At 35.2% G+C, this 71,601-nt stretch overlaps 5 protein-coding genes across 8 annotated transcripts in view; all 5 read right to left on the bottom strand.

Annotated features, from left to right (window-relative positions):
• Window positions 1-1,191: 1,191 nt before the first annotated feature.
• LOC121173508 (zinc finger CCCH domain-containing protein 48) lies at window positions 1,192-4,261 on the bottom strand. Its single transcript, XM_041009479.1, has 7 exons — window positions 3,217-4,261; window positions 2,722-2,907; window positions 2,520-2,621; window positions 2,273-2,422; window positions 1,969-2,148; window positions 1,737-1,834; window positions 1,192-1,632 (listed from the first exon to the last, which is right to left on the bottom strand). Exons 1-7 carry the CDS (start codon window positions 3,619-3,621, stop codon window positions 1,488-1,490), a joined length of 1,266 nt encoding a protein of 421 aa, XP_040865413.1. The 5' UTR covers window positions 3,622-4,261; the 3' UTR covers window positions 1,192-1,487.
• A 19,490-nt stretch (window positions 4,262-23,751) lies between these two features.
• On the bottom strand, window positions 23,752-26,780 carry LOC121173588 (zinc finger CCCH domain-containing protein 48). 2 transcript variants are annotated; one of them, XM_041009742.1, is made up of 7 exons: window positions 25,779-26,780; window positions 25,283-25,468; window positions 25,081-25,182; window positions 24,834-24,983; window positions 24,530-24,709; window positions 24,298-24,395; window positions 23,752-24,193 (listed from the first exon to the last, which is right to left on the bottom strand). In XM_041009742.1, the coding sequence occupies exons 1-7, from the start codon at window positions 26,181-26,183 to the stop codon at window positions 24,049-24,051; spliced, it is 1,266 nt and encodes a 421-aa protein (XP_040865676.1). In that variant the 5' UTR covers window positions 26,184-26,780; the 3' UTR covers window positions 23,752-24,048. The 2 variants fall into 2 exon arrangements, with proteins under 2 accessions (XP_040865676.1, XP_040865677.1); XM_041009743.1 differs by having other exon boundaries at window positions 24,053-24,193; window positions 24,294-24,395.
• A 14,879-nt stretch (window positions 26,781-41,659) lies between these two features.
• Window positions 41,660-44,582, bottom strand: LOC100793983 (zinc finger CCCH domain-containing protein 48). Of its 2 annotated transcripts, none has more exons than XM_003546431.5 (7): window positions 43,523-44,582; window positions 43,029-43,214; window positions 42,827-42,928; window positions 42,580-42,729; window positions 42,276-42,455; window positions 42,050-42,147; window positions 41,660-41,945 (listed from the first exon to the last, which is right to left on the bottom strand). In XM_003546431.5, exons 1-7 carry the CDS (start codon window positions 43,925-43,927, stop codon window positions 41,801-41,803), a joined length of 1,266 nt encoding a protein of 421 aa, XP_003546479.2. In that variant the 5' UTR covers window positions 43,928-44,582; the 3' UTR covers window positions 41,660-41,800. The 2 variants fall into 2 exon arrangements, with proteins under 2 accessions (XP_003546479.2, XP_006597847.2); XM_006597784.4 differs by having other exon boundaries at window positions 42,065-42,147.
• Window positions 44,583-57,068: 12,486 nt separating this feature from the next.
• On the bottom strand, window positions 57,069-60,110 carry LOC100796622 (zinc finger CCCH domain-containing protein 48). The gene is made up of 7 exons (XM_041009753.1): window positions 59,093-60,110; window positions 58,600-58,785; window positions 58,398-58,499; window positions 58,151-58,300; window positions 57,847-58,026; window positions 57,615-57,712; window positions 57,069-57,510 (listed from the first exon to the last, which is right to left on the bottom strand). Exons 1-7 carry the CDS (start codon window positions 59,495-59,497, stop codon window positions 57,366-57,368), a joined length of 1,266 nt encoding a protein of 421 aa, XP_040865687.1. The 5' UTR covers window positions 59,498-60,110; the 3' UTR covers window positions 57,069-57,365.
• A 9,950-nt stretch (window positions 60,111-70,060) lies between these two features.
• The window catches only part of LOC100796090 (zinc finger CCCH domain-containing protein 48), a 2,936-nt gene continuing 1,395 nt past the window's right edge, over window positions 70,061-71,601 (bottom strand). Inside the window, exons 2-7 of one of the 2 annotated variants that reach the window (XM_041009754.1) lie at window positions 71,455-71,601; window positions 71,253-71,354; window positions 71,006-71,155; window positions 70,702-70,881; window positions 70,470-70,567; window positions 70,061-70,365 (exon numbers count right to left, since the gene is read on the bottom strand). The exon at window positions 71,455-71,601 is cut by the window's right edge and continues 39 nt beyond it. In XM_041009754.1, coding sequence (XP_040865688.1) covers window positions 70,221-70,365; window positions 70,470-70,567; window positions 70,702-70,881; window positions 71,006-71,155; window positions 71,253-71,354; window positions 71,455-71,601 — 822 coding nt within the window. In that variant the 3' untranslated portion in view covers window positions 70,061-70,220. The remainder of the gene's footprint in view (window positions 70,366-70,469; window positions 70,568-70,701; window positions 70,882-71,005; window positions 71,156-71,252; window positions 71,355-71,454) is intronic. The other variant, XM_006597790.4, reaches the window with a different exon arrangement.

Raw genomic sequence — 71,601 nt, 5'->3', positions numbered from 1 at the left:
GTTCACCCCCCTTCTAGAATGTTCTGGATGAAGTTTCCTGAGTGCACCCCCATGTTTGATAAATTCACTCCCACTTTTGTGTTTTTGGCTATTTTCTTTTTGAAAGGTCCTGAAACTTTACGGATCCCATGACAATGGGTATTAAACATTTTGAAGTGGTCAAACAGATGTCGCATGCTGACAAACAATGGTCCCCAGACGAAATTAGTGTATGACAACACCTTAGCTAACATCGGCTGAAAAATAATCATGCCCGATATTGGCTAAAAAATAGCTTTGGCTAATGTTGACTGGAAAACCTAGTTAACGTTGGCTGAAAAGCTAGCCATGATCGATGTCAGTAGAAAAAATCTAGTCAACATCGGGCAAAACACCATTTTTCGACATCAACTGAAAAAACTTGGATGACAATGGCCAAAAAAATCCTTGGCCGACGTTAGCAAAAAATTCCCATGAATGACGTCAGCGAGAAAATAACCCTAACCAACATCATCTAAAAAAAATCTTAGTCAATATCGGCAAAAAATAGCTTAGGTTGACATGATACAAAAAAATTCTGACAGAAAAATCTTCGGACAACGTCAGTGAAAAACAACTTATGTTGATGTCGACCGTAAAAAATTTGGTCACCCGTAGTTGCGAGTGTTGAGCGAGAATCAGTCGTGAGCAAGAACGTCGTGAGTTAGAGTGAGCATCTCCGAAAAAAGAATTTCAAATTCTATAATTTTTTAGAGAATTTAAAATCTCACTGTTTTAGTCAATCAAATTGATTCATAAAAATACCAAAAATTAAATGTCCTTTCAAATATTCTATCCAAACAAGACATTTTATCATGAATCCTTTAAAATTCCTTGAAAAAATGAATTCTCCTGTTGAATTGCTCCATCCAAACACACTACTGAATTTATAATTCATGTTATTTTCTTCCATGAAAGTTGCTTATAATTTCATTTCTAATATATTTATTTCTTAAATTCTATAATTATAGTGCTTGGGGAGTCTAAATTTAAAACGGGATCAAAATAGCGCACCAAGTACACTGAAAAATATCACAAAATGTTCAAATATTTAAATGTCTGATTAAATAAGGGAAATAAAACTATATTTGAATTACAATAACAGTAATGCCAAAATAATTGAATTACAATAACAATTTTTAACAAGTAAGAAAAACTATATTTTGGGTCGAACTTATATTTGGATTCCAAATATGTATTCTTTGATAATGATGGAAAGAATTTGAAAACAGACTTCATTACAAACCATGTTACTTACAATAGTAATATATTTATCAAAGCAGGACAAGATTACATCTGCTGGGAAGAATATAAAAGAATGAAATTGGTATTTCTACAAAATTGTCAATTTCTATACAATTGTTTTTACAGTGAATTTACTGCTCAGACAAATAAATTCATCCTTATCACCATCTGCTTCAAGAGGAAATAGATGGGATAATACAACTCCAATGTTGAAAGGAAACATGTCAAGAGGATGCCACCTTGGGTACCTCCAACCATTTCCACACCATCAGCAAACCACTCTCATCTCCAGTGAAGAAGAGGCCACCAGGACCTAACTCAATCAATGCCACATCTTTCTTGGCAAACAAACGTCCCCTCTCTGAAAATCTGTTGAAAAAACATCATCAGAGGATGCAACAAAAAAATAAGAAATATTACCATGACGGAGGTACAGTAACAAAAAGAAACGTGAATAATTTAGATTTACTTACGATGGCAATTCATACATGTGAACTGAATTGTCTCTGCACGAGGAAAATAATATTGGCTTTCCCTCTGCATCAGGCATCCCAAAAAGTGAAACAACACCCTGTAATATAAAAAAATCATCAACTTAGGAGATTGACCAACTCGTCAGCATTATAAGAAATATCAGCTTGACTTCTTACACATGAAAATAAAACCAAATGATATTTCAACACATAAGATTAAGTCAACGCTTACATTTTCTTCGGTGTGTGTATATATCACTTCCAAAGATCCTGCTTCAATGCAAGCCCAGACTTTAATTGTGCGGTCAGATGAACTTGACAACAGATATTGATCCCAACAGATAAGGGATGTGACTGCGTCAGTATGATCATTTAGTGTCATTGTACACTGTAATGTATCCATGTCCCAGACCTGAAGAAGACAAAATAACAACATCCGGTCGTTATAGGACAGTTCAAAGAAAATTACATATCCTTTTCTCAGAAAAAATTCTCATGTTAATAAAGAAAAATAGAATCCTCAACAACAGACATACCTTTATGCTTTGGTCCATGGACCCGGAGTACAGCATCTTGCATCCAACCGCCAGACAAACCACTGCTTTAGTGTGCCCAGTGAGTGACGCAACCAGTTCAAAAGGAGAATCGGCTTTAGAGCTTCCTCTCCAAGCAAAAATGACACCATCCTGAAATTTTAAATAAATCAAATTTTAACTCACCGCAGAAAAAAAGAATTCGGTTAGGGGAATATCATTGGACAATATTAATAACATGGTTAGTTACCTCTGCACCAGCAAAGAGTGTATTGTTGCCAACAGTCATGGCACGGACTCGGCCTTTGGGTCCATCAAGAGTAAACTCTGACATGGTCTGGATATTCCAAGCCTTCACAACAACCACAGCCACATAATCAGTTTGCATGTACTACTCCTATGATTAGACATTATCATACATCAAAACAAAACAATGACAGATAAGAGCTTACCTTGACAGCATTTTGCAGACCAACAAAAATCCATGACCCCTCACTGATCAAAGAGGTAACCTCAGCACCAAGATTGATGACTTTAGCACATTGACCAGTATGGCAGTCCCATATCCTAACTGTCCCATCAGTGCTGCCAGAATAAAGTTTGTCGGATCCAACAGGAATTGCGATGCCAGTGATAACCTGTTGTCAAAAGCTTTAATTTAACTACTACAAAAAAATATTAACATGATGCGGAGGCTCACAAATTCTAGCATTTCCTAGGAAACTAGGGAAGAGAATGCTTTTTCAAAAAACACTTATTCCGTTATTCTAGCATATAGTTACATTATAAAACTCTATGACTGTAATCAATAATTGTTAAACCATTAGTCAATTATTAAGTCAGATATCAATTTTGATTTAATCATTATGCTAAAAATGAACTATGAAAGAACTTTAAATATAATTTTGGTGTGTTAAATACTAAATGGAGGTTCAAGAGTCAAGTACCTTCTTATGTTCTTGAAGTTTCGTTACTGTGGAAAACCCATCACCACGAAACCATGAATGCAGATACAGGCATTGTTCACCATGTACACAATTGTTGTTGATCCAGTATTTACATATCCTTGGTGATGATTTCTTGAAAGCCTTAGCAACCCTTGTTGCATCTCCTCTATCTCCATTATCTCTAAGCAATGCTTTCTTTGAACCATATTTCGGGGTATTCTCAGAGGAGGAATGGGGCTTTTTTCCGTAGCTATATGCAGTATTCCCATAACCACAAGCAGCAGGTGGAGATGGTGTCTCTATGTGCACAAATCTGCATGGATTTCTGTTACATTTTCCAGCTCTCCAATAAGAGCATGTTGTTCTACCAATGCGCTCAGTCCTTCGTGCAAACTTTGTATCCATGATATTCTAAAAAACAAACATGGCATTGTAATGACATCCCAGATCAGGTACTGCATCCTATCAATAAAATTCTCCATGGCTCATGCTTTCAGTCATTAACTCAATGATTAAATCCCAGCCATAGACTTAATTCTTCATCCAAAACCCAAAACCTTTTGGCTCCCAAATTTTCCATTCCCAAAATAACAATCGTAAAGCAAGTGATGAACAGAAACAAAACTATGTTGATCGAGGAAGATCAACAACATCAATATCAAAATCCATTGAAGACTTGGATCAAAGACCAATAATTTAACCCTGATCAGCAACGTCAATAGAGACTCTCCCAAAACCCCAAATTATGGTATCGCCGATCCTTATGAAAACCCCGATAATAAATAAATTGAAAGGAACCCTAAACGCGAAACCCTATATTTGCATCGTGGAAGCGCAGAAAACTTCACTGAGATAAATGAAGTCGGATAGAACATAGATTCTCGCAGATCATCCATCACAAACCCTAAAAGAAGTATTAGATTTTCGCGTTCGGAGAAACAAACCTGAGTGGTAGAAACGTAGCAAAAGCTTCAGAATTCAACTCTCTTGATTTGTTGGAACGATTGTTGAGAGAAAGAACTGAGAGCAAAATAAGGCTTCTATTTTCTTAATAAAACGTTGGTGTATGTTGCGAATGTTGTGTGCTTATTTATAGTTTCTCTGTTAGCTTGTAAAGCACGCAACAATAAGATGAGATATAGGATTTTTTTTATTTTAGTTTTATAAAAAGACATTTGCAGTCATATAAGGATAAATTAAGGCTTAAAAAAAGACAGTTATTTTCTTTCAAAAAAAATAATTATTTCTGAAATTTAATATTTTGAAGATAGTTTGAATTTACTTATGAAAATATTTGTTTTGAGTTTCAATTTATAAAATTATTTCTAGTGTGTGAAGTTACCTTTTGTTTGGATTAAAAAATTTAAAATTCTAGGGAATTTGGAATGTCTAGAATTTAATTTGTTTTGATTTTAATTTCTTTTATTTTTTAAATGCTTTGTTTAGATAAATCAATTCATACTTCTTCAATTTTAAATTCTTTGTTTTGATAACGCAATTTAATTTTCTCCATATGCAAAATTTCAATTTTATATTTTAAATAGATAAAATTTTAATATTAAACTTTATAGAAAACAAACACAATCTAATTTTAAAATATTAATTAAAAAATATTTTTCAATTTTTAATAATTTAAAAATAGAAAATATTTATAATTTTAACTATGGTTGTTTTGTCTGACCACAATCGGTGATGTTTTAAAATTGACATCAACCAAGATTATTTTTTGACTAATATCAAATGGGATTTTTTTGTCAGAGTATGCCGGAAATATTTGTCTGTTAGACAAGTGACCTCAGATATCTTAAGAAGTGAGATTGAATTAAGATATCAAAAACTATTTCCCTAATTAAAATTTTAACTCTCCATTTTAAAATTCTCAATGTACCCTTATTATGAATTACTTAACAAGACAATTTAAATTAAACTTATTTTATGCAAAAGATAAAAAACAATAAATAAAAGAAGTTTAAGGGAAGAGAAAGTGCAAACTCAGTTAGTTTATACTGGTTCGGCCACGCCTTGTGTCAATTCTTTTTACAATGTCTGAACTACACAAGGACAACTCTTCCTTTGTGTTCAGATAACCTTACAACAAGAGACCCTCGGTCTCTTAATCAATTCTCGTGAATAAGAAAAGGAAGAAGAAGAATTATCTCTTTTAAGAGAAAGATGATATAATGAAGATCACTCAATGATTCCTTATTGAATTTGCAAGTGTTTTGGCCAAGGAATGTTTTAGAGGATAAGACAATTTTGTTTTTGAGAGGATGAGACTCTTTGTGTAGAAAAACTCTAAGGAAATTCGTGTCCCAAGTCACCCATTTATAGGCTTTTGAAAGCTATTAAAAAAACTCTTGAACAGATGTGACTCTTGAGAGTTATTTTCGAAAATTCCTCCTAGTAATCGATTACAAGCATTGTGTAATCGATTACAGGCTTTAAAATTTGAATTCAAATTTTTAATAGCTGTTATAAACAGTTTCAACTGCTGGTAATTGATTAAAAGAATTGTGTAATCGATTACATGCTTTCAAAAATATTTAAAAACATTTCAGAAAGCGTTTTGGCCACTGATAATCGATTACATCCTCTGGTAATCGATTACCAGAGAGTAAATACCATATTTTAAAATTTCAAACAAGCATCCTTTGGCCAAATCTTTGCATCATCAATTAGTGAAAGCTTTCTAAGACTCTTAAGGACTAACTTCAACATTTATATTGGATTTCTTGGAGTCTTGTCTTGGATCAACCATAAGAAGCGCGTTTCTTTGGCATCATCAAAACTTCATGATATATTTGCTTATACAATCTCCTCCTTTTTTATGATGACAATATCCTGAAATCAAGATAAACTACATACGATTGATAATGCGTTCACACAACCCTTACTCCCCCTAACTTTTGGAATTTATGCCTAAGTTTATAAATCTTACCCTTGTTCTCTCCCCCTTTGGCAACATCAAAAAGCCAAAAATGGTTAATGAAAAAAACTAAGTAAATATCTAAACAAAGCACAAGTCATTCATAAACTAAATCAATCCAGAGAATAATCCACATAAGTCTTAATTAACCAATTCAAAGTCTAGAAATAACCAAACACAAAGTCTAGAAATATCCAACACAATGGTAAAAGTCCAAGAGAACCATAACTAAAGCAACAAAAAGCCAAAATACACAACTGAAATAAATAACTACTTAAGATAGTAGAGATAACTAAGGGTTGGCTGGTGGATCGAAGCAACGCCTAATGAAGCTCATATCGTCCTCAAGTCGAGTAATCCTCGTATCCATCCCATCGAAGTGAGCATCCATGGCATCCAGGGGAGTATCCATAGCATCAAATCGGTCACCCACAAAAGCTCGAAGACTGTGGAGTTCAGAGAGAACATCGTTCAGAAGTGAAGAGGAATCAACCCTTTGCGGTGGAGGAGAAAGAGTACGTTCGTCAGGGATTGGCTGAGGTAAGTCTTGTTTTCGAACCCACTGACCATCATCATCCTTACGGTAACCAAACAAGATAATCGCACCAACACCAATAGCAAAAGACCTTTTTACTTGAACAAATGGTTCATCTTCCAAAGGAATTTTGAAATGATGAAGAAAAAGGGTGACGAGGTGAGGATAAGGGAGAGGTGCATTGGCCCGTAATGCCTTATGCATCCGGTACCGAATCAAGTGAGCCCAGTCGATCTGACGACTGGTAAGAAAAGCCCACATAAGAATCAAATCCTCCTCGAAGGCTTGAGCAAGGTTAGAAGAACGGAAAAGTAAAATACGAACAATAATATAGTGCATGATGCAGCAATCAAAGGTTAATGACCCAACAAGTAATTTGCCGGTCATATCAGCCTGGTCATTGCAGACCATACACCGAGCATCATGACTAGAATAATCAAACTTCCAGTCATCAACAATGGTGCCCTCAAAAGGAACACCTTCACTGGGTAATTTTGTCAATGAAAAGAACAAAGATTGATCAATAAACCAGCTGACACTTCGGTAGGGGGAGATCGGAGTGGTGGTCGCTGGTAAGAAGGTTGCTAAGTAGCAACATCATCCATATTTTGATGCACACGATCCACACTCGTCTCCTTGCAGCGGCTGGGTGAAATCTTGCCCCGGTATGCATAGTAGTTGTGCGATAGTCTCCTCCTCTGGTTGTGCGTGCACAGTTGGTCACCCTCCAATATCAGGGGGTGGCCCAGGAACTGATAAAAGTAAACAACTAGCCCCTCACCCGAGAGCGCAACCCTCGATTAAGCATTAAGGGCAGAGGACCTTGAGTTCTCTGAAGGCGCAGATGTGGAGCCCTCTAAAAGCGAGGACGTGCAGTCCTCTAAAGGCGAGGACGTGTAGTCCTCTGAAGGCGAGGACGTGTAGTCCTCTGAAGGTGAGGGTGTGTAGTCCTCTGAAGGTGAGGACGTGTAGCCCCCTGAAGGCGAGGGCGTGTAGCCCCCTGAAGGCGAGGGCGTGTAGCCCTATGAAGGCGAGGACGTGTAGTCCTCTGAAGGCGAGGGCGTGTAGCCCTTTGAAGGTGAAGAGGTGTAGTCCTCTGAAGGCGAGGGTGTGTAGTCCTCTGAAGGTGAGGATGTGTAGCCCCCTGAAGATGAGGGCGTGTAGCCCTATGAAGGCGAGGACATGTAGTCCTCTGAAGGTGAGGACGTGTAGCCCCCTGAAGGCGAGGGCGTGCAGCCCTATGAAGGCGAGGACGTGTAGTCCTCTGAAGGCGAGGACCTGTAGCCCTTTGAAGGCGAAGAGTTGTAGTCCTCTAAAGGTGAGGACGTGTAGCGCCCTGAAGGCGATGGCGTGTAGCCCTATGAAGGCGAGGACGTGTAGTCCTCTGAAGGCGAGGACCTATAGCCCTTTGAAGGCGAAAAGTTGTAGTCCTCTGAAGGTGAGGGCATGTAGCCCTCTGAAGGGGAGGACGTGTAGTCCTCTGAAGGTGAGGATGTGTAGTCCTCTGAAGGCGAGGACATGTAGTCCTCTAAAGGTGAGGACGTGTAGTCCTCTGAAGGTGAGGACATGTAGTCCTCTAAAGGCAAGGGACCTGTAGTCCTTTGAAGGCGAGGACCTGTAGCCCTCTGAAGGGGAGGACGTGTACTCCTCTGAAGGTGAGGACGTGTAGTCCTCTGAAGGCAAAGGTGTGTAGCCCTTTGAAGGCGAGGGCATGCAACCCTCTGAAGGCAATGACGTGTAGCCCTCTGAAGGGGAGGATGTGCAGCCCTCTGAAGGCGAGGACGTGTAGCCCTCTGAAGGCGAGGACGTGTAGTCATCTAAAGGCGAGGATGTACAATCCTCTGAAGACGAGGACGTGCAAGCCTATGAAGGCGAGGACATGCAGTCCTCTGAAGGCGAGGGCGTGTATCCCTCTAAAGGTGAGGGCATGCAGCCCAGAAACTGATAAAACTTGCGGTCACAAAATAGGGGGAAAACCTGCTTGTTCTAGGCTTGTAGAAAATGGGGGTCTCCCGTATCCGCGGTTAGATGATTTATTTGGTTGAGGCCAGATAGGAGAGTCGGGTCCACCCCAGAAACAGCGCTAATAGCGGCAACTGCAGTCGCATTGACCTCCATTATCTTCTTCATGCTCATCATGGCCTCCATCATTGTGGCCATCTCTTCTTTCATGGCCTCCATGTCGGCCTTCATCCCTCTTGCACCTCGTCTACTTCAGCCATTACTCCAGCTCTAGCATGCGTTTAGTAAGGGTATCATAAAGTGCGTTCTTCCCTTATGATAACAATGATTAAAGTTTGGTTTTCTTGGAAAGAATGCAATGAGCAATGCAACCAATGAAAAGCACGGATGTGTGCGAATGATGCATTGTTTGAGCTTTATTGTGACTTTCTTTGTTTTGCAGAGGAAAATGCAAGGATCATGCATGAGCGAACATGAAAATAGAAGGTGTACAAAAAACATGTTAGATGCAGATGCACGGTGACTAAATGACTTATGCAACATGCAATGCATGAAATGATAAGAGACAAATGCAGGAACGATACGTCCATTACGATGCCATGAAGAGATGCTTATGTAGAAGCAAGCTTCATGATGATGAACCAAACAATTTTGATGACGCCAAAAGCCCAAATGATTGATTCAAGACTTCAAGATCAAGCATCAAGAATCCAATCCAAGATTCAAGAGAAGAAATCAAGAAGCAACAAGTCAAGACTTCATATAGGATAAGTATTAAAATATGTTTTTTCAAAAATCAAATAGCACGGTTTTGTTTTACAAAAGAATTTTCTCAAATTTTCTAAAATACCAGAGTGATTACACTCTGGTAATCGATTACCAGTTGGCAGTAATCGATTACCAGTGACCAGTTTGGTTTTCAAAATATTTTCAAATGGTTTACAACGTTCCAAAATGATTTTCAAATAGTGTAATCGATTACACTATATTAGTAATCGATTCCAAGTGAATATGAACGTTGAAATTCAAATCCAATTGTGAAGAGTCACAATTTTTCATAAAATACATTGTGTAATCGATTACACCTTTGTGGTAATCGATTACCAGTGAACAGTTTTGAAGAAAAAGTTAAGAGTTATAACCCTTAACATGGTTTTCTCTAACGTCACAACTCTTCCAATGGTTTCTTTGACCAGACATGAAGAGTCTATAAAAGCATGACTTTAGCACACATTTAACATATGTATGATATTCTTCCAAACAATTATTTTTCACAATCTATCTGTAACCATTGCCCATTGCTTTTTCTTTGCCAAAAAGCTTTCTAAACTTTGTTTTTTCTGCTAGTGGAAATTCTGTCGAAAACAAAAGTGTGCTACTTTTCACCGCCTAAGAATTCTTTGTCTTAACACATTGGAGTGTACATCCTTCGTGGTACAAGTAGAGCATACATTTACTTGGGTTGTGATACTAAGAACAAGAGAGGGTACATCTCTTGTGCATCAGTTCAAGTGGAGTGTACATCCACTTTGTTGTTCAAAGAGAACAAGGGAGGGTACATCCCTTGTGGATCTTTGCTTGTAAAGGATTTTAGAAGGTTATTGGAAATCTCAAGAACCGATGGTTGCTTGGGGACTGGACGTAGGCACGGGTTGTTGCCGAACCAGTATAAATCTTGTGTTTGGTTTCTTCTTCCCTACACTCTTTATCCTTCCGCTGTGTACTTTTTATTTCCGCTTTACTTTTGTCTAAGTTATTGTTTCTGTTCTTTACTTTCCCATAAGTTAGTAGTAAAGCCTAATTGAATCTAGTAACATTAAGAAGGATAAATTTTTAATTAGTCAAGACACATTAATAATTAATTCAACCCCTCCTTCTTAATTATTCTGAGGCTACTCGTTCGAACAGTTTATGCGATGCATGATATGAATGCATTTATGGACACGAGAGCCCGGAAAATCATCTCTTCTTACTTTCACATTTGGGGACGCAGTGCCCTATGTGTGCAATTAAGAAGGTGATATGGACCTTTCGGCTTCCCGTGACAAAAGACGAGACCAACATACAACGCATGTGTGACGACATGATGTAGACGCGCAAAAGCACAACACGGGGATGTACACAGTATGGCAATATCCACATATAATCATACAGCAAAGACGTACATGACATTTAGGTTATATGCATGGCAATGTTTAAAAGGCACGCAGCGTGTTCGCTTCATGTCCCTTTTTTAGGGACCTAAACGGGAGGAACTAAAAGGCTTTTAGGTGGTCATATCTCTCTTGATGGTTTCTAGAGGTATCATCCCCTTCGAAAAACATATTGCGGCAGTAGGGACTACCAACAACAATATGTTATCAAAGAGAAAAACTCTAGATGAGGGTTCATTGTTATCAAGCAAGTCGGAGACCCAGCATGACCATAGATTCACTTCCACTCCTTATGTTTCCATGGACCCGGGTATAAGGCCCCTTTTCAACTCACCGTGTGTGCAAAAAGGTATTGGTGTTGTGTGCATCAAATGAATACATATTTATCTCATGCATACATTAAAACACGCTTACAACATCGAAAAAGTTTATACAAGAACATAAAGCAAAAGGGAAACCCATGAAAGGGAAAACACAACTTTTGCACAAAAGATTAATATGCCTAACTCTCTAAAAATAGTCCGCAGTGGAGTCGCTAACTGTCGCAACCTACCCTTCGACGGAAGGGCAACGCAGGGCTCACGGGTGCGTCTTCCAAGGGAGGAAGACGCGCGAAGTCGCCACCAACATTTATTCGAGGAAAACGTCGGAAAAACCAGAACGTGTGGTCTACGAACTTTAAGTGTGAAAGGTTTGGGATTTATTTTTATGCATGGGGAAGGTATTAGCACCTCACTCGTCCATCACAAGGGATGACAACCTCTAATCAAGTGTGCAAGACATGACTTCAAAATTTATGTATTTTTCCCTTTTTTTAGGTTTTTTTAGCATTTTATGGGCCTTTTTGTATTTTTTTTCCTTTTGTGGTCGACAAGGGTGTTTCCGTCGCTCCTACGTATTCCTTAATTGCAATGATAAAATCAGACCTACGTAATTCTTTCAAAACTAAACATTGGTTAAATTGTTTTGATCTTTTTCCACAAGATCAATTTAAACCGAACAAAAGTTGTTTTAAGGCGTTGGACCATTAAACGATCTTTTGATTTTTTTTTAAAGCAGAGAAATGTTAAGGCGTTGGACCATTAACGATCTCTTAGGGTGAAAGAAGAGAAACGTTAAGGCATTGAACCATTAACTATAGAAGCAAGTTTCATGATGATGAACCAAGCAATTTTGATGATGCCAAAAGCCCAAGTGATTGATTCAAGACTTCAAGATCAAGCATCAAGAATCCAATCCAAGATTCAAGATTCAAGAGAAGAAATCAAGAAGCAACAAGTCAAGACTTCATATAGGATAAGTATTAAAAGATTTTTTCAAAAACCAAATAGCACAGTTTTGTTTTACAAAAGAATTTGCTCAAATTTTCTAAGTTACCAGAGTGATTACTCTCTAGCAAATGATTACCAGTTATCAGTAATCGATTACCATAAACCAGATTGGTTTTCAAAAATTTTCAAATGATTTATAACATTCCAAAATGATTTTCAAATAGAGTAATCGATCACACTATATTAGTAATCAATTCCAAGTGAATCTGAACATTGGAATTCAAATCCAATTGTGAAGAGTCACAACTTTTCATAAAACACATTGTGTAATTGATTACACATTTGTGGTAATCGATTACCGGTGAACAGTTTTGAAGAAAAAGTTAAGAGTTATAATTCTTAACATGGTTTTCTCTAAAGTCACAACTCTTCCAATGGTTTCTTTGACCAGACAAGAAGAGTCTTTAAAAGCATGACTTTGGCACATGTTTAACATATGTATGATATTCTTCCAAACAATTCTTTTTCACAATCTTTCTCTAACCATTGCCCATTGCTTTTTCTTTGCCAAAAAGCTTTCTAAACTTTGTTTCAAAACTTTGTTTTTTTCTGCAAGTGGAAATTCTGTAGAAAACAAAAGTGTGCTATCTTTTCTTCCTTCTCCCTCTTGCCAAAAGATTCAAAGGACTAACCGCCAGAGAATTCTTTTGATTCTCCCTTCTCCCTCTTGACAAAAGATTCAAAGGACTAACCACTTGAGAATTCTTTTGATTCTTCCCTTTCCCTTTAAACAAAAGATTTCAAAGGACTAACCGCCTGAGATATCTTTTGTTTCCCCTTATAAAGATTCAAGGGGCTAACCGCCTAAGAATTCTTTGTCTTAACACATTGGAACGTACATCCTTTGTGGTACAAGTAGAGCGTACATCTACTTGGGTTGTGATACTGAGAACAAGAGAGGGTACATCTCTTGTGGATCAGTTCAAGTGGAGCGTACATCCACTTGGTTGTTCAAAGAGAACAAGGGAGGGTACATCCCTTGTAGATCTTTGTTTGTAAAGGATTTTACAAGGTTATTGGAAATCTCAAGAATCGGTGGTTGCTTGGGGACTGGATGTAGGCACGGGTTGTTGTCAAACTAGTATAAATCTTGTTTTTGTCTTCTTCTTCCCTACACTCTTTAATTTTCGTTGTGTACTTTTTATTTCCTCTTTACTTTTGTCTAAGTTATTGTTTATATTTTTTACTTTCTCATAACTTAGTAGTAAAGCCTAATTTAATCTAGTAATATTAAGAAGGATAAATTTTAATTATTCAAGACACATTAATCATTAATTGAACTCCCCCTTCTTAATTATTCTGAGGCCACTTGATCCAACAAGTGGTATCATAGTAGGTTTCTTGAGAAAAGTTTCACAACCTCAAGATTCATGGCCTCCTCAAATTCTCTATTTCCCGAAGGAAAATCCATCCATAGGTCACCTTTCTTTAATGGTGAGGGTTACCACTACTGGAAAACCCGAATGCAAATCTTTATTGAAGCCATAGATTTAAACATTTGGGAAGCAATAGAAATAGGACTTTATGTACCCACCATAGTAGATGCAAGTACAAGCACAACAACAAAAAAACCTATAGATAAATGGACTGAAGAGGATAGAAGAAGATTCCAATATAATCTTAAAGCCAAAAACATAATCACTTCTGCCCTAGGAATAGATGAATATTTTAAAGTGTCAAACTGTTCAAATGCAAAGGAGATGTGGGATACTCTCCAACTTACACATGAAGGCACCAATGATGTGAAAAGATCTAGAGTCAATACCCTTACACATGAATATGAATTATTTAGGATGAACACTAATGAGAACATCCAAAGCATGCAGAAAAGATTCACACACATAGCCAATCACCTTGCCTCCTTAGGAAAAACCTTTCCTAATGAAGATTTAATTAATAAAGTTTTGAGATGCTTAAGTAGGGAATGGCAGCCCAAGGTAACTGCCATTTCTGAAAGTAAAGATCTTTCTTCTATGTCTCTTGCCACTCTTTTTGGCAAACTGCAGGAACATAAAAATGGAACTTCAACGTCTCAACAAAAATGAAGAGACCGACAAAAGGAAAAAAATCATATCACTCAAAGCCTCCTCCTCAATGCAAGAAGAAGAAGAAGAAGAAGAAGAATCTGATGATGAAGAAGACTTCTCACTCTTTGTGAAGAAGTTTCAGAAATTCATCAAAAATAGAATGTAGAAGCAAAGCTTCATAATGAATCAAGAGTGATTCAAAGATGTTTTGATGATAACAAAACATGATGACAAAGGTGATGACAAAAAGCTCAATGGTCAATCAAAGAATGAGTTCAAGATATTCAAGATAGAATCAAGAACACTTCAAGATTCAAGAGGAAAGTTGAAGAACACTTCAAGACTCAAGAGGAAAAGTTGAAGAACTCTTCAAGATTTAAGAGGAAAGTTGAATTCAAGCATCAAGATTCATGGATCAAGCTTCAAGAACCAAGATTAAGATTCAAGACTCAAGATTCAAGAATCAAGAGAAGACTTAAACAACATAAGTATGAAATGGTTTTTTTCAAAAACTGAGTAGCACATGGATTTTTCTCAAAACATGTTTACCAAAGAGTTTTTACTCTCTGGTAATCGATTACCAGATTGTTGTAATCAATTACTAGTAGCAAAATGAATTTGAAAAAGTTTTCAAATGAATTTACAACGTTCCAATTGATTTCAAAAAAGTTGTAATCGATTACAATGTTTTGGTAATCTATTACCAGTGCCTTTGAACGTTGAAATTCAAATTCAAATGTGAAGAGTCACATCCTTTCACATAAAAGCTTTGCGTAATCGACTACATTGATTTGGTAATCGATTACCAGTGATTATTTCTGAATAAATCAAAAGATGTAACTCTTCAATTGGATTTTGACTTTTTCAAATTGGTTTTAAGTTTTTCTAAAAGTCATACCTCTTCGAAATGGTTCTCTTGACCAGACATGAAGAGTCTATAAAAGCAAGGCTTTGTTTTGCATTTTCAATCAATCTTTCTATCAATTCAATCAATTCATTACAATCCTTTACAAGCCTTGAATCTTTGTGAACTTCATCTTCTTCTTTGTGCCAAAAGCTTTCCAAAGTTTTCTGGTTTTCTAAACCTTGAAAACTTGTGTTATTCATTCTTTTCATCTCTTCTCCCTTTGCCAAAAAGAATTGGCCAAGGACTAACCGCCTAAATTCTTTTTGTGTCTCTCTTCTCCCTTTCCTAAAAGAACAAAGGACTAACCGTCAGAATTATTTTGTGTCTCCCTTCTCCCTTGTCAAAGAATTCAAAACGACACAGTCTGAGAATTCTTTTGATTCTTCCCATTCCCTTATACAAAAGTGTTCAAAGGACTAACCGCCTGAGAATTCTTTTGTATCCCCATTCACAAAGTATCAAAGGTTTAACCGCCTGAGATCTTTGTCTTAACACATTGGAGGGTACATCCTTTGTGGTACAAGTAGAGGGTACATCTACTTGGGTTGTTGACTGAGAACAAGAGAGGGTACATCTCTTGTGGATCAGTTCTAGTGGATGGTACATCCACTAGGTTCAAAGAGAACAAGGGAGGGTACATCCCTTGTGGATCTTTGCTTGTAAAAGGATTTTTACAAGGTTGAAAGAAATCTCAAGGACCGCAGGTCGCTTGGGGACTGGATGTAGGCACGGGTTGTTGCCGAACCAGTATAAAAACTCTTGTGTGTTTGTCTCCTTCTTCCCTACTGTTTTACTTTCCGCTGTGCATTTTAATTTCTGCTTTTACTTTTGGTTAAGTTTCTCTTCTACTCTTTATTCACTTAACAATATAGTAAAAGCCTTAGAAGAGTAATTTTTTAATTAGTAAAGGTTTAGGAATAATTAATTCAACCCCCCCTTCTTAATTATTCTGAGACCACTCGATCCAACATAGAAGAATGGAGAAACGCCATAACTTCGACAATGGGAAGGGATCTCAAGAAGGTTCCCCAACACTTAAATGCTATAAGTGTAATCGACCCGGTCACATAAAGGCACAATGCCCCACAAATGAATCATGGCCAGAGAAGAAAAGTCATGAAGAAAGAAGATCCAAGAAGGCGTATATTGCTTGGGATGACAATGACTCATCCGATGGTTCGGAGAAGGAGATCAACCTTCTATCCAAGGACTATGAGAGTGATGATAACATCTCTAAAGAAGATTAAGCAAAAAGCAAAAGTCTGACTTCCATCTTTGAAGATCTAAGCACTTAAATCATGAAAAAGGTAACATCAAAACCATTCTCTTTTAAATTAAGTTGGTTGAAACTTTCCTTTCAATTTACTTGTTTATATGATGACTAACAAAATTTTATTTGTTTGTCTTAATTGATTGCTATTATGAGTATGTGCTTATATGTTTGATTGAGTTATTTTCTTTCTCGAAGCATGAAGTTTATTATTAAAACAAATACTTGATAGTGCCTATGATTCTTGCATGATTTTTAGTATGATATGTGAATTACTTGCTTAAAAGTTATTCATAAAGCTTTTTCAAAAATCTATTATGTTATATATATATATATATATATATATATATATATATATATATATATATATTTTCGTATAAGAGTTTTTAGACATAAAGTATTTTGACCCCCTTTCAAATCTGTTCACCCTAAGAATTCATTCAACACTTAGTTCTCCTAAAATGTTCTCTGGTAATCGATCACCACAATGTGTAATCGATTATAACAAGGCACACTAAGTGTAATCGATTACAAAAAAATGTAATCAATTACAACACGTCCCTGATGCTTATAAATTCAAATTTAAGAATTCACGAAACTGCAACTTCGTCTTTCTCGCGAAACCCTTATTCCCAAATTTTCTTTCTATCATAACTAACTCATTTCTTATCCAAATCACGTCCCACAAAGCCCAAAATTCATCTTTTTTCATTCTCTTTCATTTCAACTGATTGAAATTTCGAATAAGTCTCTCAAATGGAAGAACCATCAAAGAAGTGCAAATGTTCTTCGAGTAGAAGCCAATGACACTCTAAGGCTCAGGATACTCCAATTCCTTCCTCCATTTCCTCCTCCTCATTGTTCTCATCGGAAGAACAACGTACACGATACACTAACCTCTTCTCCTCTCGTTCTATCATTGACCCTAAGTTCATAGATATGGATTTCTTTTCTGATGAGAGTTTCAAATGCATTCAAGCATTTCATAACTCAAATCTCATTCCCTTTATGTCTTTAAAACTGCCTGTGTATTCTGAATTGGTAAAAGCCTTTTATTCTAACCATGAAATTCAAGAAAGTACCTTGATTTCTAAGGTCTATGGGATAAAGATGGTCATTGACCAATCCCTCTTTTATGATTTGACCTAATTGTCTAGTGACGGTGTACCATTTGAAGGTGCACTGGATGATGATTGGAAGTTTGATTTTCTGTGCATGATGCCCGTCGGTTGGTTTGCACCAACCAAGCGGATATGATCGGAAGGCTGTTTGCCGGTTCATTGGTTCCTGAAAGCTGCATCCTCCATTATCTAATTGTCTGTATCTTACTCCCCAGATCTTCAAACCTTGCACATGTTTCTGAAGAAGATCTAATAGTAATGTGGGCCTTTCATACCGGCTGACAAATTGATTGGGCACATCTAGTCTGGTATCGCATGCATAAGGCATTGCGATTAAATGCTCCTTTGCCCTATCCTCACTTAGTTACTTTGTTCCTTCAACATTTTAACACCCCTCTTGATTATGAACCTTATGTTCCAATCAAGAGATCTTTCTTGATCGGTGCTGTTGTGGTTTCCTCCTTTGGTTACCGCAAAGAGCGTGATGGCTCTTTGGTAAAAAATGGTGCTCAACCAAATGATGATGAAAGACACTTACCGGTTGAAGGAGACTCTTCTCTCCTTCAGAGTATTTTGGACAGGTTTGATGGACTTCAAACCTATGTTGGTGAGAGGTTTGACTCCTTGGAACGTCAAGTGGACACACGATTCGAGGAGATGAACTCAAGGATTGCAAAGGTTGAAGAAGATGTCACCATCATTCGTGACTGCCTTGATTTACCTCCACCACCACCATCAGTTTAGACATTACTATTATTATTAGTATTTTGATTTCTAGCCGTGTATTTGGCTATGTTTTGAAACACTTATTAGTATGTTACTTTCTAATTTAGTTGTTTTAATTAAGTTATCTTGGATGACTCTCTAAATTATCTGACATTATAGTTTATGAATGAATTATTATCATACTTGCTTAGTTTATGTATGCATTGTTGTCTTCCTTGCTTGGATGATTATGGATGAATGTATGATTTTATGTCTCTATACGCACTTTGGCTTTTTGTTGATGCCAAAGGCGAAGAGAAAGTTGGGATTAAATCAAGAACTCATATAATTAAATAACTTAATTTCAAGTAAAGCTTAAACTCAAAAACAAAGGGGGAGAATTATGTGAGTGATCGATTAGAAGATAGAGCTTGCATGTGTTTCTTGATTTCAGGTTTGTCATCATCAAAAAGGGAGAGATTGTAGAAGCAAGTTTCATGATGATGAACCAAGCAATTTTGATGATGCCAAAAGCCCAAGTGATTGATTCAAGACTTCAAGATCAAGCATCAAGAATCCAATCCAAGATTCAAGATTCAAGAAAAGAAATCAAGAAGCAAAATGTCAAGACTTCATATAGAATAACTATTAAAAGATTTTTTCAAAAACCAAATAGCACAATTTTGTTTTACAAAAGAATTTTCTCAAATTTTCTAAGTTACCAAAGTGATTACTCTCTGGTAATCGATTACCAGTGACCAGTTTGGTTTTCAAATGATTTATAACATTCCAAAATGATTTTCAAACAGTGTAATCGATTACACTATATTAGTAATCGATTACAAGTGAATCTGAACGTTGGAATTCAAATCCAATTGTGAAGAGTCACAACTTTTCATAAAACACATTGTGTAATCAATTACACCTTTGTGGTAATCGATTACCGGTGAACAGTTTTGAAGAAAAAGTTAAGAGTTATAACTCTTAACATGGTTTTCTCTAAAGTCACAACTCTTCCAATGGTTTCTTTGACAAGACATGAAGAGTCTATAAAAGCATGACTTTGGCAAACGTTTAACATATGTATGATATTCTTCCAAGCAATTCTTTTTCACAATCTTTCTCTAACCATTGCCATTGCTTTTTCTTTGCCAAAAAGCTTTCTAAACTTTGTTTCAAAACTTTTTTTTATCTGCAAGTGGAAATTCTGTAGAAAACAAAAGTGTGCTATCTTTTCTTCCGTCCCCCTCTTGCCAAAAGATTCAAAGGACTAACCGCCAGAGAATTCTTTTGATTCTCCCTTCTCCCTCTTGCAAAAGATTCAAAGGAATAGCCGCTTGAGAATTCTTTTGATTCTTCCCTTTCCCTTTAAACAAAAGATTTCAAAGGACTAACCGCCTGAGATATCTTTTGTTTCCCTTTACAAAGATTCAAGGGACTAACCGCCTAAGAATTCTTTGTCTTAACACATTGGAGCGTACATCCTTTGTGGTACAAGTAGAGCGTACATCTACTTGGGTTGTGATACTGAGAACAAGAGAGGGTACATCTCTTGTGGATCAGTTCAAGTGAAGCGTACATCCACTTGGTTGTTCAAAGAGAACAATGGACGGTACATCCCTTGTGGATCTTTGCTTGTAAAGGATTTTACAAGGTTATTAGAAATCTCAAGAATCAGTGGTTGCTTGGGGACTAGACGTAGGCACGGGTTGTTGCCGAACCAGTATAAATCTTGTGTTTGGTTTCTTCTTCCCTACACTCTTTAATTTCCGTTGTGTACTTTTTATTTCCGCTTTACTTTTGTCTAAGTTATTGTTTCTGTACTTTACTTTATCATAACTTAGTAGTAAAGCCTAATTGAATCTAGTAATATTAAGAAGGATAAATTTTAATTAGTCAAGACACATTAATCATTAATTTCTTAATTATTCTGAGGCCACTCGATCCAACATTAACGATCTCTTTTTTTTTTTAAAGGAGAGAAACGTTAAGGCGTTGGACCATTAACGATCTCTTGGGATGGTCGACAAAAGCGGGGCTTTTGCTCCTATGTATCCTCAATTGCGATGAGGAACTCAGACCTATGTAGTTCTTACAAAAGCGGTAATGTTATGGGTTGATTTTATACTTTTGAACGGTCCATGTTAACCGATAAAAGCAAAGAGAACCGTTTAAGGCGTTGGACCTTAAAACGGTTTTAAGTGACTTTTGCAGACAAAACTTGATTTGTGAGTTGATTTTAGCCTTAGTTTCACTTTGGTTATTAGTCAATTCATTCAAGGAAACTTCCAAAGAAAAATGTCCGATTGATTTTTTTGATTACTTTATTCAAAGATATTTTGATTATTTTATTATTATTTTTTTCAAGATATTTTGATTATTTTATTATATTTTTTCAAGATATTTTGATTATTTTATTATTATTTTGCATTTTTTTATTTAACCGAGGTTACAACATGAACGATCGGTTGGATTTTATTTTAACAGTGATTAAACGAGATTACAACACAAATGATCGGTTGAAATTCATTTTATTAGGCGAGATAACGGCTTAAACGATCGGTTAAAGCTCGTTAAAAACGGAAGAAAAGAAAATCGAAAATGAACGAGATGAAGATGAAAGCAAACAAAATAAGAAATGAATTGAAAGTCTCAGATTCGAACACTTATTAGTTGAAGACCGAAGAACGAACGAAGAACGGTGAAGAACGACGGAAAATCTTCACGGATTTGATCACGAAAACGTCTCGGAAGTGTTACGGAAGCACCTCGATTTGGATTTTCTTCATGGAAACACATTTTTTTTCACCAAAAACAGCTGAAATGCTTAGCATAGAGGTCAGGGACCCTTGAAACTCAACCTCCTCCCCCTATTTATAGGAGAAATGGGGAGGTGCTTGCCGCCCAGAGGCTTCTTGAGGAAGATTTCTGAGTGCACGCAATTACTAAGTTCACCCCCCTTTTCGTACTTTACAGAAAAGTTATGGAAGCCTTACAGAAGAATTTTGGACTTGATTTTCCTCTTTTTTCTCTTCCCTTTCACCAATATTAAGTGAAATATGTTAACCCAAGGTTTTTGGAAATTTTACGGAAGCATTACGGATGCCCCAGATGCCCCAAACGCCATTGTTTAAATAAATGGAGGTGGTTGCCGCCAAGAGGCTTCTTGAGAAAGATTTCTGAATGCACCCCATAATTTATAAGTTCACCCCCTTCTAGAATGTTATGGATGAAGTTTCCTGAGTGCAACCCTATGTTTGATAAGTTCACCCCCCCACTTTTGTGTTTTTGGCTGTTTTCTTTCCGAAAGGTCCCGAAACTTTACGGATCTCATGGCAATGGGTATTAAACATTTTGAAGTGGTCAAACAGATGTCACATGCCGACAAAAAATGCTCCCCAGACGAAACTAGTGTATGACAACACCCTAGCTAACATCGGCTGAAAAATAATCCTGCCCGATATTGGCTAAAAAATAACTTTGGCTAATGTTGGCTGGAAAACCTAGTTGATGTTGGCTGAAAAATTAGCCATGACCGATGCCAGTAGAAAAAATCTAGTCAACATCGGGTAAAAAAGCATTTGTCGACATCAACTGAAAAAACCTGAATGACAACGGCCAAAAAAATCCTTGGCCGACGTCAGCAAAAAATTCCCATGAATGACGTCAGTGAGAAAATAACCCTAACCAACATCATCTAAAAAAAATCTTAGTCGATATCGGCAAAAAATAGCTTAGGTTGACATGATACAAAAAAATTCTGACCGAAAAATCCTCGGCCAACGTCAGTGAAAAACAACTTATGTTGTTGTCGACCGTAAAAAATTTGGTCACCCGTAGTTGCGAGTGTTGAGTGAGAATCAGGCGCGAGCAAGAACGTCGTGAGTTAGAGTGAGCATCTCCGAAAAAAGAATTTCAAATTCTATAATTTTTTAGAGAATTTAAAATCTCACTGTTTTAGTCAATCAAATTGATTCATACCTAAAATTAAATCTCATTTCAAATATTCTATCCAAACAAGACATTTTATCATGAATCCTTTAAAATTCTTTGAAAAAATGAATTCTCCTGTTCAATTGCTCCATGCAAACACACTACTGAATTTATAATTCATGTTATTTTCTTCCATAAAAGTTGCTTATAATTTCGTTTCAAATATATTTATTTCTTAAATTCTATAATTATAGTGCTTGGGGAGTCTAAATTTAAAAAGGGATCAGAATAGTGCACCAAGTACACTAAAAAATATCACAAAAGGTTAAAATATTTAAATGTCTGATTAAATAAGGGAAATAAAATCCCATATTTAATAAAATGGAATGACCAAAAAATGCATTTTAGCCTTGATTCAAAGGAGGGTGTGTTAAGTAGAATGAAGAATCCGTGTAATATTTTTTCAAACAATAAGAAGAGATTTGTCCCAGAGTTACAAAAAAAAAACCAAAATATTTATGTAATTTGACCAAATCTTAAGAATGTTATTATAATTTTGTTCATATTTAACTTATGTAGTTACATTATAATTTTAATTTTGATAAATTATTTTATTATCGTTGTTGTCACTATTTATTATTTTACGATTCTGGTCCTTGTCATTATTAACGGATGATGTGATAATCGTCTATTAGAAAATACTAATACCACGTACGCATGATGTTTCTATAAAAATATATATGAGAACTAAAATGAAGTTCACTCGAATATGACAGTGTAAAGTTTGTACGTTACAAAAACTTCAAGCACCAGCAGCTTTCAACGTGTATAGTATACTCAGGACGACATACGTTTTTAGCTATGCAATATCTTTCTTCCATTGCTTTCATATTCTCGGAATAATAAGAAGAAAAATCAAGCTTTCCAAAGCTTTCTATAACCCAACAAACAAAATTGAGAACTTGAAGCTTCCAAAAGTGTATAGTAAAACTATGAAGACATGCTTATTTGCAGTGCAATATTTTTCTTGGTTTAATTTTTATATTCACGGGATAATAACAAGAAACATATAGAATGTTTAAAATAATTTTCTGAACTTAAACTGAGCTAGGCAGCTCTACACGGCTGTTTCTCTACTTGCTCCCTCGTCTAAGCTTCTGAGGAGTGAAACAATATTTTGACATAGTAATATGAATATGACATGGTAACTTTCCAAAGAAACTGGGCCACAAGGTACAATGGTTCAAAGAATATCACAAGATCCTGCTATGTTAATACAAATTCATTTCAATCATTAACACCCGGACAGAATTACTAGAAACAGTCTACACTGTAACTGAAAAAAGAAAAAATCACTGTTGCGGAGTCAACAAAATATGGAGTCTGAATTTCCCCTTCCTGTTTTCTTTCCACAACTATAGGCCTCTAATGCTTACAATGGCATGGGTGACAGGAGATCCTCTAGGGCTCATCAGGTAGGTGGAAGTTAATTCATCTGGTTCTTCTCTTGAACAAAAGATGAAGATGTTGTCTAGACAGATGGAGATTATGATGAAGGCTCAGGGAAATAAAACTATATTTGAATTACAATAACAGTAATGCCAAAATAATTGAATTACAATAACAATTTTTAACAAGTAAGAAAAACTATATTTTGGGTCGAACTTATATTTGGATTCCAAAAATGTATTCTTTGATAATGATGGAAAGAATTTGAAAACGGACTTCATTACAAACCATGTTACTTACAATAGTAATATATTTATCAAAGCAGGAGAACATTACATCTGCTGGGAAGAATATAAAAGAATGAAATTGGTATTTCTATAAAATTGTCAATTTCTATACAATTGTTTTTATAGTGAATTTACTGCTCAGACAAATAAATTCATCCTTATCGCCATCTACTTCAAGAGGAAATAGATGGGATAATACAACTCCAATGTTGAAAGGAAACACATGTCAAGAGGATGCCACCATGGGTACCTCCAACCATTTCCACACCATCAGCAAACCACTCTCATCTCCAGTGAAGAAGAGGCCACCAGGACCTAACTCAATTAATGCCACATCTTTCTTGGCAAATAAACGTCCCCTCTCTGAAAATCTGTTGAAAAAACATCATCAGAGGATTCAACAAAAAAATAAGAAATATTACCATGACGGAGGTACAGTAACAAAAAGAAACGTGAATAATTTAGACTTACTTACGATGGCAATTCATACATGTGAACTGAATTGTCTCTGCACGAGGAAAATAATATTGGCTTTCCCTCTGCATCAGGCATCCCAAAAAGTGAAACAACACCCTGTAATATAAAAAAATCATCAACTTAGGAGATTGACCAACTTGTCAGCATTATAAGAAACATCAGCTTGACTTCTTACACATGAAAATAAAACCAAATGATATTTCAACACATAAGATTAAGTCGACGCTTACATTTTCTTCGGTGTGTGTATATATCACTTCCAAAGATCCTGCTTCAATGCAAGCCCAGACCTTAATTGTGCGGTCAGATGAACTTGACAACAGATATTGATCCCAACATATAAGGGATGTGACTATGTCAGTATGATCATTTAGTGTCATTGTACACTGTAATGTATCCATGTCCCAGACCTGAAGAAGACAAAATAACAAGTTCGGTTCGTTATAGGACAGTTCAAAGAAAATTACATATCCTTTTCTCAGAAAAAATTCTCATGTTAATAAAGAAAAATAGAATCCTCAACAGCAGACATACCTTTATGCTTTGGTCCATGGACCCGGAGTACAGCATCTTGCATCCAACCGCCAGACAAACCACTGCTTTAGTGTGCCCAGTGAGTGACGCAACCAGTTCAAAAGGAGAATCGGCTTTAGAGCTTCCTCTCCAAGCAAAAATGACACCATCCTGAAATTTTAAATAAAACAAATTTTAACTCACCCCAGAAAAAAAGAATTCGGTTAGGGGAATATCATTGGACAATATTAATAACATGGTTAGTTACCTCTGCACAAGCAAAGAGTGTATTGTTGCCAACAGTCATGGCAAGGACTCGGTCTTTGGGTCCATCAAGGGTAAACTCTGACATGGTCTGGATATTCCAAGCCTTCACAACAACCACAGCCACATAATCAGTTTGCATGTACTACTCCTATGATTAGACATTATCATACATCAAAACAAAACAATGACAGATAAGAGCTTACCTTGACAGCATTTTGCAGACCAACAAAAATCCATGACCCCTCACTGATCAAAGAGGTAACCTCAGCACCAAGATTGATGACTTTAGCACATTGACCAGTATGGCAGTCCCATATCCTAACTGTCCCATCAGTGCTGCCAGAATAAAGTTTGTCGGATCCAACAGGAAGTGCGATGCCAGTGATAACCTGATGTCAAAAGCTTTAATTTAACTACTAACAAAAATATTAACATGATGCAGAGGCTCACAAATTCTAGCATTTCCTAGGAAACAAGGGAAGAGAATGCTTTTTCAAAAAAAAAACTTATTCCGTTATTGTAGCATATAGTTAGATTATAAAACTCTATGACTGTAATCAATAATTGTTAAAACATTAGTCGATTATTAAGTCAGATATCAATTTTGATTTAATCATTATGCTAAAAATGAACTATGAAAGAACTTTAAATATAATTTCGGTGTGTTAAATACTAAATGGAGGTTCAAGAGTCAAGTACCTTCTTATGTTCATGAAGTTTCGTTACTGTGGAAAACCCATCACCACGAAACCATGAATGCAGATACAGGCATTGTTCACCATGTACACAATTGTTGTTGATCCAGTATTTACATATCCTTGGTGATGATTTCTTGAAAGCCTTAGCAACCCTTGTTGCATCTCCTCTATCTCCATTATCTCCAAGCAATGCTTTCTTTGAACCATATTTCGGGGTATTCTCAGAGGAGGAATGGGGCTTTTTTCCGTAGCTATATGCAGTATTGCCATAACCACAAGCAGCAGGGAGAGATGGTGTCTCTATGTGCAAAAATCTGCAAGGATTCCTGTTACATCTTCCAGCTCTCCAATAAGAGCATGTTGTACTACCAATGCGCTCAGTCCTTCGTGCAAACTTTGTATCCATGATATTCTAGGAAACAAACATGGCATTGTAATGACATCCCAGATCAGGTACTGTATCCTATCAATAAAATTCTCCATGGCTCATGCTTTCAGTCATTAACTCAATGATTAAATCCCAGCCATAGACTTAATTCTTCATCCAAAACCCAAAACCTTTTGGCTCCCAAATTTTCCATTCCCAAAATAACAATCGTAAAGCAAGTGATGAACGGCAACAAAACTATGTTGATCGAGGAAGATCAACAACATCCAGATCAAAACCCATTGAAGACTTGGATCAAAGACCAATAATTTAACCCTGATCAGCAACGTCAATAGAGACTCTGCCCAAACCCCAAATTAGGGTATTGCCGATCCTTATGAAAACCCCGAAATAAATAAATTGAAAGGAACCCTAAGCTTCACTGAGATAAATGAAGTCGGATAGAACATAGATTCTCGTAGATCATCCATCACAAACCCTAAAAGAAGTATTAGATTTTCGCGTTCGGAGAAACAAACCTGAGTGGTAGAAACGTAGCTTGATTTGTTGGAACGATTGTTGAGAGAAAGAACACAGAGCAAAATAAGGCTTCTATTTTCTTAATCAAACGTTGGTGTTTGTTGGCAATGTTGTGTTAGGCTTATATATAGTTTCTCTGTTAGCTTGTAAAGCACGCAACAATAAGATGAGATATAGGATTTTTATTTTTTATTTTTTATAAAAAGGACATTTGCCGTCATATAAGGATAAATTAAGGCTTAAAAATAGATAGTTATTTTCTTTCAAAAAAAATAATCATTTCTGAAATTTAATATTTTGAAGATAGTTTCAATTTATAAAATTATTTCTAGTGTGTGAAGTTACCTTTTGTTTGGATTAGAAATTTTAAAATTTTAGAGAATTTTAAATGCGTATAATTTAAATTCTTTTGATTTTAATTTATTTTATTTTTCAGATGCTTTGTTTGAATATATTAATTCAAATTTCTTGAATTTTAAATCATTTGTTTAGATAAGGCAGTTCAATTTTTTACGTATGCAAAATTTCATTTTTATATTTTAAATAGATGAAATTTTAATATTAAACTTTATAGAAAACAAACACAATCTAATTTTGAAATATTAATTAAAAAATATTTTTCAATTTTTAATAATTAAAAAATACAAAATATTGATAATTTTAACTAGGATTGTTTTGTCTGACCATAATTGGTGATGTTTTAAAATCAACATCAACCAAGACTATTTTTCGGCTGATATCAAATGGAGTTTTTTTTTGTCAAAGTATGCTGGAAATATTTGTCAGCTGACGTGAGTCGGGATTATTACATTTGAAAGCTTGAATGACCTAAACATTATGGTACTTATCTATGAAAGCTTGAGGATTTTGGTTTATGGTGTGAAAGCTCATGGTACTTAACTAGCATGTAGTGGTGCGTGTGCGCATCATATGCTTTAGTCTGAAATGAAATTATGGGCGAGCCATGTTGGTTCTTTGGTTTAGGAAGTGTCAAATGAAATTTGCTAGTAGTTTTCTGCTCAGGTGTTGGAGCTTTTATGCAGACTTTGGAGGAATTCGTGCTAGCAATTTTCTCTGCATTTGTACAATTTCCATAATAGTAAGGAACTATTCATATGGACTAGGACCACTGTTAAACCTTAAAGCAGCTTGTAGTGTTTGAAAAATAATCACATGATTTAATGTCTTATTCTTCTCTTTCTCTTGTAATTTACACATTGTTTTGGAGCTGGTATTTGAACTTTGAATTAGAGAGAACAAGGAATGACCATTACTAAAAGCAAAAAGATCGTTGAAAGTATCAAGAGAGAATTGGAACGATGTGAAGCAGAAAAGAAGACATTGGAAAAAAGGAGACTGCGTGCAAGGAATCACTGGCCAGAGCACAGGATGAGTCTACCAAGATATCTGAAACTATCACAAATGCTAAATCTAAAGTGAGACACTTTGATAATTGCTCTCCGGTGGATGGTTTGCTTTAGTTTTATCATTTCTTCAACCAATTTGTAGGCTTCTTCCATGGTGTTGAAATTCTGTTTTCCTTTACTTTCATTTCATAGAATGAATTATACAAGCTGCTCAATCTTGTGATGGAAGGCTCTTATATATAGCCTTGATTCCTAACTGCAATGTAACTGCCACAGCTAAGCCTAACAGCATGACAGCTCAGCATATACTACTATACCTACATTGTACAAGGTATTCATACAAGTATTCATATACATGACTATACTATCACTATACTTTTGGTATACTCTATTATTCCCCCCACAAACTCAAGGAGATTCATGCCAAAGGAAACACCTTGAGTTTGGTACGAATTGCAGTATGCTGAGAAGGTGACAGAGGCTTAGTTAGAGGATCAGCCAGTTGATCTTGGGCAGACACATGTAGTATATTGAGTTGTTTGGAGAGCACTTTTTCTCGTACAAAATGAATATCAAGCTCAATGTGCTTGGTTTTGGAGTGTAAGATGGGATTGTGAGATAGGGAAACTGCACTGAGGTTATCACACAGTAAGGTAGGAGTAAGAAATGGCACTTGGAGTTCACGGAGAAGGGACTGAATCCAGAGTAAATCTGCAGTGGTGTTTGCCATGCTGCGATACTCAGCCTCAGTGCTTGATCTAGCTACTAGTTGTTGTTTCTTTGATCCCCATGAGATGAGATTAGGGCCAAAATAGATACATGAACCAGATGTTGAACGTCTGTCATCTTGATCAGTGGCCCAATCTGCATCACTGTAAGCTCTTAAAGAGAATGGAGGACTGGTGGGTGATGGAGTGAGCAGTAGGCCATGACTGAGGGTGCCATTGAGGTACCTAAGTATTCTTTTGACAGCTTTCCAATGAGACTCCAGAGGATGTGCCATGAATTGACACACTTTGTTAACACTGAAAGCAATGTCAGGCCTTGTCAATGTAGCATATTGGAGAGCTCCAACAATGGATCTGTAGAGAGTGGGATCAGTCATGGTGTCTGAGCCGTATTTGCTAAGTCTGCAGCTGCTTACCATGGGTGAGCCAATTGGTGCAGAGTCTTCCATATGTGCCTTGCATAACAAGTCTCTGATGTACTTAGTTTGATTAAGTAGAAGAGCTCCTGAGGGTAAGTGATGAACCTCAATGCCTAAGAAGTAGTCAATCTGGCCCAGTTGCTTTAATGCAAACTTCATATTTAGCTTGTGAATGAGATCACTAATGAGGTGTGGTGCTGAGCCTGTGATTAGAATGTCATCAACATAAATCAGTACATAAGTACATGCACCATTTTGAGTGTGAATAAGCAGAGATGGATCACATTTGCTCTTGACAAATCCCAGTTGCAGTAAGGCTTGTGTCAATCTGTCATACCAGGCTCGAGGAGCCTGTTTTAGGCCATATAAAGACTTGTGAAGTTTGCAGACTAGGGACTTGTCTGAAGCCTCAAAGCCAGCAGGTTGGGCCATATATACTTCCTCTTGTAGTATGCCATTGAGGAAGGCATTATTCACATCAATCTGTTGCACAGACCACTTGAAGGTAATAGCCAGAGTTAGAATAATTCTGATGGTGATGGGCTTGATGACAGGGGAGAAAGTTTCTGTGAAATCAAAGCCAGCAGTTTGCAGGAAGCCCTTAGCTACAAGTCGGGCTTTGAACTTGTTAACAGTACCATCAGGATTTTCTTTTACCCGAAATATCCATTTACATCCAATTGCTTTCCTATGTTGTGGAAGAGGCACCAGTGTCCAGGTTTGGTTGTCCATGAGAGCTTTATATTCTGCCTGCATAGCTTGCAGCCAGGCAGGATCATTGAGAGCACTTTTGACAGATTTGGGTTCAAGAGCAGCCACAAATACTTTAGGCTTGAGATTACCAGTTTTGGCCCTAGTGATCATGGGGTGAGCATTGTGGTGAGATATGTTTTGAGAAGCAGGTCTGATTGCTGGCACAGGATCTGCAGGAGGTGTAGGGACACTTGGTGAAGTAGTAGATATTGGTTGAGATATGAGGGAGTTGATTTGAGATATAGTTAGAGGTGTGGAAGATGATGGTGACACTGATCCTGGTAATGGTGAGACTGGATCAGGTGGATCAGTGTCAGGAGCTGATGATGTCTCAGGGTGCAGATTTGTGTTTGTGTTTACTGAGGGAAACGGAATTTGTGCAGGGTAAGTGTGAGACATGTGTGAATTACTGGATGATGAAGCAAATAGAGACAAGTAGGGAAATTGAGACTCATGAAATATCACATCCTTGGAGATGTAAATTCGACCAGTTGCATCAAGGCACTTGTGACCTTTATGTTGAGGTGATACTCCTAGATAGACACATGGACTGGACCTATATTGAAGTTTGTGGTTGTTATAGGGTCTCAAGTGAGGAAAACAGAGACAGCCAAACACTTTGATCTGAGAATAATCAGGTTGAGATTGATGCAATGCATGGTAAGGTGACTGAAACAGTGGGATAGCACTGGAGGGTAACCTGTTAATGAGATATACAACTTGAGTGAAACTGTGATCCCAAAATTTTAGAGGTAAAGCTGCATGTGAGAGTAGTGTAAGTCCCATTTCAACAATGTGTCTGTGCTTCCTTTCAACAGTCCCATTTTGATGAGAGGTATGTGGACAGGTAAGTCTGTGTTGGATACCTAACTCATTGAGCAGGGCTGTGAAGGCTCTGAATTCACCTCCCCAATCAGATTGTATGGCCTTAATGGATGCTTGAAATTGGTTTTGGATAAGTGCTTTAAATTGAGTAAAGGCTTTAAGTGCATCACTTTTGGCTTTTAGGAAGTATATCCAAGTAAACTTGGTATAAGTATCCACAAAGGTGATATAGTAACTGTAGCCATAGTAGGATACAAAGGGAGCTGGCCCCCATAAGTCACAGTGAATGACTTCAAACGGTTTAGTGTAAATAGTATTGGATAAAGGAGAGTGCAGTCTATGAGATTTGCCCATACAACAGAAAGTGCAAGGAAGAGTTGCAGTTTTGTTAGAAAAAGGTATATTACACAGATTTAGAATGTTCTTAACAGCACTGGTGTGGGCATGGCCCAGCCGAAGGTGCCACATTTGAAATACATTGTCATTTTGCATAACAGAAACAATGTTATTACAATTGACAGGATTATTGAAAACAGAAAATTGACTGGAACTAGACATTGAGCTTGAATCTGAGTTTGAGGCAGCACCACTGTTGGTGAGAAACTTGAAAGGCTTGAACTGATAAAGGCCATCAGCTCCAACAGTGCCTTCAAGGAGACCTTGTTTAGAATCCTGATATTTGACAAAACAATGATAAGGATGAAACTCAAATATGACATTGTTATCTTGGGCAAATTTGCTAACTGATAACAGATTTTTAGAGATATTAGGCACATGGAGTAAATCTTTAAGAGTGAGCTTCACATTAGGTTCATTAGGTGAATGAAATTGAGATTGACCTAGAGAGTGAATTGACACACCTTGACCATTTCCCATCACAACTTGGTCCTGACCAGTGTAGGGAGAGCTGTAGGACAGGTTGTTGGGATTATAGGTGAGGTGATGTGAGGCACCAGAATCAGGGTACCAAGCTCCATTGGAGAACTGATCCATATTAGGCATGGCATAGGGCTGAGGCATGGCCAAGTGTGCAGTAGGCCTCATGTAAGGGTTGAAGTTCTGAGGCCTGTTGGAGGGTCCTACTTGGTAACCACCGCGTGAGTTTTGATTCATGGCTTGAGGATCATACCTGTACCAGCAGTTAATGGCATCATGATTTGGTTTAGCACAGATCTGGCACTTGACTTTGCCTTGATTTTGAGCTTGACCTTTTCCACGACCTCGGCCACGGCCTTTACCACGACCTCTTCCACGATTGGCATTGACATTGTAGTGCTCTGTTCCCAGTTCTTGACTCTCATGCTCAGAATTTGAATCACTGGCATTGGTTTCAGTATGTGCCACATTTGCTGACACACTTGGACTCGTAAGTTCTTGCTTGAACTTTTCAAACTGTGCTTCTTGAAGAAGGAGCAATGCTTCAACATCTTCGACAGTTGGTGTGTCAAAGCGACTATACACCATCATGACAAACGAATTGAACTCTTCTGGCAGTCCCTCAAGGATTGAATCAACTTGTTCTTGTTCAGAAACCATGTCACCAACCGCAACGAGTGAGTTCACACTCGATTTGATGCGCAGAAGGTATTCATTGACGGATCTTGAGAGTTTCTTCGTGTTCTTGAGTTCAGATCTCAATTGACGAGCACGAGATTTGAGTACAGAGTTGAAGTATTTGTGGATCTTGTCCCAGACTTCATGTGCGTGTCTACAACTCAGCACACGAGGAAGTACACCATCGGAGAGGGTGGATAGCAACCAAGTGAAGAGTGTTTGATCTTTGATTAGCCATTGTTGATACTCATCGGAGTTGATTCCAAGTGCGCAATCTTCAATCGACGCAAATTGCAACGGAATCTGCGGATTTACAACAAATCGATGAAGATTATGCGCAGTGATTACTCCATTTACCTGTTGACTCCACAGGAGAAAATTCTTCTCATCAAGCTTGATTGTGAGAGAATGTGTGAGCCCAGATTTGGTGGATGCTTTCGTTGTAGCTGGTAGATCAGCAAGCGAATTCACGTTCTGGTGCTCATCGTCCGCCATTAATGGAGGTTCTTCCATGGAAGACGAAGAGTTTCTGGCGCGGAAACGTAACAAACTTGTAACTGAATCTTAGAGACTCAGTGATACCATGTTGAAATTCTGTTTTCCTTTACTTTCATTTCATAGAATGAATTATACAAGCTGCTCAATCTTGTGATGGAAGGCTCTTATATATAGCCTTGATTCCTAACTGCAATGTAACTGCCACAGCTAAGCCTAACAGCATGACAGCTCAGCATATACTACTATACCTACATTGTACAAGGTATTCATACAAGTATTCATATACATGACTATACTATCACTATACTTTTGGTATACTCTATTACATGGTAATGATTTTAGGATAGTTTAATGACTTATATAGATTTTTTAGATAATTATGCTTTAAATGTATGCAATCAACACCAGAAAAGTATAACCAATTATATGATATTTGATCAAGTTGAGAATCACTCTATTGTTCTGCAAAGTAATTGACAGTAGATAGACCCAAATCAAATTTCAACTGAAAAACATGAGGAACTGCAAAGTAATTGACAGTAGCAACAAAACCTTGAGGAACTTCATTCACAATATTTCTTCAGCAAAACAACACTTATAATATCAAAAGATGTTACTACAAATTTTTCCTAAAATATATTTCCCCTAAAACTAACATTATAATTAAAATTGAAAAACCTAACAACACAATGTTTGCTAAATTTCTCATTTTCTTCTGCAATGCTTCAATTTGTAAGTTCAAATCAGTCACTATCATTGATTCTCTTGTGATAGAAGAAGGATTAGAAACTTAGTTTTCTTCTTGGGTTTCTCCTTGTTCTTGCAGTTAGAATAGCTGTACGTCTTCCATGGTGGCAACGACGAATGATTCTACCAGAAAATGTAGAAGAACTGTCACTTGCAGACATGGAGAAATCAAAGCCCACTAGGAAAAAGATGAAGTGAGGAGAGGAAAAAGATGGAGCGAGGGGAACAAATAAGACTAGGGAGAAACACACACTTAAGACTCCACCATGTTGGAATTGAGAGGAGAGAAGCTTTAGAAACCCTAATTTGAGGAAGAAGAAGCAAGTGAAGAAGAAAATATTTGACAACTTTTTAAATTTTGTATCAAAGCCCAGTCTACGTGTCACAATCTGGGATAATTTGTCACGTTGGATAGTCTATGTGGGATTAAAATTGCCAATAATGTACCTCCCTAACGGCGTTACTTTCAAATTTAATGACAATGACTATTTTGCAAAACTTATGCAAAGATAGGGACTATTTTTAACATTTCAAAAAGATAAGGACTGCAAAAAAGGGTCAAAAGTCAGGGACCAAAATGTCTATTTATAAAATTATTTCTAGTGTGTGACGTTACCTTTTGTTTGGATTAGAAATTTTAAAATTCTAGGGAATTTTAAATGTTTAGAATTTAACTTGCTTTGATTTTAATTTCATTTATTTTTTACATGCTTTGTTTGGATAAATCAATTCAAATTTCTTCAATTTTAAAGTTTTTATTTGGATAAGACAATTCAATTTTCTCCACATGCAAATTTTCAATTTTATATTTTAAATAGATGAAATTTTAATATTAAACTTTATAGAAAATAAACACAATCTAATTTTGAAATATAAATTAAAAAAATATTTTTCAATTTTTAATAATGTAAAAATACAAAATATTTATAATTTTAAGTATGATTGTTTTGCCTGACCATAATTAGTGATGTTTTAAAACCTACATCAACCAAGACTATTTTTCGGTCGACATCAAATAGGTTGCATCAACTGAAAAAACCTGGATGACAACGGCAAAAAAAATCATTGGCCGACATCAGCAAAAAATTTGTTGGACAAGTGGCCTCAATAACTTAAGACGGTTGGTGAATTAAGTCTCACTAACACACTTTTAATCCCCTTCTAAATGATAGGCTCAGAATGCAGAAGAAGAAGAAGCAATCAATTTAAAAATGTTCGTTAAACATGAAAGGAAAAATTGATTGCAATAACATAAATGAGATAAGGGAAGACAGAAATGCAAACTCGATTTATACTCGTTCAACCACTTCCATTGCCTACGTCTAGTCCTCAAGCAACCCACTTGAGATTTTCCACTATCTTTGTAAAAAATCCTTTTTACAACTTTTGAACACCCAATGAATCCTTTTCCCTTGTGTTCAAGAAACTCATAATTCAAGAAACAACCAGTCTCTTGATTACAATTGACTTTTTGAGAAGAACAGAAAGATTGCTCTCCTTTAGAGTGGATAATACAATTTGAAGTTTCTGGATAAACTTTCAATAGATTTGCAAGTGTTTGCCCAAGAGTTGTTGAGAGAGCATTTGACAATTAAGTTCTCTTGGAATATCTCTCTTACTTTTTTATGTCAGACACACATATATATAGGCCCTTCGTACCTTTTCAAAATGGTTTGAAGAGATATGTATTTTCAAAAAGCTTTTTCGGAAAATTTTCACTGGTAATTGATTACAGATTTCTGGTAATCGATTACACAATTATATTTTGAAGGGTCATGACTTTTGAATTTGAATTTCAAGAGTTCCATTGCTGATAATCGATTACAAACATCTGGTAATCGATTACAGGTTCAAAATTCAAATTCAAAACCTTTTTTAACAACTATTTTCCAAAATTGTCCTCTGGTAATCGATTACCAGAGCCTTGAATGTCTTGGAAACACTTTGTTTTGAGGCAAGACTTGATCTTGAATTAAACTTGAAGCAAGGCTTTGTTTGTTAAAGCAACCTTGTATTAATCTTGAAGGAATGTTTAACCTTTAAAGCAACCTTGTTTGATTCTTTTTTGACATCATTAAAATCATGTATTCATACATTCACATTCTCCCCTTTTTTTATGATGACAATCATCATCAAGTGATTTCTTTTCAGCATCATCAAAACATGCATGATTCACATTCTCCCCCTTTTTGAAGATGACACTCATTATCAAGAAAATTCTTTTTGACATCATCAAAACCTGCATGATTTACATTCTTCCCCTTTTTGATGATGACAACCATCTGTAGGTTAGGAGCAACAACAAAAAAAGATCTATCTGTATAGTTTACTCCCCCTTGATTTTGCAATGATTGCTTATATGAGACAGTTGAAGTTTTCATATATAAAAAGTTGTCTCATAAAGAATAAATAATTTTCCTTACTATCTTATCTTTTATCTATCTCTCTCCTTTTGTCAACATAAAAAACAAAATCATGAGCAGAGAGGAGAAAATCATTCAACAATTTATAATGAATTAAAAGAGTAGAGAATGTCGTACTATACAAGTATCATTTCATGGCCTAAAAGAAAAAATATTACCACTTGTAGCAATGTATGAGAGTCAATTGATACCAAAAGGCATTAAAAAAAACTATTTTGCACCCACAAAAATACATATCGAATATAAAAAATTCAAAATATATAATAAGAAAAAAAAATCATCAAAAGTAATCAATAATCAACATAACCTTCAAACACAATCATCAAAATCAATCATCAAAGACAATCAACATAACTCTTAAACACAATCATCATAGCCAAGAAAAAACTCAATAAAAAAACAATCATCAAAGACAATCAACATAACTCTCAAATACAATCATCATAACTATCAAACATAATTATCAAAGACAATCAAAACTCAAGCAGAAAACAAGCATCAAAACTCAGTCAAAAAATTAACAATCATAAGCAAAAATAATAAAAAAAGTAGACAAACATTAAAATCCTCTTCTTAGATAAATGGTCTTTATCACATAATTGATGAATACTTAATAAACTATTCTTAAGATCATCAATATTTAAGGCATCTTCTTTGGAGATAGAGGAATTCATACCTATTTTTCCAATTCCAACAATTTTACCTTTATTTGTTGTCTCCATAGATCACATGTTCACTATTTTTGGTAGAAATATGAATAAACTCTTATGCTTTTGCCGCCTTGTGTTTGGAGCAATCGCTATCAATGTATTAACTTTACTCTTCTCCACTTTCATAATCTTTCACCATGAGACCCAAATTTATGATTTTATTTTTTGAATCACTTGAAGAATTTATGCCATTATCTTCCCAAGTGATGTATGCTTTCTCTACTTTCTTTTCTTTGAAATTCCTCTTGTCGGATTTTTCCATTCTTCTTTTAAAGACAGGACAATTGAAACTCATGTGCCCATGTTGATCTCATTCATAGCATTTTGGGGCTAAGGAGGAATCTTCTCCTTCTTTCATCATCATCCCATTCTTATCTAAATTTTTCTATAGTTGCATTTCCCACTACCATTGTAGGAATGAAGGGACCAATTTCAATGACTTCCCATATATTTAAATCTATGGCTTCAATAAAGATTTGCATTCGAGTTTTCCAATAGTGATAACCCTTTCCATTGAAAACAAGAGGCCTATTAATAGAATTTCCCTCAGGAAATGGAAAGTTAAATGAGGCCATATTTATTCTATAAGTTTTAAAATTTTAGACAAGAATCCTACTCTGATACCACTTGTTGAACAAGTGGTTTCAATAACTTAAGATGGGAGGTGAATTAAGTCTCACTAACAAACTTTTAACCCCCTTCTAAATGATAGGCTCAAAATGCAGAAGAAGAAGAAGAAACAATCAATTTAATAATGTTTTTTAAACATGAAAGGAAAAATTGATTGCAATAACATAAATGAGATAAGGGAAGAGAGAAATGCAAACTCGATTTATACTGGTTCGGCCACTTCCCATGCCTACGTCCAGTCCTAAAGCAACCCACTTTAGATATTCCACTATCTTTGTAAAAATCCTTTTTACAACTTCTGAACACCCAAGGAATCCCTTTCCCTTGTGTTCCGGAAGCTCACAATTCAAGAAACAACCAGTCTCTTGATTATAATTGACTTTCTGAGAAGAACAGAAAGATTGCTCTCCTTTAGAGTGGATAATACAATTTGAAGTTCCTGGATGAACTCTCAATAGACTTGCAAATGTTTGCCCAAGAGTTGTTGAGAGAGCATTTCACAATGAAGTTCTCTTGGAATATCTCTCTCTCACTTTTTGATGTCAGACACATATATATAGGCCCTTTGTGCCTTTTCAAAATGGTTTGAAGAGATGTGTCTTTTCAAAACCTTTTTTTGAAAATTTTCAATGGTAATCGATTACACAGTTATATTTTGAAGGGTTATGACTTTTGAATTTGAATTTCAAGAATTTTGTTGCCGGTAATCGATTACAAACATATGATAATCGATTACAGGTTCAAAATTTAAATTCAAAACCCTTTCTAACAGCTATTTTCCAAAATTGTCTTTTGGTAATCGATTACACTGCCTAATAATCGATTACCAGAGTCTTAGATGTCTTGAAAACACTTTATTTTGAGGCAAGGCTTGATCTTGAGTTAATCTTGAAGCAAGACTTTGTTTGTTGGAGAAACCTTGTATTAATATTGAAGCAATGCTTAACCATTGAAGCAACCTTGTTTGATTCTTTTTTGGCATCATCAAAATCATGTATTCATATATTCACATTCTCCCCCTTTTTGATGATGACAATCATTATCAAGTGATTTCTTTTCAGCATCATCAAAACATCCATGATTTACAAAATTCCCATCATTGATGTCAGCGAGAAAAAAATATTCTTACCGAAAAAACATCGGGCAACGTCAGTGAAAAAAAACTTATGTCGATGTCGGTCGTAAAAACATTTGTCACCTGTAGTTGCGAGTGTTGAACGAGAATGAGTTGCGAGCAATAACGTCGTGAGTTCAAGTGGGCATCTCCGAAAAAAGAATTTCAAATTCTATAGTTTTTTAGAGGATTTGAAATCTCACTGTTTTTGGTCAATCAAAATGATTTATAAAAGTATCAAAAATTAAATCTCATTTCAAATATTTTATCCAAACAAGTTATTTTATCATGAATCCTTTTAAATTCCTTGAAAAAATGGATTTCCTTGCTGAATTGCTCCATCCTAACACTACAAAATTTATAATTCATGCTATTTTCTTTCCATGAAAGTTGCTTATAATTTCATTTCAAATATATTTATTTTTTAAATTCTATAATTATAGTGCTCCAAACGGGAGTCTAAATTTAAAACGGGATCGAAAGAGTGCACCAAGTACACTTAAAAATATCACAAAAGGTTAAAATATTTAAATGCTTAAGTTATTATATATTATCATTTACTAATATTTTTAAAAAATAAAAACAAATTTATTATTTGAAAAAGCCACACACATATAATTTAGTCAATATGAACGTCACGGGCTATATTTTGTTTTTATATATATTAGTAATATAGTAATATATTGATGCCACGTACACAAAAATTTGAGTGTTGAAATTACTCAAATAAGTGAAAATAGAATAGAATGGTAAATGAAACTAAAAAAATGAAAATAGCGACGGTCGAAATTTGAAGTGGACCATGAAAAAAAAAACTCTGATAACTCATGATAGGTTCCTTCAATAAGTTTTTTCTTTTAAGAGAAAAAAATTATAAGCTTAAATTAATTCATTGACAATCATATCAAATTGTCAAGTAGTATTCCATAAATAAAAGTTATTATTCCCACAAGAACTTGATAATACTCTTAACAAATATTAGAAAATTTTTACTAATTAAACTAAAAAATGAACAATGATGATTTGAACACGATATTCAATAATAAAGATAAATTAAAACAAAGGTACAAGTTATAATATTTTTGGGATTTTTTTACAAGCACTCAATAAAATGATATGAAATTCAAATGACAAAAATTATCGGAATTATATTTCACCAAATCAAACTCTCCTTACACTAAGATAACATACTCAACTTGTTATTCAATGTTAATATAAGACATAGTTCAAAAATGATATTTTAATCCTTAATTCCTTAGGTGATAATATCTAAGTTCTTCCATTAAAAGTCAATCTCTTGCATATTTAACAAAGAAATTGTTTTAAGTTCCATGACCAAAAGATAATCATTATCCTTCATCATATTCCTAGCTCTAAGGTTTAATGGATATTTTACCACAGTTCAAGTTCAAGATAAAAGAAAGCATTTTTCAATCGCAATCTTATCTAAAAATTAAGGTACGGGTCACCAACCAATCGATAGCAAGCATAAAACATAAAAGTAAAAGGCTAACATTGAAGAACAATGAAATATATAACAATATTTCAATAAAAACATCAAAGTATAAGGGTCAATACATAGATGAACATTTGAAATTGGACAAAAGACTAAAATTGTGAATCTTTTAAAAGTTACTGATGAAATATCTCAATTAAGAAATAAAAGACTAAAATAACCAACATTTTAAAAGGAGATGAAATGTCTAATTTAATATGGGAAATAAAATCCCATATTTAAGAAAATGGAATGACCAAAAAATGCATTTTAGCCTTGATTCAAAGGAGGGTGTGTTAAGTAGAATGAAACATCCATGTAATATTTTTTCAAACAATAAGAAGAGATTTATCCGAGAGTTAAAAAAAACAAAAATATTTGTATAATTTGACCAAATCTTCATAATGTTATTATAATTTTGTTCATATTTTACTTATGTAGTATACATTATATACATTATAGTTTTAATTTTTATAAATTATTTTATTTTCGTTGTTGTCACTATTTATTGTTTTACGATTCTGGTCCTTGTCACTATTAACGGATGATGTGATAATCATCTATTAGAAAATACTAATACCACGTACCCATGATGTTTCTATAAAAATATATATGAGAACTAAAATGAAGTTCACTCGAATATGACAGTGTAAAGTTTGTACGTTACAAAAATTTCAAGCACCAGCAGCTTTCAACGTGTATAGTATACTCAGGACGACATACGTTTTTAGCTATGCAATATCTTTCTTCCATTGCTTTCATATTCTCGGAATAATAAGAAGAAAAATCAAGCTTTCCAAAGCTTTCTATAACCCAACAAACAAAATTGAGAACTTGAAGCTTCCGAAACTATGAAGACATGCTTATTTGTATTGCAATATTTTTCTTGGTTTAATTTTTATATTCACGGGATAATAACAAGAAACATATAGAAGGTTTAAAATAGTTTTCTGAACGTAAACTGAGCTAGGCAGCTCTACACGGCTGTTTCTCTACTTGCTCGCTCGTCTAAGCTTCTGAGGAGTGAAACAATATTTTGACATAGTAATATGAATATGACATGGTTACTTTCCAAAGAAAGTGGGCCACAAGGGACAATGGTTCAAAGAATATCACAAGATCCTGCTATGTTAATACAAATTCATTTCAATCATTAACACCCGGACAGAATTACTAGAAACAGTCTACATTGTAACTGAAAAAAGAAAAAACCACTGTTGCGGAGTCAACAAAATATGGAGTCTCAATTTCCCCTTCCTGTTTTCTTTCCACAACTATAGGCCTCTAATGCTTACAATGGCAGGGGTGACAGGAGATCCTCTAGGGTTCATCAGGTAGGTGGAAGTTAATTCATCTGGTTCTTCTCTTGAACAAAAGATGAAGATGTTTTCTAGACAGATGAAGATTATGATGAAGGCTCAGGTGTAGATGATGACACCCACGCCCCCACACTCCTCCAAAATATATGTATTGAATTACAATAACAGTAATGCCAAAATAATTGAATTACAATAACGATTTTTAACAAGTAAGAAAAACTATATTTTGGGTCGAACTTATATTTGGATTCCAAATATGTATTCTTTGATAATGATAGAAAGAATTTGAAAACAGACTTCATTACAAACCATGTTACTTACAATTGTAATATATTTATCAAAGCAGGAGAAGATTACATCTGCTGGGAAGAATATAAAAGAATGAAATTCGTATTTCTATAAAATTGTCAATTTCTATACAATTGTTTTTACAGTGAATTTACTGCTCAGACAAATAAATTCATCCTTATCACCATCTGCTTCAAGAGGAAATAGATGGGATAATACAACTCCAATGTTGAAAGGAAACACATGTCAAGAGGATGCCACCTTGGGTACCTCCAACCATTTCCATACCATCAGCAAACCACTCTCATCTCCAGTGAAGAAGAGGCCACCAGGACCTAACTCAATCAATGCCACATCTTTCTTGGCAAATAAACGTCCCCTCTCTGAAAATCTGTTGAAAAAACATCATCAGAGGATGCAACAAAAAAATAAGAAATATTACCATGACGGAGGTACAGTAACAAAAAGAAACGTGAATAATTTAGATTTACTTACGAAGGCAATTCATACATGTGAACTGAATTGTCTCTGCACGAGGAAAATAATATTGGCTTTCCCTCTGCATCAGGCATCCCAAAGACTGAAACAACACCCTGTAATATAAAAAAATCATCAATTTAGGAGATTGACCAACTCGTCAGCATTATAAGAAATATCAGCTTTTACACATGAAAATAAAACCAAATGATATTTCAACACATAAGATTAAGTCAACGCTTACATTTTCTTCGGTGTGTGTATATATCACTTCCAAAGATCCTGCTTCAATGCAAGCCCAGACTTTAATTGTGCGGTCAGATGAACTTGACAACAGATATTGATCCCAACAGATAAGGGATGTGACTGCATCAGTATGATCATTTAGTGTCATTGTACACTGTAATGTATCCATGTCCCACACCTGAAGAAGACAAAATAACAACATCCGGTTGTTATAGGACAGTTCAAAGAAAATTACATATCCTTTTCTCAGAAAAAATTCTCATGTTAATAAAGAAAAATAGAATCCTCAACAACAGACATACCTTTATGCTTTGGTCCATGGACCCGGAGTACAGCATCTTGCATCCAACCGCCAGACAAACCACTGCTTTAGTGTGGCCAGTGAGAGACGCAACCAGTTCAAAAGGAGAATTGGCTTTAGAGCTTCCTCTCCAAGCAAAAATGACACCATCCTGAAATTTTAAATAAAACAAATTTTAACTCACCCCAGAAAAAAAGAATTCGGTTAGGGGAATATCATTGGACAATATTAATAACATGGTTAGTTACCTCTGCACCAGCAAAGAGTGTATTGTTGCCAACAGTCATGGCACGGACTCGGCCTTTGGGTCCATCAAGAGTAAACTCTGACATGGTCTGGATATTCCAAGCCTTCACAACAACCACAGCCACATAATCAGTTTGCATGTACTACTCCTATGATTAGACATTATCATACATCAAAACCAAACAATGACAGATAAGAGCTTACCTTGACAGCATTTTGCAGACCAACAAAAATCCATGACCCCTCACTGATCAAAGAGGTAACCTCAGCACCAAGATTGATGACTTTAGCACATTGACCAGTATGGCAGTCCCATATCCTAACTGTCCCATCAGTGCTGCCAGAATAAAGTTTGTCGGATCCAACAGGAAGTGCGATGCCAGTGATAACCTGTTTTCAAAAGCTTTAATTTAACTACTACAAAAAATATTAACATGATGCGGAGGCTCACAAATTCTAGCATTTCCTAGGAAACTAGGGAAGAGAATGCTTTTTCAAAAAACACTTATTCCGCTATTCTAGCATATAGTTACATTATAAAACTCTATGACTGTAATCAATAATTGTTAAAACATTAGTCAATTATTAAGTCAGATATCAATTTTGATTTAATCATTATGCTAAAAATGAACTATGAAAGAACTTTAAATATAATTTTGGTGTGTTAAATACTAAATGGAGGTTCAAGAGTCAAGTACCTTCTTATGTTCTTGAAGTTTCGTTACTGTGGAAAACCCATCACCACGAAACCATGAATGCAGATACAGGCATTGTTCACCATGTACACAATTGTTGTTGATCCAGTATTTACATATCCTTGGTGATGATTTCTTGAAAGCCTTAGCAACCCTTGTTGCATCTCCTCTATCTCCATTATCTCTATGCAATGCTTTCTTTGAACCATATTTCGGGGTATTCTCAGAGGAGGAATGGGGCTTTTTTCCGTAGCTATATGCAGTATTGCCATAACCACAAGCAGCAGGTGGAGATGGTGTCTCTATGTGCAAAAATCTGCATGGATTTCTGTTACATTTTCCAGCTCTCCAATAAGAGCATGTTGTTCTACCAATGCGCTCAGTTCTTCGTGCAAACTTTGTATCCATGATATTCTAAAAAACACACATGGCATTGTAATGACATCCCAGATCAGGTACTGTTTCCTATCAATAAAATTCTCCATGGCTCATGCTTTCAGTCATTAACTCAATGATTAAATCCCAGCCATAGACTTAATTCTTCATCCAAAACCCAAAACCTTTTGGCTCCCAAATTTTCCATTCCCAAAATAACAATCGTAAAGCAAGTGATGAACGGCAACAAAACTATGTTGATCGAGGAAGATCAACAACATCAATATCAAAACCCATTGAAGACTTGGATCAAAGACCAATAATTTAACCCTGATCAGCAACGTCAATAGAGACTCTCCCAAAACCCCAAATTATGGTATCGCCGATCCTTATGAAAACCCTGATAATAAATAAATTGAAAGGAACCCTAAACGCGAAACCCTATATTTGCATCGTGGAAGCGCAGAAAACTTCACTGAGATAAATGAAGTCGGATAGAACATAGATTCTCGCAGATCATCCATCACAAACCCTAAAAGAAGTATTAGATTTTCGCGTTCGGAGAAACAAACCTGAGTGGTAGAAACGTAGCAAAAGCTTCAGAATTCAACTCTCTTGATTTGTTGGAACGATTGTTGAGAGAAAGAACAGAGAGCAAAATAAGGCTTCTATTTTCTTAATCAAACGTTGGTGTAAGTTGCCAATGTTGTGTGATTATTTATAGTTTCTCTGTTAGCTTGTAAAGCACGCAACAATAAGATGAGATATATGATTTTTTTTATTTTTTTTTATAAAAAGACATTTGCAGTCATATAAGGATAAATTAAGGCTTAAAAAAAGATAGTTATTTTCTTTCAAAAAAAATAATTATTTCTGAAATTTAATATTTTGAAGATAGTTTGAATTTACTTATGAAAATATTTGTTGAGTTTCAATTTATAAAATTATTTCTAGTGTGTGAAGTTACCTTTTGTTTGGATTAAAAATTTTAAAATTCTAGGGAATTTGGAATGTCTAGAATTTAACTTGTTTTGATTTTAATTTCTTTTATTTTTTAAATGCTTTGTTTAGATAAATCAATTCATACTTCTTCAATTTTAAATTCTTTGTTTTGATAACGCAATTTAATTTTCTCGATATGCAAAATTTCAATTTTATATTTTAAATAGATGAAATTTTAATATTAAACTTTATAGAAAACAAACACAATCTAATTTTGAAATGTTAATTAAAAAATGTTTTTCAATTTTTAATAATTTAAAAATACAAAATCTTTATAATTTTAACTATGGTTGTTTTGTCTGACCACAATCGGTGATGTTTTAAAATTGACATCAACCAAGACTATTTTTTGACTAATATCAAATGAGATTTTTTTGTCAAAGTATGCCGCAAATATTTGTCTGTTAGACAAGTGACCTCAGATATCTTAAGAAGTGAGATTGAATTAAGATATTAGAAACTATTTCCCTAATTAAAATTTTAACTCTCCATTTTAAAATTTTCAATGTACCCTTATTATGAATTACTTAACAAGACAATTTAAAATAAACTTCTTTAATACAAAAGACAAAAAACAATAAATAAAAGAAGTTTAAGGGAAGAGAAAGTGCAAACTCAGTTAGTTTATACTGGTTCGGCCACGCCTTGTGTCAACGTCTAGTCTCCAAGCAACCTGCTTGAGATTTCAACTATCTTGTAAAATTCCTTTTACAATGTCTGAACCACACAAGGACAACTCTTCCTTTGTGTTCAGATAACCTTACTACAAGAGACCCTCGATCTCTTAATCAATTCTTGTGAATAAGAAAAGGAAGAAGAAGAATTATCTTTTTAAGAGAAAGATGATATAATGAAGATCACTCAATGATTCCTTATTGAATTTGCAAGTGTTTTGGCCAAGAAATGTTTTAGAGGATAAGACAATTTTGTTTTTGAGAGGATGAGACTCTTTGTGTAGAAAAACTCTAAGGAAATTCGTGTCCCAAGTCACCTATTTATAGGCCTTTGAAAGCTATTAAAAAAACTCTTGAACAGATGTGACTCTTGAGAGTTATTTTCGAAAATTCCTCCTGGTAATCGATTACAAGCATTGTGTAATCGATTACAGGCTTTAAAATTTGAATTCAAATTTTTAATAGCTGTTATAAACAGTTTCAACTGCTGGTAATTGATTAAAAGAATTGTGTAATCGATTACATGCTTTCCAAAATATTTAAAAACATTTCAGAAAGCGTTTTGGCCACTGATAATCGATTACATCCTCTGGTAATCGATTACCAGAGAGTAAATACCATATTTTAAAATTTCAAACAAGCATCCTTTGGCCAAATCTTTGCATCATCAATTAGTGAAAGCTTTCTAAGACTCTTATGGACTAACTTCAACATTTATATTGGATTTCTTGGAGTCTTGTCTTGGATCAACCATAAGAAGCGCGTTTCTTTGGCATCATCAAAACTTCATGATATATTTGCTTATACAATCTCCTCCTTTTTTATGATGACAATATCCTGAAATCAAGATAAACTACATACAATTGATAATGCATTCACACAACCCTTACTCCCCCTAACTTTTGGAATTTATGCCTAAGTTTATAAATCTTACCCTTGTTCTCTCCCCCTTTGGCAACATCAAAAATCCAAAAATGGTTAATGAAAAAAACTAAGTAAATATCTAAACAAAGCACAAGTCATTCATAAACTAAATCAATCCAGAGAATAATCCACACAAGTCTTAATTAACCAATTCAAAGTCTAGAAATAACCAAACACAAAGTCTAGAAATATCCAACACAATGGTAAAAGTCCAAGAGAACCATAACTAAAGCAACAAAAAGCCAAAATACACAACTGAAATAAATAACTACTTAAGATAGTAGAGATAACTAAGGGTTGGCTGGTGGATCGAAGCAACGCCTAATGAAGCTCATATTGTCCTCAAGTCGAGTAATCCTCGTATCCATCCCATCGAAGTGAGCATCCATGGCATCCAGGGGAGTATCCATAGCATCAAATCGGTCACCCACAAAAGCTCAAAGATTGTGGAATTCAGAGAGAACATCGTTCAGAAGTGAAGAGGAATCAACCCTTTGCGGTGGAGGAGAAAGAGTACGTTCGTCATGGATTGGCTGAGGTAAGTCTTGTTTCCGAACCCACTGACCATCATCATCCTTACGGTAACCAAACAAGATAACCGCACCAACACCAATAGCAAAAGATCTTTTTACTTGAACAAATGGTTCATCTTCCAAAGGAATTTTGAAATGATGAAGAAAAAGGGTGACGAGGTGAGGATAAGGGAGAGGTGCATTGGCCCGTAATGCCTTATGCATCCGGTACCGAATCAAGTGAGCCCAGTCGATCTAACGACTGGTAAGAAAAGCCCACATAAAAATCAAATTCTCCTCGAAGGCTTGAGCAAGGTTAGAAGAACGGAAAAGTAAAATACGAACAATAATATAGTGCATGATGCGGCAATCAAAGGTTAATGACCCAACAAGTAATTTGTCGGTCATATCAGCCTGGTCATTGCAGACCATACACCGAGCATCATGACTAGAATAATCAAACTTCCAGTCATCAACAATGGTGCCCTCAAAAGGAACACCTTCACTGGGTAATTTTGTCAATGAAAAGAACAAAGATTGATCAATAAACCAGCTGACACTTCGGTAGGGGGAGATCGGAGTGGTGGTCGCTAGTAAGAAGGTTGCTAAGTAGCAACATCATCCATATTTTGATGCACACGATCCACACTCGTCTCCTTGCAGCGGCTGGGTGAAATCTTGCCCTGGTATGCATAGTAGTTGTGCGAGAGTCTCCCCCTCTGGTTGTGCTTGCACAGTTGGTCACCCTCCAATATCAGGGGGTGGCCCAGGAACTGATAAAAGTAAACAACTAGCCCCTCACCCGGGAGCGCAACCCTCGATTAAGCATTAAGGGCAGAGGACCTTGAGTTCTCTGAAGGCGCAGATGTGGAGCCCTCTAAAAGCGAGGACGTGCAGTCCTCTAAAGGCGAGGACGTGTAGTCCTCTGAAGGTGAGGGTGTGTAGTCCTCTGAAGGTGAGGACGTGTAGCCCCCTGAAGGCGAGGGCGTGTAGCCCCCTGAAGGCGAGGGCGTGTAGCCCTATGAAGGCGAGGACGTGTAGTCCTCTTAAGTCGGGGGCGTGTAGCCCTTTGAGGGTGAAGAGGTGTAGTCCTCTGAAGTCGAGGGTGTGTAGTCCTCTGAAGGTGAAGACGTGTAGCCCCCTAAAGGCGAGGGCGTGTAGCCCTATGAAGGCGAGGACATGTAGTCCTCTGAAGGTGAGGACGTGTAGCCCCCTGAAGGCGAGGGCGTGTAGCCCTATGAAGGCGAGGACGTGTAGTCCTCTGAAGGGGAGGACGTGTAGTCCTCTGAAGGTGAGGATGTGTAGTCCTCTGAAGGCGAGGACATGTAGTCCTCTGAAGGTGAGGACGTGTAGTCCTTTGAAGGTGAGGACATGTAGTCCTCTAAAGGCAAGGGACCTGTAGTCCTTTGAAGGCGAGGACCTGTAGCCCTCTGAAGGGGAGGACGTGTACTCCTCTGAAGGTGAGGACGTGTAGTCCTCTGAAGGCAAGGGCGTGTAGCCCTTTGAAGGCGAGGGCATGCAGCCCTCTGAAGGCAATGACGTGTAGCCCTCTGAAGGGGAGGATGTGCAGCCCTCTAAAGGCGAGGACGTGTAGTCCTCTAAAGGCGAGGATGAAAAATCCTCTAAAGACGAGGACGTGCAATCCTATGAAGGCGAGGACATGCAGTCCTCTGAAGGCGAGGGCGTGTAGCCCTCTAAAGGTGAGGGCATGCAGCCCAGAAACTGATAAAACCTGCGGTCACAAAATGGGGGGAAAACCTGCTTGTTCTAGGCTTGCAAAAAATGGGGGTCTCCCGTATCCGCGGTTAGATGATTTATTTGGTTGAGGCCAGATGGGGGAGTCGGGTCCACCCCAGAAACAGCGCTAATAGCGGGAACTGCAATCGCATTGACCTCCATTATCTTCTTCATGCTCATCATGGCCTCCATCATTGTGGCCATCTCTTCTTTCATGGCCTCCATGTCAGCCTTCATCCCTCTTGCACCTCGTCTACTTCAGCCATTACTCCAGCTCTAGCATGCGTTCAGTAAGGGTATCATAAAGTGCGTTCTTCCCTTATGATAACAATGATTAAAGTTTGGTTTTCTTGGAAAGAATGCAATGAGCAATGCAACCAATGAAAAGCACGGATGTATGCGAATGATGCATTGTTTGAGCTTTATTGTGACTTTCTTTGTTTTGCAGACGAAAATGCAAGGATCATGCATGAGCGAACATGAAAATAGAAGGTGTACAAAAAACATGTTAGATGCAGATGCACGGTGAATAAATGACTTATGCAAAATGCAATGCATGAAATGATAAGAGACAAATGCAGGAACGATACGTCCATTACGATGCCATGAAGAGATACTTATGTAGAAGCAAGCTTTATGATGATGAACCAAACAATTTTTATGATGCCAAAAGCCCAAATGATTGATTCAAGACTTCAAGATCAAGCATCAAGAATCCAATCCAAGATTCAAGAGAAGAAATCAAGAAGCAACAAGTCAAGACTTCATATAGGATAAGTATTAAAATATGTTTTTTCAAAAATCAAATAGCACAGTTTTGTTTTATAAAAGAATTTTCTCAAATTTTCTAAAATACCAGAGTGATTACACTCTGGTAATCGATTACCAGTTGGCAGTAATCGATTACCAGTGACCAGTTTGGTTTTCAAAATATTTTCAAATGTTTTACAACGTTCCAAAATGATTTTCAAATAGTGTAATCGATTACACTATATTAGTAATCGATTCCAAGTGAATCTGAACGTTGAAATTCAAATCCAATTGTGAAGAGTCACAATTTTTCATAAAATACATTTTGTAATCGATTACACCTTTGTGGTAATCGATTACCAGTGAATAGTTTTGAAGAAAAAGTTAAGAGTTATAACCCTTAACATGGTTTTCTCTAAAGTCACAACTCTTCCAATGGTTTCTTTGACCAGACATGAAGAATCTATAAAAGCATGACTTTAGCACACATTTAACATATGTATGATATTCTTCCAAACAATTATTTTTCACAATCTATCTCTAACCATTGCCCATTTCTTTTTCTTTGCCAAAAAGCTTTCTAAACTTCGTTTTGTCTGCTAGTGGAAATTTTGTCGAAAACAAGAGTGTGCTACTTTTCACCGCCTAAGAATTCTTTGTCTTAACACATTGGAGCGTACATCCTTTGTGGTACAAGTAGAGCGTACATTTACTTGGGTTGTGATACTGAGAACAAGAGAGGGTACATCTCTTGTGGATCAGTTCAAGTGGAGTGTACATCCACTTTGTTGTTCAAAGAGAACAAGGGAGGGTACATCCCTTGTGGATCTTTGCTTGTAAAGGATTTTACAAGGTTATTGGAAATCTCAAGAACCGATGGTTGCTTGGGGACTGGACGTAGGCACGGGTTGTTGCCGAACCAGTATAAATCTTGTGTTTGGTTTCTTCTTCCCTATACTCTTTATCCTTCCGCTGTGTACTTTTTATTTCCGCTTTACTTTTGTCTAAGTTATTGTTTCTGTTCTTTACTTTCCCATAAGTTAGTAGTAAAGCCTAATTGAATCTAGTAACATTAAGAAGGATAAATTTTTAATTAGTCAAGACACATTAATAATTAATTCTACCCCTCCTTCTTAATTATTCTGAGGCTACTCGTTCGAATAGTTTATGCGATGCATGATATGAATGCATTTATGGACACGAGAGCCCGGAAAATCATCTCTTCTTACTTTCACATTTGGGGACGCAGTGCCCTATGTGTGCAATTAAGAAGGTGATATGGACCTTTCGGCTTCCCGTGACAAAAGACGAGACCAACATACAACGCATGTGTGACGACATGATGCAGACGCGCAAAAGCACAACACGGGGATGTACACAGTATGGCAATATCCATAAATAATCATACAACAAAGACGTACATGACATTTAGGTTATATGCATGGCAGTGTTTAAAAGGCACGTAGCGTGTTCGCTTCGTGTCCCTATTTTAGGGACCTAAATGGGAGGAACTAAAAGGCTTTTAGTGATAATTCCCAAGGTGGTCATATCTCTCTTAATGGTTTCTAGAGGTATCATCCCCTTCGAAAAACATATTGCGGCAGTAGGGACTACCAACAACAATATGTTATCAAAGAGAAAAACTCTAGATGAGGGTTCATTGTTATCAAGCAAGTCGGAGACCCAGCATGACCATAGATTCACTTCCACTCCTTATGTTTCCATGGACCCGGGTATAAGGCCCCTTTTCAACTCACTGTGTGTGCAAAAAGGTATTGGTGTTGTGTGCATCAAATGAATACATATTTATCTCATGCATACATTAAAACATGCTTACAACATCGAAAAAGTTTATACAAGAACATAAAGCAAAAGGGAAACCCATGAAAGGGAAAACACAACTTTTGCACAAAAGATTAATATGCCTAACTCTCTAAAAATAGTCCGCAGTGGAGTCGCAACCTACCCTTCGACGGAAGGGCGACGCGGGGCTCACGGGTGCGTCTTCCAAAGGAGGAAGACGCGCGGAGTCGCCACCAACATTTATTCCAGGAAAACGTCGGAAAAACCAGAACGTGTGGTCTACGAACTTTAAGTGTGAAAGATTTGGGATTTGTTTTTACGCACGGGGAAGGTATTAGCACCCCACGCGTCCATCACAAAGGACGACAACCTCTAATCAAGTGTGCAAGACATGACTTCAAAATTTATGTATTTTTCCCTTTTTTATGTTTTTTTAGCATTTTATGGGCCTTTTTGTATTTTTTTTCTTTTTGTGGTCGACAAGGGTGTTTCCCTCGCTCCTACGTATTCCTTAATTGCAATGAGAAAATCAGACCTACGTAATTCTTTCAAAACTAAACATTGGTTAAATTGTTTTGATCTTTTTCCACAAGATCAATTTAAACCGAACAAAAGTCGTTTTAAGGCGTTGGACCATTAACGATCTATTAGGGTGAAAGAAGAGAAACATTAAGGCATTGAACCATTAACTATAGAAGCAAGTTTCATGATGATGAACCAAGCAATTTTGATGATGCCAAAAGCCCAAGTGATTGATTCAAGACTTCAAGATCAAGCATCAAGAATCCAATCCAAGATTCAAGATTCAAGAAAAGAAATCAAGAAGCAAAATGTCAAGACTTCATATAGAATAACTATTAAAAGATTTTTTCAAAAACCAAATAGCACAATTTTGTTATACAAAAGAATTTTCTCAAATTTTCTAAGTTACCATAGTGATTACTCTCTGGTAATCGATTACCAATTACCAGTTTGGTTTTCAAATGATTTATAACGTTCCAAAATGATTTTCAAATAGTGTAATCGATTACACTATATTAGTAATCGATTACAAGTGAATCTGAACGTTGGAATTCAAATCCAATTGTGAAGAGTCACAACTTTTCATAAAACACATTGTGTAATCAATTACACCTTTGTGGTAATCGATTACCGGTGAACAGTTTTGAAGAAAAAGTTAAGAGTTATAACTCTTAACATGGTTTTCTCTAAAGTCACAACTCTTCCAATGGTTTCTTTGACCAGACATGAAGAGTCTATAAAAGCATGACTTTGGCACACGTTTAACATATGTATGATATTCTTCCAAGCAATTCTTTTTCACAATCTTTCTCTAACCATTGCCATTGCTTTTTCTTTGCCAAAAAGCTTTCTAAACTTTGTTTCAAAACTTTTTTTTTTCTGCAAGTGGAAATTCTGTAGAAAACAAAAGTGTGCTATCTTTTCTTCCTTCTCCCTCTTGCCAAAAGATTCAAAGGACTAACCGCCAGAGAATTCTTTTGATTCTCCCTTCTCCCTCTTGACAAAAGATTCAAAGGAGTAGCCGCTTGAGAATTCTTTTGATTCTTCCCTTTCCCTTTAAACAAAAGATTTCAAACGACTAACCGCCTGAGATATCTTTTGTTTCCCCTTACAAAGATTCAAGGGGCTAACCGCCTAAGAATTCTTTGTCTTAACACATTGGAGCGTACATCCTTTGTGGTACAAGTAGAGCGTACATCTACTTGGGTTGTGATACTGAGAACAAGAGAGGGTACATCTCTTTTGGATCAGTTCAAGTGGAGCGTACATCCACTTGGTTGTTCAAAGAGAACAATGGACGGTACATCCCTTATGGATCTTTGCTTGTAAAGGATTTTACAAGGTTATTAGAAATCTCAAGAATTAGTGGTTGCTTGGGGACTGGACGTAGGCACAGGTTGTTGCCGAACCAGTATAAATCTTGTTTTTGTTCTTTACTTTATCATAACTTAGTAGTAAAGCCTAATTGAATCTAGTAATATTAAGAAGGATAAATTTTAATTAGTCAAGACACATTAATCATTAATTCAACTCCCCCTTCTTAATTATTCTGAGGCCACTCGATCCAACATTAACGATCTCTTGTTTTTTTGAAAGGAGAGAAACGTTAAGGCGTTGGACCATTAACGATCTCTTGGGATGGTCGACAAAAGCGGGGCTTTTGCTCCTACGTATCCTCAATTGCGATGAGGAACTCAGACCTATGTAGTTCTTGCAAAAGCGGTAATGTTATGGGTTGATTTTATACTTTTGAACGGTCCATGTTAACCGATAAAAGCAAAGAGAACCGTTTAAGGCGTTGGACCTTAAAACGGTTTTAAGTGACTTTTGCGGACAAAACTTGATTTGTGAGTTGATTTTAGCCTTAGTTTCACTTTGGTTATTAGTCAATTCATTCAAGGAAACTTCCAAAGAAAAATGTCTGATTGATTTTTTTGATTACTTTATTCAAAGATATTTTGATTATTTTATTATTATTTTTTTCAAGATATTTTGATTATTTTATTATATTTTTTTCAAGATATTTTGATTATTTTATTATTATTTTGCATTTTTTTATTTAACCGAGGTTACAACATGAACGATCGGTTGGATTTTATTTTAACAGTGATTAAACGAGATTACAACACAAATGATCGGTTGAAATTCATTTTATTAGGCGAGATAACGGCTTAAACGATCGGTTAAAGCTCGTTAAAAACGGAAGAAAAGAAAATCGAAAGTGAACGAGATGAAGATGAAAGCAAACAAAATAAGAAATGAATTGAAAGTCTCAGATTGGAACACTTATTAGTTGAAGACCGAAGAACGAACGAAGAACGGTGAAGAACGACGGAAAATCTTCACGGATTTGCTCATGAAAACGTCTCGGAAGTGTTACGGAAGCACCTCGATTTGGATTTTCTTCATGGAAACACATTTTTTTTCCACCCAAAACAGCTGAAATGCTTAGCATAGAGGTCAGGGACCCTTGAAACTCAACCTCCTCCCCCTATTTATAGGAGTAATGGGGAGGTGCTTGCCGCCCAGAGGCTTCTTGAGGAAGATTTCTGAGCGCACTCAATTACTAAGTTCACCCCCCTTTTCGTACTTTACAGAAAAGTTATGGAAGCCTTACAGAAGCATTTTGGACTTGATTTTCCTCTTTTTTCTCTTCCCTTTCACCAATATTAAGTGAAATATGCTAACCCAAGGTTTTTGGAAATTTTACGGAAGCATTACGGATGCCCCAGATGCCCCAAACGCCATTGTTTAAATAAATGGAGGTGGTTGCCGCCAAGAGGCTTCTTGAGAAAGATTTCTGAATGCACCCCATAATTTATAAGTTCACCCCCCTTCTAGAATGTTCTGGATGAAGTTTCCTGAGTGCACCCCTATGTTTGATAAGTTCACCCCCCACTTTTGTGTTTTTGGCTGTTTTCTTTCCGAAAGGTCCTGAAACTTTACGGATCTCATGGCAATGGGTATTAAACATTTTGAAGTGGTCAAACAGATGTCACATGCCGACAAAAAATGCTCCCCAGACGAAACTAGTGTATGACAACACCTTAGCTAACATCGGCGGAAAAATAATCCTGCCCGATATTGGCTAAAAAATAACTTTGGCTAATGTTGGCTGGAAAACCTAGTTGACGTTGGCTGAAAAGTTAGCCATGACCGATGTCAGTAGAAAAAATCTAGTCAACATCGGGTAAAAAAACATTTGTCGACATCAACTGAAAAAACCTGGATGACAACGGCCAAAAAAATCCTTGGCCGACGTTAGCAAAAAATTCCCATGAATGACGTCAGTGAGAAAATAACCCTAACCAACATCATCTAAAAAAAATATTAGTCGATATCGGCAAAAAATAGCTTAGGTTGACATGATACAAAAAAATTCTGACCGAAAAATTCTCGGCCAACGTCAGTAAAAAACAACTTATGTTGTTGTCGACCGTAAAAAATTTGATCACCCATAGTTGCGAGTGTTGAGCGAGAATCAGTCGCGAGCAAGAACGTCGTGAGTTAGAGTGAGCATCTCCGAAGAAAGAATTTCAAATTCTATAATTTTTTAGAGAATTTAAAATCTCACTGTTTTAGTCAATCAAATTGATTCATACCTAAAATTAAATCTCATTTCAAATATTCTATCAAAACAAGACATTTTATCATGAATTCTTTAAAATTCTTTGAAAAAATGAATTCTCTTGTTGAATTGCTCCATGCAAACACACTACTGAATTTATAATTCATGTTATTTTCTTCCATGAAAGTTGCTTATAATTTCGTTTCAAATATATTTATTTCTTAAATTCTATAATTATAGTGCTTGGGGAGTCTAAATTTAAAACGGGATCAGAATAGTGCACCAAGTACACTAAAAAATATCACAAAAGGTTAAAATATTTAAATGTCTAATTAAATAAGGGAAATAAAATCCCATATTTAATAAAATGGAATGACCAAACAATGCATTTTAGCCTTGATTCAAAGGAGGGTGTGTTAAGTAGAATGAAGAATCCGTGTAATATTTTTTCAAACAATAAGAAGAGATTTGTCCCAGAGTTACAAAAAAAAAACAAAAATATTTATGTAATTTGACCAAATCTTAAGAATGTTATTATAATTTTGTTCATATTTAACTTATGTAGTTACATTATAATTTTAATTTTGATAAATTATTTTATTATCGTTGTTGTCACTATTTATTATTTTACGATTCTGGTCCTTGTCATTATTAACGGATGATGTGATAATCGTCTATTAGAAAATACTAATACCACGTACGCATGATGTTTCTATAAAAATATATATGAGAACTAAAATGAAGTTCACTCGAATATGACAGTGTAAAGTTTTTACGTTACAAAAACTTCAAGCAGCAGCAGCTTTCAACGTGTATAGTATACTTAGGACGACATACGTTTTTAGCTATGCAATATCTTTCCTCCATTGCTTTCATATTCTCGGAATAATAAGAAGAAAAATCAAGCTTTCCAAAGCTTTCTATAACCCATCAAACAAAATTGAGAACTTGAAGCTTCCAAAAGTGTATGGTAAAACTATGAAGACATGCTTATTTGCAGTGCAATATTTTTCTTGGTTTAATTTTTATATTCACGGGATAATAACAAGAAACATATAGAATGTTTAAAATAATTTTCTGAACGTAAACTGAGCTAGGCAGCTCTACACGGCTGTTTCTCTACTTGCTCCCTCGTCTAAGCTTCTGAGGAGTGAAACAATATTTTGACATAGTAATACGAATATGACATGGTAACTTTCCAAAGAAACTGGGCCACAAGGTACAATGGTTCAAAGAATATCACAAGATCCTGCTATGTTAATACAAATTCATTTCAATCATTAACACCCGGACAGAATTACTAGAAACAGTCTATATTGTAACTGAAAAAAAAAAAACCACTGTTGCGGAGTCAACAAAATATGGAGTCTCAATTTCCCCTTCCTATTTTCTTTCCACAACTATAGGCCTCTAATGCTTACAATGGCATGGGTGACAGGAGATCCTCTAGGGTTCATCAGGTAGGTGGAAGTTAATTCATCTGGTTCTTCTCTTGAACAAAAGATGAAGATGTTGTCTAGACAGATGGTGATTATGATGAAGGCTCAGGTGTAGATGATGACACCCACGCCCCCACACTCCTCCAAAATATATGTATTGAATTACAATAGCAGTAATGCCAAAATAATTGAATTACAATAACGATTTTTAACAAGTAAGAAAAACTATATTTTGGGTCGAACTTATATTTGGATTCCAAAAATGTATTCTTTGATAATGATGGAAAGAATTTGAAAACGGACTTCATTACAAACCATGTTACTTACAATAGTAATATATTTATCAAAGCAGGAGAACATTACATCTGCTGGGAAGAATATAAAAGAATGAAATTGGTATTTCTATAAAATTGTCAATTTCTATACAATTGTTTTTATAGTGAATTTACTGCTCAGACAAATAAATTCATCCTTATCGCCATCTACTTCAAGAGGAAATAGATGGGATAATACAACTCCAATGTTGAAAGGAAACACATGTCATGAGGATGCCACCTTGGGTACCTCCAACCATTTCCATACCATCAGCAAACCACTCTCATCTCCAGTGAAGAAGAGGCCACCAGGACCTAACTCAATTAATGCCACATCTTTATTGGCAAATAAACGTCCCCTCTCTGAAAATCTGTTGAAAAAACATCATCAGAGGATTCAACAAAAAAATAAGAAATATTACCATGACGGAGGTACAGTAACAAAAAGAAACGTGAATAATTTAGATTTACTTACGATGGCAATTCATACATGTGAACTGAATTGTCTCTGCACGAGGAAAATAATATTGGCTTTCCCTCTGCATCAGACATCCCAAAAAGTGAAACAACACCCTGTAATATAAAAAAATCATCAACTTAGGAGATTGACCAACTCGTCAGCATTATAAGAAATATCAGCTTGACTTCTTACACATGAAAATAACACCAAATGATATTTCAACACATAAGATTAAGTCAACGCTTACATTTTCTTCGGTGTGTGTATATATCACTTCCAAAGATCCTGCTTCAATGCAAGCCCAGACCTTAATTGTGCGGTCAGATGAACTTGACAACAGATATTGATCCCAACAGATAAGGGATGTGACTACGTCAGTATGATCATTTAGTGTCATTGTACACTGTAATGTATCCATGTCCCAGACCTGAAGAAGACAAAATAACAACATCCGGTCGTTATAGGACAGTTCAAAGAAAATTACATATCCTTTTCTCAGAAAAAATTCTCATGTTAATAAAGAAAAATAGAATCCTCAACAGCAGACATACCTTTATGCTTTGGTCCATGGACCCGGAGTACATCATCTTGCATCCAACCGCCAGACAAACCACTGCTTTAGTGTGGCCAGTGAGTGACGCAACCAGTTCAAAAGGAGAATCGGCTTTAGAGCTTCCTCTCCAAGCAAAAATGACACCATCCTGAAATTTTAAATAAAACAAATTTTAACTCACCCCAGAAAAAAAGAATTCGGTTAGGGGAATATCATTGGACAATATTAATAACATGGTTAGTTACCTCTGCACCAGCAAAGAGTGTATTGTTGCCAACAGTCATGGCACGGACTCGGCCTTTGGGTCCATCAAGAGTAAACTCTGACATGGTCTGGATATTCCAAGCCTTCACAACAACCACAGCCACATAATCAGTTTGCATGTACTACTCCTATAATTAGACATTATCATACATCAAAACAAAACAATGACAGATAAGAGCTTACCTTGACAGCATTTTGCAGACCAACAAAAATCCATGACCCCTCACTGATCAAAGAGGTAACCTCAGCACCAAGATTGATGACTTTAGCACATTGACCAGTATGGCAGTCCCATATCCTAACTGTCCCATCAGTGCTGCCAGAATAAAGTTTGTCGGATCCAACAGGAAGTGCGATGCCAGTGATAACCTGATGTCAAAAGCTTTAATTTAACTACTAACAAAAATATTAACATGATGCAGAGGCTCACAAATTCTAGCATTTCCTAGGAAACAAGGGAAGAGAATGCTTTTTCAAAAAAAAACTTATTCCGTTATTCTAGCATATAGTTAGATTATAAAACTCTGACTGTAATCAATAATTGTTAAAACATTAGTCGATTATTAAGTCAGATATCAATTTTGATTTAATCATTATGCTAAAAATGAACTATGAAAGAACTTTAAATATAATTTCGGTGTGTTAAATACTAAATGGAGGTTCAAGAGTCAAGTACCTTCTTATGTTCATGAAGTTTCGTTACTGTGGAAAACCCATCACCACGAAACCATGAATGCAGATACAGGCATTGTTCACCATGTACACAATTGTTGTTGATCCAGTATTTACATATCCTTGGTGATGATTTCTTGAAAGCCTTAGCAACCCTTGTTGCATCTCCTCTATCTCCATTATCTCCAAGCAATGCTTTCTTTGAACCATATTTCGGGGTATTCTCAGAGGAGGAATGGGGCTTTTTTCCGTAGCTATATGCAGTATTGCCATAACCACAAGCAGCAGGGGGAGATGGTGTCTCTATGTGCAAAAATCTGCAACGATTCCTGTTACATCTTCCAGCTCTCCAATAAGAGCATGTTGTACTACCAATGCGCTCAGTCCTTCGTGCAAACTTTGTATCCATGATATTCTAAGAAACAAACATGGCATTGTAATGACATCCCAGATCAGGTACTGTATCCTATCAATAAAATTCTCCATGGCTCATGCTTTCAGTCATTAACTCAATGATTAAATCCCAGCCATAGACTTAATTCTTCATCCAAAACCCAAAACCTTTTGGCTCCCAAATTTTCCATTCCCAAAATAACAATCGTAAAGCAAGTGATGAACGGCAACAAAACTATGTTGATCGAGGAAGATCAACAACATCCAGATCAAAACCCATTGAAGACTTGGATCAAAGACCAATAATTTAACCCTGATCAGCAACGTCATTAGAGACTCTGCCCAAACCCCAAATTAGGGTATTGCCGATCCTTATGAAAACCCCGAAATAAATAAATTGAAAGGAACCCTAAGCTTCACTGAGATAAATGAAGTCGGATAGAACATAGATTCTCGTAGATCATCCATCACAAACCCTAAAAGAAGTATTAGATTTTCGCGTTCGGAGAAACAAACCTGAGTGGTAGAAACGTAGCTTGATTTGTTGGAACGATTGTTGAGAGAAAGAACACAGAGCAAAATAAGGCTTCTATTTTCTTAATCAAACGTTGGTGTTTGTTGCCAATGTTGTGTTAGGCTTATTTATAGTTTCTCTGTTAGCTTGTAAAGCACGCAACAATAAGATGAGATATAGGATTTTTATTTTTTATTTTTTAAAAAAAGGACATTAGCCGTCATATAAGGATAAATTAAGGCTTAAAAATAGATAGTTATTTTCTTTCAAAAAAGATAATCATTTCTGAAATTTAATATTTTGAAGATAGTTTGAATTTACTTATGAAAATATTTGTTTTGAGTTTCAATTTATAAAATTATTTCTAGTGTGTGAAGTTACCTTTTGTTTGGATTAGAAATTTTAAAATTTTAGAGAATTTTAAATGCGTATAATTAAAATTGTTTTGATTTTAATTTATTTTATTTTTCAGATGCTTTGTTTGGATATATTAATTCAAATTTCTTGAATTTTAAATCATTTGTTTAGATAAGGCAGTTCAATTTTTTACATATGCAAAATTTCATTTTTATATTTTAAATAGATGAAATTTCAATATTAAACTTTATAGAAAACAAACACAATCTAATTTTGAAATATTAATTAAAAAATATTTTTCAATTTTTAATAATTTAAAAATATAAAATATTGATAATTTTAACTAAGATTGTTTTGTCTGATCATAATTGGTGATGTTTTAAAATCAACATCAACCAAGACTATTTTTCGGCTGATATCAAATGGAGTTTTTTTTTTGTCAAAGTATGCTGAAAATATTTGTCAGCTGACATGAGTCGAGATTATTACATTTGAAAGCTTGAATGACCTAAACATTATGGTACTTATCTATGAAAGCTTGAGTATTTTGGTTTATGGTGTGAAAGCTTACGGTACTTAACTAGCATGCAGTGGTGCGTGTGCGCATCATATGCTTTAGTCTGAAATGAAATTATGGTCGAGCCATGTTGGTTCTTTGGTTTAGGAAGTGTCAAATGAAATTTGCTAGTAGTTTTCTGCTCAGGTGTTGGAGCTTTTATGCAGACTTTGGAGGAATTCGTGCTAGCAATTTTCTCTGCATTTGTACAATTTCCATAATAGTAAGGAACTATTCATATGGACTAGGACCACTGTTAAACCTTAAAGCAGCTTGTAGTGTTTGAAAAATAATCACATGATTTAATGTCCTATTCTTCTCTTTCTCTTGTAATTTACACATTGTTTTGGAGCTGGTATTTGAACTTTGAATTAGAGAGAACAAGGAATGACCATTACTAAAAGCAAAAAGATCGTTGAAAGTATCAAGAGAGAATTGGAACGATGTGAAGCAGAAAAGAAGACATTGGAAAAAAGGAGACTGTGTGCAAGGAATCACTGGCCAGAGCACAGGATGAGTCTACCAAGATATCTGAAACTATCACAAATGCTAAATCTAAAGTGAGACACTTTGATAATTGCTCTCCGGTGGATGGTTTGCTTTAGTTTTATCATTTCTTCAACCAATTTGTAGGCTTCTTCCATGGTAATGATTTTAGGATAGTTTAATGACTTATATAGATTTTTTAGATAATTATGCTTTAGATGTATGCAATCAACACCAGAAAAGTATAACCAATTATATGATATTTGATCAAGTTGAGAGTCACTCTATTGTTCTGCAAAGTAATTGACAGTAGATAGACTCAAATCAAATTTCAACTGAAAAACTTGAGGAACTGCAAAGTAATTGACAGTAGCAATAAAACCTTGAGGAACTTCATTCACAATATTTCTTTAGCAAAACAACACTTATAATATCAAAAGATGTTACTACAAATTTTTCCTAAAATATATTTCCCCTAAAACTAACATTAAAATTAAAATTGAAAAACCTAACAACACAATGTTTGCTAAATTTCTCATTTTCTTCTGCAATGCTTCAATTTGAAAGTTCAAATTAGTCACTATCATTGATTCTCTTGTGACAGAAGAAGGATTAGAAACTTAGTTTTCTTCTTGGGTTTCTCCTTTTTCTTGCAGTTAGAATAGCTGTACGTCTTCCATGGTGGTAACGACGAATGATTCTACCAGAAAATGTAGAAGAACTGTCACTTGCAGACATGGAGAAATCAAAGCCCACTAGGAAAAAGATGAAGTGAGGAGAGGAAAAAGATGGAGCGAGGGGAACAAATAAGACTAGGGAGAAACACACACTTAAGACTCCACCATGTTGGAATTGAGAGGAGAGAAGCTTTAGAAACCCTAATTTGAGGAAGAAGAAGCAAGTGAAGAAGAAAATATTTGACAACTTTTTAAATTTTGTATCAAAGTCCAGTCTACGTGTCACAATCTGGGATAATTTGTCACGTTGGATAGTCTATGTGGGATTAAAATTGCCAATAATGTACCTCACTAACGACGTTACTTTCAAATTTAATGGCAATGACTATTTTGCAAAACTTATGCAAAGATAGGGACTATTTTTAACATTTCAAAAAGATAGGGACTGCAAAAAGGGTCAAAAGTCAGGAACCAAAATGTCTATTTATAAAATTATTTCTAGTGTGTGACGTTACCTTTTGTTTGGATTAGAAATTTTAAAATTCTAAGGAATTTGAAATGTTTAGAATTTAACTTGCTTTGATTTTAATTTCATTTATTTTTTACATGCTTTGTTTGGATAAATCAATTCAAATTTCTTCAATTTTAAAGTTTTTATTTGGATAAGACAATTCAATTTTCTCCACATGCAAATTTTCAATTTTATATTTTAAATAGATGAAATTTTAATATTAAACTTTATAAAAAACAGACACAATCTAATTTTGAAATATAAATTAAAAAAATATTTTTCAATTTTTAATAATGTAAAAATACAAAATATTTATAATTTTAAGTATGATTGTTTTGCCTGACCATAATTAGTGATGTTTTAAAACCTACATCAACCAAGACTATTTTTCGGTCGACATTTAATAGGTTGCATCAACTGAAAAAACCTTGATGACAACGAAAAAAAAAATCATTGGCCGACATCAGCAAAAAATTTGTTGGACAAGTGGCCTCAATAACTTAAGACGGTTGGTGAATTAAGTCTCACTAACACACTTTTAATCCCCTTCTAAATGATAGGCTCAGAATGCATAAGAAGAAGAAGCAATCAATTTAAAAATGTTCTTTAAACATAAAAGGAAAAATTGATTGCAATAACATAAATGAGATAAGGGAAGAGAGAAATGCAAACTCGATTTATACTCGTTCAACCACTTCCCTTGCCTACGTCTAGTCCTCAAACAACCCACTTGAGATTTTCCACTATCTTTGTAAAAATCCTTTTTACAACTTCTGAACACCCAATGAATCCCTTTCCCTTGTGTTCAAGAAACTCATAATTCAAGAAACAACCAGTCTCTTGATTACAATTGACTTTTTGAGAAGAACAGAAAGATTGCTCTCCTTTAGAGTGGATAATACAATTTGAAGTTCCTGGATAAACTTTCAATAGATTTGCAAGTGTTTGCCCAAGAGTTGTTGAGAGAGCATTTGACAATTAAGTTCTCTTGGAATATCTCTCTTACATTTTTATGTCAGACACACATATATATAGGCCCTTCGTACCTTTTCAAAATGGTTTGAAGAGATATGTATTTTCAAAAAGCTTTTTTGGAAAATTTTCATTGGTAATTGATTACAGATTTCTGGTAATCGATTACACAATTATATTTTGAAGGGTCATGACTTTTGAATTTGAATTTCAAGAGTTCCATTGCTGGTAATCGATTACAAACATCTGGTAATCGATTACAGGTTCAAAATTCAAATTCAAAACCTTTTTTAACTACTATTTTCCAAAATTGTCCTCTGGTAATCGATTACCAGAGCCTTGAATATCTTGGAAACACTTTGTTTTGAGGCAAGACTTGATCTTGAATTAAACTTGAAGCAAGGCTTTGTTTGTTAAAGCAACCTTGTATTAATCTTGAAGGAATGTTTAACCTTTAAAGCAACCTTGTTTGATTCTTTTTTGACATCATCAAAATCATGTATTCATACATTCACATTCTCCCCTTTTTTTATGATGACAATCATCATCAAGTGATTTCTTTTCAGCATCATCAAAACATGCATGATTCACATTCTCCCCCTTTTTGATGATGACACTCATTATCAAGAAAATTCTTTTTGACATCATCAAAACTTGCATGATTTACATTCTTCCCCTTTTTGATGATGACAACCATCTGTAGGTTAGGAGCAACAACAAAAAAAGATCTATCTGTATAGTTTACTCCCCCTTGATTTTGCAATGATTGCTTATATGAGACAGTTGAAGATTTCATATATAAAAAGTTGTCTCATAAAGAATAAATAATTTTCCTTACTATCTTATCTTTTATCTATCTCTCTCCTTTTGTCAACATAAAAAACAAAATCATGAGCAGAGAGGAGAAAACCATTCAACAATTTATAATGAATTAAAAGAGTAGAGAATGTCGTACTGTACAAGTATCATTTCATGACCTAAAAGAAAAAATATTACCACTTGTAGCAATGTATGAGAGTCAATTGATACCAAAAGGCATTAAAAAAAACTATTTTGCACCCACAAAAATACATATCCAATATAAAAAAATTCAAAATATATAATAAGAAAAAAAAATCCATCAAAAGTAATCAATAATCAACATAACCTTCAAACACAATCATCAAAATCAATCATCAAAGACAATCAACATAACTCTTAAACACAATCATCATAGCCAATAAAAAACTCAATAAAAAAAAATCATCAAAGACAATCAACATAACTCTCAAATACAATCATCATAACTATCAAACATAATTATCAAAGACAATCAAAACTCAAGCAGAAAACAAGCATCAAAACTCAGTCAAAAAATTAACAATCATAAGCAAAAATAATAAAAAAAGTAGACAAACATTAAAATCCTCTTCTTAGATAAATGGTCTTTATCACATAATTGATGAATACTTAATAAACTATTCTTAAGATCATCAATATTTAAGGCATCTTCTTTGGAGATAGAGGAATTCATACCTATTTTTCCAATTTCAACAATTTTACCTTTATTTGTTGTCTCCATAGATCACATGTTCACTATTTTTGGGAGAAATATGAATAAACTCTTATGCTTTTGCTGCCATGTGTTTGGAGCAATCGCTATCAATGTATTAACTTTACTCTTCTCCACTTTCATAATCTTTCACCATGAGACCCAAATTTATGATTTTATTTTTTGAATCACTTGAAGAATTTATGTCATTATCTTCCCAAGTGATGTATGCTTTCTCTACTTTCTTTTCTTTGAAATTCCTCTTGTCGGATTTTTCCATTCTTCTTTTAAAGACAGGACAATTGAAACTCATGTGCCCATGTTGATCGCATTCATAGCATTTTGGGGCTAAGGAGGAATCTTCTCCTTTCTTCTTTCATCATCATCCCATTCTTATCTAGATTTTTCTATAGTTGCATTTCCCACTACCATTGTAGGAATGAAGGGACCAATTTCAATGACTTCCCATATATTTAAATCTATGGCTTCAATAAAGATTTGCATTCGACTTTTCCAATAGTGATAACCCTTTCCATTGAAAACAAGAGGCCTATTAATAGAATTTCCCTCAAGAAATGGAAAGTTAAATGAGGCCATATTTATTCTATAAGTTTTAAAATTTTAGACAAGAATCCTACTCTGATACCACTTGTTGAACAAGTGGTTTCAATAACTTAAGATGGGAGGTGAATTAAGTCTCACTAACAAACTTTTAACCCCCTTCTAAATGATAGGCTCAAAATGCAGAAGAAGAAGAAGAAGAAACAATCAATTTAATAATGTTTTTTAAACATGAAAGGAAAAATTGATTGCAATAACATAAATGAGATAAGGGAAGAGAGAAATGCAAACTCAATTTATACTGGTTCGACCACTTCCCATGCCTACGTCCAGTCCTCAAGCAACCCACTTTAGATTTTCCACTATCTTTGTAAAAATCCTTTTTACAACTTCTGAACACCCAAGGAATCCCTTTCCCTTGTGTTCCGGAAGCTCACAATTCAAGAAACAACCAGTCTCTTGATTACAATTGACTTTCTGAGAAGAACAGAAAGATTGCTCTCCTTTAGAGTGGATAATACAATTTGAAGTTCCTGGATGAACTCTCAATAGACTTGCAAATGTTTGCCCAAGAGTTGTTGAGAGAGCATTTCACAATGAAGTTCTCTTGGAATATCTCTCTCTCACTTTTTGATGTCAGACACATATATATAGGCCCTTTGTGCCTTTTCAAAATGGTTTGAAGAGATGTGTCTTTTCAAAAACCTTTTTTTGAAAATTTTCACTGGTAATCGATTACAAAGTTATATTTTGAAGGGTTATGACTTTTGAATTTGAATTTCAAGAATTTTGTTGCCGGTAATCGATTACAAACATATGATAATCGATTACAGGTTCAAAATTCAAATTCAAAACCCTTTCTAACAGCTATTTTCCAAAATTGTCTTTTGGTAATCGATTACACTGCCTAATAATCGATTACCAGAGTCTTGGATGTCTTGAAAACACTTTATTTTGAGGCAAGGCTTGATCTTGAGTTAATCTTGAAGCAAGACTTTTTTTGTTGGAGAAACCTTGTATTAATATTGAAGCAATGCTTAACCTTTGAAGCAACCTTGTTTGATTCTTTTTTGGCATCATCAAAATCATGTATGCATATATTCACATTCTCCCCCTTTTTGATGATGACAATCATTATCAAGTGATTTCTTTTTAGCATCATCAAAACATCCATGATTCACAAAATTCCCATGATTGACGTCAGCGAGAAAAAATATTCTTACCGAAAAAATATCGGGCAACGTCAGTGAAAAAAAACTTATGTCGATGTCGGTCGTAAAAACATTAGTCACCTGTAGTTGCGAGTGTTGAACGAGAATGAGTTGCGAGCAATAACGTCGTGAGTTCAAGTGGGCATCTCCGAAAAAAGAATTTCAAATTCTATAGTTTTTTAGAGGATTTGAAATCTCACTGTTTTTGGTCAATCAAAATGATTTATAAAAGTATCAAAAATTAAATCTCATTTCAAATATTTTATCCAAACAAGTTATTTTATCCAAACAAGTTATTTTATCATGAATCCTTTTAAATTCCTTGAAAAAATGGATTTCCTTGCTGAATTGCTCCATCCTAACACACTACAAAATTTATAATTCATGCTATTTTCTTTCCATGAAAGTTGCTTATAATTTCATTTCAAATATATTTATTTTTTAAATTCTATAATTATAGTGCTCCAAACGGGAGTCTAAATTTAAAACGGGATCGAAAGACTGCACCAAGTACACTTAAAAATATCACAAAAGGTTAAAATATTTAAATGCTTAAGTTATTATATATTATCATTTACTAATATTTTTAAAAAATAAAAACAAATTTATTATTTGAAAAAGCCACACACATATAATTTAGTCAATATGAACGTCACAGGCTATATTTTGTTTTTATATATATTAGTAATATATTAATATATTGATGCCACGTACACAAAAATTTGAGTGTTGAAATTACTCAAATGAGTGAAAATAGAATAGAATGGTAAATGAAACTAAAAAAATGAAAATAGCGACGGTCAAAATTTGAAGTGGACCATGAAAAAAAAAACTCTGATAACTCATGATAGGTTCCTTCAATAAGTTTTTCTTTTAAGAGAAAAAAATTATAAGCTTAAATTAATTCATTGACAATCATATCAAATTGTCAAGTAGTATTCCATAAATAAAAGTTATTATTCCCACAAGAACTTGATAATACTTAACAAATATTAGAAATTTTTACTAATTAAACTAAAAAATGAACAATGATGATTTGAACACGATATTCAATAATAAAGATAAATTAAAACAAAGGTACAAGTTATAATATTTTTGGGATTCTTTTACAAGCACTCAATAAAATGATATGAAATTTCAATGACAAAAATTATCGGAATTAGATTTCACCAAATCAAACTCTCCTTACACTAAGATAACATACTCAACTTGTTATTCAATGTTAATATAAGACATAGTTCAAAAATGATATTTTAATCCTTAATTCCTTAGGTGATAATATCTAAGTTCTTCCATTAAAAGTCAATCTCTTGCATATTTAACAAAGAAATTGTTTTAAGTTCCATGACCAAAAGATAATCATTATCCTTCATCATATTCCTAGCTCTAAGGTTTAATGGATATTTTACCACAGTTCAAGTTCAAGATAAAAGAAAGCATTTTTCAATCGCAATCTTATCTAAAAATTAAGGTACGGGTCACCAACCAATCGATAGCAAGCATAAAACATAAAAGTAAAAGGCTAACATTGAAGAACAATGAAATATATAACAATATTTCAATAAAAACATAAAAGTATAAGGGTCAATACATAGATGAACATTTGAAATTGGACAAAAGACTAAAATTGTGAATCTTTTAAAAGTTACTGATGAAATATCTCAATTAAGAAATAAAAGACTAAAATAACCAACATTTTAAAAGGAGATGAAATGTCTAATTAAACAAGGGAAATAAAATCCCATATTTAAGAAAATGGAATGACCAAAAAATGCATTTTAGCCTTGATTCAAAGGAGGGTGTGTTAAGTAGAATGAAACATCCATGTAATATTTTTTCAAACAATAAGAAGCGATTTGTCCGAGAGTTAAAAAAACAAAAATATTTGTATAATTTGACCAAATCTTCATAATGTTATTATAATTTTGTTCATATTTTACTTATGTAGTATACATTATAGTTTTAATTTTTATAAATTATTTTATTTTCGTTGTTGTCACTATTTATTGTTTTACGATTCTGGTCCTTGTCACTATTAACGGATGATGTGATAATCATCTATTAGAAAATACTAATACCACGTACCCATGATGTTTCTATAAAAATATATATGAGAACTAAAATGAAGTTCACTCGAATATGACAGTGTAAAGTTTGTACGTTACAAAAATTTCAAGCAGCAGCAGCTTTCAACGTGTATAGTATACTCAGGACGACATACGTTTTTAGCTATGCAATATCTTTCTTCCATTGCTTTCATATTCTCGGAATAATAAGAAGAAAAATCAAGCTTTCCAAAGCTTTCTATAACCCAACAAACAAAATTGAGAACTTGAAGCTTCCGAAAGTGTATAGTAAAACTATGAAGACATGCTTATTTGCATTGCAATATTTTTCTTGGTTTAATTTTTATATTCACGGGATAATAACAAGAAACATATAGAAGGTTTAAAATAATTTTCTGAACGTAAACTGAGCTAGGCAGCTCTACACGGCTGTTTCTCTACTTGCTCGCTCGTCTAAGCTTCTGAGGAGTGAAACAATATTTTGACATAGTAATATGAATATGACATGGTTACTTTCCAAAGAAAGTGGGCCACAAGGGACAATGGTTCAAAGAATATCACAAGATCCTGCTATGTTAATACAAATTCATTTCAATCATTAACACCCGGACAGAATTACTAGAAACTGTCTACATTGTAACTGAAAAAAGAAAAACCACTGTTGCGGAGTCAACAAAATATGGAGTCTCAATTTCCCCTTCCTGTTTTCTTTCCATTACTATAGGCCTCTAATGCTTACAATGGCATGGGTGACAGGAGATCCTCTAGGGTTCATCAGGTAGGTGGAAGTTAATTCATCTGGTTCTTCTCTTGAACAAAAGATGAAGATGTTGTCTAGACAGATGGAGATTATGATGAAGGCTCAGGTGTAGATGATGACACCCACGCCCCCACACTCCTCCAAAATATATGTATTGAATTACAATAACAGTAATGCCAAAATAATTGAATTACAATAACGATTTTTAACAAGTAAGAAAAACTATATTTTGGGTCGAACTTATATTTGGATTCCAAATATGTATTCTTTGATAATGATAGAAAGAATTTGAAAACAGACTTCATTACAAACCATGTTACTTACAATTGTAATATATTTATCAAAGCAGGAGAAGATTACATCTGCTGGGAAGAATATAAAAGAATGAAATTGGTATTTCTATAAAATTGTCAATTTCTATACAATTGTTTTTACAGTGAATTTACTGCTCAGACAAATAAATTCATCCTTATCACCATCTGCTTCAAGAGGAAATAGATGGGATAATACAACTCCAATGTCGAAAGGAAACACATGTCAAGAGGATGCCACCTTGGGTACCTCCAACCATTTCCACACCATCAGCAAACCACTCTCATCTCCAGTGAAGAAGAGGCCACCAGGACCTAACTCAATCAATGCCACATCTTTCTTGGCAAATAAACGTCCCCTCTCTGAAAATCTGTTGAAAAAACATCATCAGAGGATGCAACAAAAAAATAAGAAATATTACCATGACGGAGGTACAGTAACAAAAAGAAACGTGAATAATTTAGATTTACTTACGAAGGCAATTCATACATGTGAACTGAATTGTCTCTGCACGAGGAAAATAATATTGGCTTTCCCTCTGCATCAGGCATCCCAAAGAGTGAAACAACACCCTGTAATATAAAAAAATCATCAATTTAGGAGATTGACCAACTCGTCAGCATTATAAGAAATATCAGCTTGACTTCTTACACATGAATATAAAACCAAATGATATTTCAACACATAAGATTAAGTCAACGCTTACATTTTCTTCGGTGTGTGTATATATCACTTCCAAAGATCCTGCTTCAATGCAAGCCCAGACTTTAATTGTGCGGTCAGATGAACTTGACAACAGATATTGATCCCAACAGATAAGGGATGTGACTGCATCAGTATGATCATTTAGTGTCATTGTACACTGTAATGTATCCATGTCCCAGACCTGAAGAAGACAAAATAACAACATCCGGTCGTTATAGGACAGTTCAAAGAAAATTACATATCCTTTTCTCAGAAAAAATTCTCATGTTAATAAAGAAAAATAGAATCCTCAACAACAGACATACCTTTATGCTTTGGTCCATGGACCCGGAGTACAGCATCTTGCATCCAACCGCCAGACAAACCACTGCTTTAGTGTGGCCAGTGAGAGACGCAACCAGTTCAAAAGGAGAATCGGCTTTAGAGCTTCCTCTCCAAGCAAAAATGACACCATCCTGAAATTTTAAATAAAACAAATTTTAACTCACCCCAGAAAAAAAGAATTTGGTTAGGGGAATATCATTGGACAATATTAATAACATGGTTAGTTACCTCTGCACCAGCAAAGAGTGTATTGTTGCCAACAGTCATGGCACGGACTCGGCCTTTGGGTCCATCAAGAGTAAATTCTGACATGGTCTGGATATTCCAAGCCTTCACAACAACCACAGCCACATAATCAGTTTGCATGTACTACTCCTATGATTAGATATTATCATACATCAAAACAAAACAATGACAGATAAGAGCTTACCTTGACAGCATTTTGCAGACCAACAAAAATCCATGACCCCTCACTGATCAAAGAGGTAACCTCAGCACCAAGATTGATGACTTTAGCACATTGACCAGTATGGCAGTCCCATATCCTAACTGTCCCATCAGTGCTGCCAGAATAAAG

The sequence above is a fragment of the Glycine max genome, chromosome 15, assembly GCF_000004515.6.
Source record: "Glycine max cultivar Williams 82 chromosome 15, Glycine_max_v4.0, whole genome shotgun sequence".
NCBI lineage: Eukaryota > Viridiplantae > Streptophyta > Magnoliopsida > Fabales > Fabaceae > Glycine > Glycine max.
This window is presented reverse-complemented; position numbering and strand designations above follow the sequence as displayed.

What these genes read in the sequence shown, in the direction of transcription:
- LOC121173508 (XM_041009479.1), bottom strand. Translation starts at nt 3,621, where the DNA reads ATGGATACAAAGTTTGCACGAAGGACTGAGCGCATTGGTAGAACAACA. An exon ending in GTCTGCAAAATGCTGTCAAG is followed by an intron (nt 2,622 to 2,721) that starts GTAAGCTCTTAT and finishes GTTGTTGTGAAG; the next exon opens with GCTTGGAATATCCAGACCAT. An exon ending in CACTCTTTGCTGGTGCAGAG is followed by an intron (nt 2,423 to 2,519) that starts GTAACTAACCAT and finishes TTAAAATTTCAG; the next exon opens with GATGGTGTCATTTTTGCTTG.
- LOC121173588 (XM_041009742.1), bottom strand. Translation starts at nt 26,183, where the DNA reads ATGGATACAAAGTTTGCACGAAGGACTGAGCGCATTGGTAGTACAACA. An exon ending in GTCTGCAAAATGCTGTCAAG is followed by an intron (nt 25,183 to 25,282) that starts GTAAGCTCTTAT and finishes GTTGTTGTGAAG; the next exon opens with GCTTGGAATATCCAGACCAT. An exon ending in CACTCTTTGCTTGTGCAGAG is followed by an intron (nt 24,984 to 25,080) that starts GTAACTAACCAT and finishes TTAAAATTTCAG; the next exon opens with GATGGTGTCATTTTTGCTTG.
- LOC100793983 (XM_003546431.5), bottom strand. Translation starts at nt 43,927, where the DNA reads ATGGATACAAAGTTTGCACGAAGAACTGAGCGCATTGGTAGAACAACA. An exon ending in AACTTCAAGAACATAAGAAG is followed by an intron (nt 43,215 to 43,522) that starts GTACTTGACTCT and finishes TTTTGAAAACAG; the next exon opens with GTTATCACTGGCATCGCACT. An exon ending in CCATGGACCAAAGCATAAAG is followed by an intron (nt 42,456 to 42,579) that starts GTATGTCTGTTG and finishes TGTCTTCTTCAG; the next exon opens with GTGTGGGACATGGATACATT.
- LOC100796622 (XM_041009753.1), bottom strand. Translation starts at nt 59,497, where the DNA reads ATGGATACAAAGTTTGCACGAAGGACTGAGCGCATTGGTAGTACAACA. An exon ending in CACTCTTTGCTGGTGCAGAG is followed by an intron (nt 58,301 to 58,397) that starts GTAACTAACCAT and finishes TTAAAATTTCAG; the next exon opens with GATGGTGTCATTTTTGCTTG. An exon ending in CACATGTATGAATTGCCATC is followed by an intron (nt 57,511 to 57,614) that starts GTAAGTAAATCT and finishes TTTTTTCAACAG; the next exon opens with ATTTTCAGAGAGGGGACGTT.